This window comes from Salvia hispanica, chromosome 6, assembly GCF_029641045.1.
Source record: "Salvia hispanica isolate PSC_SH4W2 chromosome 6, Shi_PSC_v1, whole genome shotgun sequence".
NCBI classification, from domain to species: Eukaryota; Viridiplantae; Streptophyta; class Magnoliopsida; order Lamiales; family Lamiaceae; genus Salvia; species Salvia hispanica.
The window spans coordinates 15,874,346-15,946,434 of record NC_142697.1 but is presented as its reverse complement, the minus strand read 5'-3'; the positions used below and the strand labels follow the sequence as shown (position 1 = coordinate 15,946,434).

The 72,089-nt window shown below is 36.3% G+C and overlaps 4 protein-coding genes, 1 non-coding gene and 4 pseudogenes across 6 annotated transcripts; 4 read left to right on the top strand and 5 right to left on the bottom strand.

Moving 5' to 3' along the window:
- The first annotated feature begins 7,193 nt into the window (after nucleotides 1-7,193).
- Nucleotides 7,194-8,415, top strand: LOC148923284 (uncharacterized; annotated as a pseudogene).
- A 3,685-nt stretch (nucleotides 8,416-12,100) lies between these two features.
- On the bottom strand, nucleotides 12,101-13,201 carry LOC125198468 (metalloendoproteinase 2-MMP-like). The gene has a single exon (XM_048096807.2). It carries the CDS (start codon nucleotides 13,179-13,181, stop codon nucleotides 12,231-12,233), a length of 951 nt encoding a protein of 316 aa, XP_047952764.2. The 5' UTR covers nucleotides 13,182-13,201; the 3' UTR covers nucleotides 12,101-12,230.
- Nucleotides 13,202-24,990: 11,789 nt separating this feature from the next.
- Nucleotides 24,991-25,645, bottom strand: LOC125206283 (metalloendoproteinase 5-MMP pseudogene; annotated as a pseudogene).
- A 6,730-nt stretch (nucleotides 25,646-32,375) lies between these two features.
- On the top strand, nucleotides 32,376-34,730 carry LOC148923282 (uncharacterized; annotated as a pseudogene).
- LOC148923283 (small nucleolar RNA R71) lies at nucleotides 32,769-32,875 on the bottom strand. The gene has a single exon (XR_016133083.1). It is a non-coding gene; the product is annotated as a small nucleolar RNA R71 (small nucleolar RNA).
- A 9,355-nt stretch (nucleotides 34,731-44,085) lies between the features above and the next one.
- On the bottom strand, nucleotides 44,086-46,255 carry LOC148923281 (uncharacterized; annotated as a pseudogene). Its single transcript, XR_016132568.1, has 2 exons — nucleotides 44,596-46,255; nucleotides 44,086-44,380 (listed from the first exon to the last, which is right to left on the bottom strand). The product of XR_016132568.1 is annotated as an uncharacterized LOC148923281 (transcript).
- Nucleotides 46,256-54,081: 7,826 nt separating this feature from the next.
- LOC125207768 (zeatin O-glucosyltransferase-like) lies at nucleotides 54,082-55,664 on the bottom strand. The gene has a single exon (XM_048107246.2). It carries the CDS (start codon nucleotides 55,630-55,632, stop codon nucleotides 54,223-54,225), a length of 1,410 nt encoding a protein of 469 aa, XP_047963203.1. The 5' UTR covers nucleotides 55,633-55,664; the 3' UTR covers nucleotides 54,082-54,222.
- A 3,052-nt stretch (nucleotides 55,665-58,716) lies between these two features.
- Nucleotides 58,717-60,243, top strand: LOC125207559 (zeatin O-glucosyltransferase-like). The gene has a single exon (XM_048106951.2). The coding sequence runs from the start codon at nucleotides 58,782-58,784 to the stop codon at nucleotides 60,153-60,155; it is 1,374 nt and encodes a 457-aa protein (XP_047962908.1). The 5' UTR covers nucleotides 58,717-58,781; the 3' UTR covers nucleotides 60,156-60,243.
- Nucleotides 60,244-69,448: 9,205 nt separating this feature from the next.
- On the top strand, nucleotides 69,449-71,096 carry LOC125197883 (zeatin O-glucosyltransferase-like). The gene is made up of 2 exons (XM_048096399.2): nucleotides 69,449-70,385; nucleotides 70,483-71,096. The coding sequence occupies exons 1-2, from the start codon at nucleotides 69,558-69,560 to the stop codon at nucleotides 71,011-71,013; spliced, it is 1,359 nt and encodes a 452-aa protein (XP_047952356.1). The 5' UTR covers nucleotides 69,449-69,557; the 3' UTR covers nucleotides 71,014-71,096.
- The last annotated feature ends 993 nt before the right edge of the window (nucleotides 71,097-72,089 follow it).

Sequence of the window (72,089 nt, the reverse complement as noted above, 5' to 3'; positions counted from 1 at the left end):
ATAATCAATATACCCTAATGTTATTTTTTAAGTTAATAAAAAATTTATTCGATTATTGAGTTTTTTGTTGTTGCTGAAAGTTGAAAGCACTAAAACAAAATAGAATACTGAAAAACTCTAATTTCATTAAAACATTAATGTCTAACAATACTGAAAGTCAAAATAAAATAAAGGGAACAAGGAAACAAAAAAATAATGAAAAAATCAAGAATCTACTAATTGAATTCACATTGTTACGTCGCCATCATCAACGATTAGGTTTGATAATCCAATTGACCGGTAGGTTTGATGCCAAATTTTTCTTGATACAATTTGATGGCTAATTTAAAAATTTGGTCTTTAGAGCTAATTCTGGAATTAATTAGGTCTTCATGAGCAAGAATGAGTTGCGCGCATTGGTAATAACCATATTCTCGAAGATGAACTTCCAAATCAAATTTGGTTTGGTTCCCTTGGTTCCGGAACCCGTCTCGTTTCCCTTGGTTCCGGAACCCGTCTTATTTCCATTGGTTCCGGAACATTGACACTGACAAAGTAGGAACACAACAACAAGAAAGATGATGAACAAAATATTCAAAAGCTTAGGAACCATGGCTGCTGATTTGTTTAGTGTGTTTGGAATAATCCTTCTGCGTCTATTCAAAAGCTTTGGAGCCATGGCTGCTGATTTGTTTAGTGTATTTGGAATAATACTTCGGCGTCTATTTATAGGGCTGATTATTAGTATCATATTGTAGTGATTATTAGTATCATATTGTAGTTTTCCATTTAGTTAGGATACGGATACGGATATACATTCAAATTATTAGATTATTGTGACAAAAAAGATTTAATATACTCCGTGGAACAAATCTATCATCTATCATCATTATATTAAAGGCAAGCAACTAATTTAGGCTTTTTATTTGAATAAATTGGAATTAATATTTAAATAAATATTTATTGTGATGGTCACAATCTAATCACCAATTACTAGGGGAAAATAATTTTTTAATCCAATTGATTACAATTTTTAATCCAAGAAAGAAACTGTCCAAAAGGCAGGGGACTTTGACATTACGCATTCTTCCATTACCTATCTCAGTTTCAAGAGCTGATTGTTTTTGTGTATTCTAGAAGCATATACTACACGTGGGTTGAGGAGCTCAAATTTTCTTGTCGGAGTGTAATGTAAGATATGTTGGGGATTCCGGGGTTACAAGAGATGAATGCTTGCCGGGCGTAATACGATCCAAAGAAGAAATACAAATGGGAAAAACTGAAATAAGATTACAACTGAAAATCGAAACAAATAAACCGTAGGAAAGATTAGCCAAGTCGAGGAGTCCTCTTTCCGCCTGACGAGATACGCCCCGGTAGTGCTCTCGGATTGGCTTTTCATCCCCAAAGATAAAACAACTACCTCTCGTTTGATGCAGCACAGCAATCGAAACGAGCTCCGGCGAACTGGAATAAGGTGAGGGCAGAGCTTCGACAGAAGACTATGCAAGAGGGAGAGAATGCTTATGCTGATGCTTGTGTTTGTTGCTTGTCTGGTTTCTAATATGTAAAATGCTAGAATGACTAGCCTATATATAGGCTCCATCCACTTGCAGGGGTCAACAACCTTGATGGCTGCCATCATAGATCATCAAGACAGATTCTGTAACCATCGGGGGTTACAAAACGTTACGGATTTTGAATCCCGAATGTATCTAGACATGTACATCCTGAAGTGAGAATCAACTTAGATCAAGTCTGCACTCAGCTTGATCAGTTCGCTGGTCTATGCCAGCTCCAGCTCCAGCCTGATTGGATCGCTAGACTCCGCCAGCCTGAACAGGGCTGTTCTCCAACTTGATCAGGTCGTTGGTCCAAAAAATAATACCTTGACGCCCAAGAGCCCAAAGACCAATCGCCAAGGACACGGGTGCGACGCGGCAGGGCGCGCGCTTGTGGGCTCTTCGACCCAACTTGATCCACTAGAATTTATTAAGTGTAGTAGAACACTTAATTCATACACCTCCAAAGAGGCTCTCACTTCCAATGTGGGACAACTAACACTAGTTGATTGCTCCCTACATTCAAGACTCCAAGCTTAAACAAAGCTCTATCGTTCCCAACTTTAATCCACTATTTCTCACTCACTAAGAATCGGATTTGAGAAAGTGAATATACTACGATCATCTACGCGTAACTTAGACCGACGTTGTAGCATTTAATTTCAGAAAATTAAATGTCTCGTCACATTTATTATTCGGTCAAAGTTCATTGACCGGACATATTTAATCCATGATTCCAACAAGATACTCCCTCCGTCCTAGAAATAGGGGTCCCCTTTTGACTTGGCACGAGTATTAAGAAATGTAAAGAAAAGTGGGTGGAATGTCAATGAGTCCCACTTTATATATTAGTATCATAAAAAAATACGAGTGAAAATAATTAGTGGAATGTGGGGCATACTTATCATTTATAGTAAAAGTGAAAAGGGACTCTTATTGTGGGACGGAAAATGACAAAAAAAGACTCTTGTTGTGGGACGGAAGGAGCATAAATCCGAGAGAAATGAATGAAAAGGTTGTTTAGTAGTACTTCTTTAGAAGATGAAATCACTGGACGCTTTGAATCCTTTGATCTGAAATATTTGTCGAGTTGAGCTCATCATGCGTTGGTGATGTACATTTGAAGCTTTAATTGATTTGTGAACATGGTTTTGCTTCCATTGCAGGAGGAGCTCCATATCAATTGCAGCAGCAATAATTTTTATGGTAACACAGCTGTCGGAATCAAAGAAACCCCTGCGAGGTTCTTATTCTAACCATCTTATTTGTGTTTACTATACAAATTTCTTGATTTGAGCCTCCGTAAACGTTGTTGATTTTTGATATATGGGCATTGAAATGAAAAAGGAGATTGTATGGTTGCAGACATCTCGATTGCAACCACGGTGGCAGAAGGGACGGGACTTGAAGAATCTCAGCAGTCCCAAAGCGTAAGTAAACATCTTTTACATCCGCAAAAGGGTTTGGTGCTGCAATCCCACATCGGTTTTACTTGATATAGCTAGTTGATCAACTCTGCTGCATCCCAAATGAGATACTTATTTGATTGTCATGTTATATTATGAGATAGTAATGATTTATTCACCCGGACTCTTTCTCTGCTTACACTACTCTCGCAAAAAGTACATTTTTGTAAATTTAAATTAAGGAAATATTATTATGTGCAAGATAATTATAGGTTTTCCATTAAAGTTGATTTAGATTTCAATGCTGTTTAGACCGCATTTGGGGTGCGCGACTGGGTTTGTGTTGCAGACCAGCAGTGTGACGCAGCTGCGTTCCACACCACAAACCTATTTTATTGGGTGACGCGATTGTGTTGTGGCTAGAATTTGAGATTTTGGTTGAACATTTATGTGACACCTAGAAGACTGAGTTCTAGTTGGATTTGGTGTTTGAAATGAGACTATGTTGTGAATGATCTAATGCCAAGGTTGGAGAAAAGTGACGGGTGTCAATGTCGTCTAATAAGTTGATAAATAATGCGAGTTGAGTCATTATCAAGATGACTTGATAATGACTCAACAAGTTAAGGTTGATAACAGGATAATCACTCAATATGTTTAGGTCAAATTTGAACATGATTTGTTGAGGCAACCCTCGCCCCGAACATTAACCCGATTTGTTCTATATTCAAACTCGAACATAATTTGCAATTGGCACGAACCTATATATGATATCAACACAATCATATTCTTGTTGGCCTAAAATAATACAACATCATGATAATGCTTCAAACTTAGACATAACAGCAACACGACAATGACATAAAACAATCAAACTCCAATATAGTTTTAATCCAACACCTATAACTTTTTGTTTTATTTATGTAAACTTCAAATGCTTTGTATTATATGAAACAAATGTGAAACATTTTTTATGAGTTGTGTATTTATCACCTCATTATGGTTTTACCAACACAAAGTCCGCGCTGCCTCCTTCGAAAACAAGAAAGATGAGACAAAATATTCAGAAGCAATGCCTGATTTGAATAGTGTGTTTGGAATTTCAATCTGTCATATGTTTGTTAACATTATTTGTTTATGTAGCTTTCTATTTCCATGCGGGTGATTAACATATTTAAGTATTTGTTAAATTAGTGCTAAACTTTAGTGGAATTTATTTAGTTTGTTATTATCTTGTTCAAGATTTTAGGAATCACGCATTTTTCGAGTGGTTTAATAGTTGATTTACTAGTGCTAGAGATGAAAAGAGTGTTGGAGAAATTTTAGGAATTTTAGGTACCCCATCCAAAGTGCATGTGAGTACCTTCTTCTTCTTCTTCTTCTTCTTCTTCTTCTTCTTCTTCTTCTTCTTCTTCTTCTTCATCATAAAATAAAAGGAACAAGAAAACGAAAAATAATGAAAAAGTCCAAGAATCTACTAATTGAATTTACATTGATCCGTTGCAAGGATTCACGGAGTTGACGAGGATTAATCATAAAACTAAAAGAACAAGAAAACAAAAAATAATAGTAATAAAGAAAAGAATCTATAAATTGAATTCATATCGAGCGGCTGTGATATGTAGTCAAAGTTGAGCAGTGAGGTTTCTGTTATGAGGATTCATGGAGTTGACGCCGATGTCAATATCGGGATTGCCGCATCTCGGCGCCATCATTGACAATAAGGTTTGATCATCCAATATTCCCGTGGGTTTGATGCCAAAATTTCCTTGATAAGTTTTGATAGCTAATTCCAGAATTTGGTCTTCGGAAGCACCGGTACCGAGGTTGAGTTGTGCGTATTCGTAATAACCATATCTTTGAAGATGAAATTCCGAATCAAATAATTGGATTGTATTGGCTGTAGGGACTTTTACCAACTCAAAACCCATGCTGTTTCCCTTGGTACCAGAAGAGACAGAAAGTAGGAACACAACAAGAAGAAGGACGATGGACAAAATATTCAAAAGCTTAAGAGCCATGGCTGCTGATATGTTTAGTGTGTTTGGAAATTTGGAATTGCAACTTGTTAATGCTTCTGCATTCGTTTAATTTATAGATGCCTCAGTTTTCCTAATTCTAGAAGGACTACTCCATATTAGCAGATTTCCTTATACCCGTAGGATATGGACATATTTAATTGCCACATTAAATTCGATAATTGTGGATCTATATCATCTAATGTGACTGATTTGATTAGTTTGTTTGGTTGTATATTACTATTAAAAAGAATAAAATATGTTAAAAGGGAGGGAGGAGGGTGATATGGCAATAGTGTCCGAGAGCAGCAAATATCTTGGGCTAAGAGCAGCAGCCCAATATTAGGGCAAGATCTAAGATTCGGATAGATCGCTTTTCCTAATTTAGTTTAATAGGATGATAGCCTTTTCCTAATTATTAGTCCAACATAATTTAGTTTAATATATTAATTGATCATTGTGGTACGGTTGTGAATTTTTGTATCTTAGTGGTACTGAACAAACCGAAATTTACCAAGCTTGATGATTTTACAAATAATTAATTATATAATTAATCAGTAATGCATTACAAATAATTAATCAACTATAAATTACTTATGGCCCTAACTCATCTGCATTAATTAAATATATTTACTATAAAACTAAATTATATTATTGATAACAATGAAATGTATTAGTACTATAAATCTACCAAATCATGAACTACAAAAACACATCATGACACAACAAAAACAAGAATTCCATAAACCTAGCTGTCAAAGGCCTCTTACGTCATCTAGAATAGGAGTGGAAAAAATATCAAAATAACGGCCTTATTATAATGGATTAATATAAAAAATACTTATAACGGTATATGATATCTTAGTAAGATAACAATGTTTACCAAAACTTGGTATATAATGAAAATATGGTACTACCAAAATATGGTATTACATCAAATACCTGGCATATACTGCAATCTAAATATAATTGTATATTAAATATATAGTATAATATAACTTTAAATTATATTTATTGTTAAATAAAATATTTTTTAAATTATATAATATAAATAATATTTTAACTTCTTATTATGTTTTATAATTAAAATAATTTTTAACTTAATTAATTTGAATACGAGATTTATTAAAAATTAGAAATTACGTATTAACATCCTAATAAATCCAAAAATTATATAGTTATTCAAATTCATAAAAATACAAAAAGTACATTATTAAAAGCAAAAATTACCGACCTAAATCTTTTTGTAGGATTTATCGCAACTCAGTCTCATCGCGTGTATGGAATTTCACCTCATGTACTGAAGCAGTTTCAGGTTCAATTTTTACTACTAGTACTCCCTCCTTCCCACTTTAAAAGTCCTAGTCACTTTTTTGCACCTGTTTTATAAAAATGATAGTAATAAATAGTTAAAATTGAGAAATGGTAAAGTAAGAGAAATAATAATATTGAGAAGAGTCTTTTGTACCTTATTCTCTCTCTTACTTTACCATTTCTCCACTTTAAATATTTATTATCATTTCTATAAAACGGGTACAGAAAAGCGACTGAGACTCCTAAAGTGGGACGGAGGGATTATTAATATTATTATTGTTTTGGTGGGTAATATTATGGTTGTTTTTATTGGGTACGAATGAAATTTTTTATAGTGTACGTAGTACAGTATATATAGCTTCAAGTATTGTTTGCATGAGATCCTCATTATAATAATTCAGTATTTGTTTAAATATTTTGAGGTTTTGTGTGGCTTTCATATACTCAGACTCAGTTTGGTAGACTATCTATCTTTCAACAAGGTAAGATAAAGACCATAATAGTTTGTGCTAGCATGTATCAAGTCTATTTGTATTTGGTAATTTAGTTATAAATTTATCTTAACTTTGCAGAAGATAATATATCATAGTAATAAAATGAGTGTTATTGAAGAATAAAGAGAGAAGCAGCATCTACCATCAACATGAAGAATAAAAGAAGCCACGTGGACGTGAGCTGGCATCGTCAATTGGCTGTTAGAATTAGTTATAAGGTTTTGGTTAAATGTGGTCGAGTCTACACGTTAGCATGCACTCATGCACATGCGCATAGTATGCTAGATAGAAGTATAAATAGTTGGCTTTCCTTTCTCTGTAATTCAGCTTTTGTGAAATAAAAATATCTTTTTCTCTCATGCATCTCTATCTTGAGTTTTACTCCATATGTTTGATTTCATATTTCTTATATGGTATCATTGAAAATCATAGCTTCCGCTCCTTCTTTTTGATCCTTTTTTGAATCTGAAATGGCTCCTCGCAACACAAATAAAAGCAACAATAGCACCGGTGGATATGCAACCAACAGTCAACCACATTTTGAAGACAATTCGAGTCCTTAATACCTTCATCCAATCGACAATCCCAATCTACAACTAGTTTCTCAAGTTCTCACCGGATCAAATTACATCGTCTGGAGCAGATCGGTCACCACCGCATTATTGGCCAAAAATAAGCTGCCGTTTAATTTGTCAATGGTGATCTCCTCCGACCAGATGCCGATCATCTTCTACTCTCAGCATGGATCAGATGCAACAATATGGTTGTATCATGGCTCAGGAACTCAATTTCGCCACAGATTTGTTCAAGCGTGATGTATCTGGATAGCGCTTATGAAATTTGGTCAGATCTTCGTGATCGGTTCTCAGTATCATACTCGGCACGCTCTTATCAACTTCGTCAACAAATCATGAATCTCACTCAAGGTCAGAATGATGTTAGCACCTATTTCACTGATCTGCGAATTGTATGGGATGAATTTAAGCATTTTCAACCGATCGCATGGTGCACTTGTTCTACATGTCGTTGCCATAGTGCACGAATGTGGCAAGCTTCTCAAGAGGAAGATTGCACTATCGGACTCAATCCTTCTTTCTCTCAAGTCAGATCCAGCATTCTATCCATGGTGCCTCTACCATCTCTATCCAAAACTTTCTCTATTGTCGTTCAGGAAGAGAGACATGAATATTGATCATAGCTATACTCCTTCTTCTCATTCCTCCAGTGAGCAACTCTTTGCTGCAAATGCTGCTTCTTCTTCCTTTGGCAGAGGAAGATTATGTACTCACTGTGGTAAAAATAACCACACTATTGATCGATGCTATGCTCTACATGGTTTTCCACCTAGTTTTGGTCGTGGAAGGGGAAAACCTGTGTATAAGGATTCGGTGCAACTTAGATCTGTGAATCTAGTGGATGATAATCTAGCTGATTACAATGAAAAAGCTATCTCTAATGCTACTGGAAAAATTCTGGTGTTTCAACAGGTTCTCTGAATTCAACAATGGAGCAATGTCAATACCTCATGGCTCTCATCTTGGCATATCGGATCCTCCTCAACTTCCTTCACCTTCACCAGAAAACATTTCAGTCGCACTTATAAATTCCTCAACCTCTTCATCTCAAACAACAGTTCCATAGCAGCCTCAAACTCAATTTACTGGTACAGTTTCTTTTACCCATTTTGTAGCAAATATATCTTCTAATCCTTCATGGTTAATAGACACTCGTGCTACACGCCATGTTTATCTTTTTCATTCTTCTTCACCAATAAATGATGCCTTTGTAAACTAACCTAATGGTGGAACAGCCAAAGTGACACACATACGTATTATTCACCTCACACCTTCAATCACTCTATCCTCTGTCCTGTGTGTTCCATCTTTCACTTTCAATCTCATATCTGTCAGTTCCTTAACTATTTCCCTGCCTTGTATTGTAAATTTTACTCATGATTCCCTCACCATTCAGGAAACTTCACCGGGGACTTTGATTGGGAAGGGTAAACGTGTTGGCCACCTATACACCCTCATTGTTGATTCTGGTACTACTTCCAACACCTCAAATCCTATTCCTATTGTAACCTATGTTGTATCTACTGATACTTGGCATATGAGACTAGGACACCCCTCCATAAATAAACTCAAATGTATCTCAGAAACACTACTAAAACTCTTTATGTTTGTGACATTTGCCCTTTAGCTAAACAGAAACACTTAGCCTTTTCTTCTTCTGAATCTATATCAGTTGATTGTTTTGATTTGATTCATTGTGATGTCTGGGGTCCTTTTAACCCTTGTACTACACAAGGCTATCAATACTTCCTTACTATTGTAGATGATGCATCTAGATTTGTTTGGACATTTTTGATGAAACATAAATCTGATGTTAAAGACATTCTTGTACAATTCTTGACCACTGTTAACACCGAATTCTCAAAGAAAATAAAAATGATTCGAACTGATAATGCTCCAGAGTTTTCACTCCCCTCTCTATTCACTCAGTTTGGAACCAATCTACAACATTCTTGTGTAGAGACTCCTCAGCAAAATGCTAGAGTTGAGAGAACGCATCAACACCTCTTGAATGTTGCTAGAAGCCTTCTCTTTCAATCTCACCTACCTATCCATTTCTGGGAAGACTGTATCCTAACTGCTGCTTACCTAATAAACAGAACTTCATCATCTTTTTTACCTGAAAACACCACTCCTTTCCACATTCTATACAATAAACAACCTTCTTACTCTCACCTAAAAGTCTTTGGATGTTTGTGCTATGGCTCCACCCTTCACAGAGGCAGAGACAAATTATCACCAAGAGCCTCAAAATTCATTTTTTAGGATATCCCCCGGGTTATAAAAGGGTACAAAGTCCTTGATATAGACTATGCAAGAATCAATTACCCGCAATGTTGTGTTTCATGAAACCATCTTTCCTTACTCTCATCTTACTCCATCCACCTTCCCTCATACTCAATCCACAACTCCACAAAACCTTACCTCACAAACCTTAACTGAACTAGAACCAAATTCTGACTCATCTCCACCTCCAAAAACAACTCAACCTGCTCCTATCATCACTACCAGAACTGGGAGACAAGTAGTCCCTCCATCTCATTTGACTGACTACTTGTGCAACTCAGTTTCCTCAGCCACTCCTTATCCCATTTCTTAATATTTCACCCTTTCAAACCTTTCCCCAACCTACCTTTGATATGTCATTCTGATGACTGCAGTGTTTGAGCCAGCCTCTTACTCTCAGGCTGCTCCTATTCCAGAATGGCATATGGCCATTCAAGATGAATTAGCTGCTCTAAATAAGATTGAAACTTGGTTCATCACAACTCTACCACCAGGAAATACCCCAATTTACTGTAAATGGGTGTTCAAAGTAAAGTTTCTTGCTGATGGTTCAGTGGAAAGATACAAAGCAAGGCTTGTTGCCAAAGGGTATATACAGTTAGAGGGTGTGGACTTTCTTGATACTTTCTCTCCTGTGGCTAAACTCACCACAGTGAAATTCATTCTAGCACTTGCAACTATTTATTGTTGGGATCTCTGCCATTTGGATATTAACAATGCCTTCTTATATGGAGACTTGGAAGAAGAAATATATATGAACCTTCCACCTAGGCTTTCTGTTGAGGGGTCGAATGTAAGCCAGGAACCAAGCTTGTTTGCAGACTCCTTATATGGCTTGAAGAAGACATCTAGACAATGGTACTTGAAATTATCACAAGTTCTGAGTGGTTTTGGTCTTCAACAGTCAGCCTTAGACCATTCTTTCTTCTACAAGAAAAATGCCTCCAACTTCTTTGGCATTGTGGTTATGTTGATGATATATTGGTAGCTACAAGTGATAAAGGAGAGATTGAGAATTTTAAAAATTTCTTAACTCAACATTTTAAGTTCAAAGACTTAGGCATTCCAAAATATTTTCTTGGCTTTGAAATAGCCAGAAACAAAGATGGGATTCTTATATCTCAAAGGAAGTATGCAATGGATCTCTTGAGAGATACAGGATTAATGGGATGCAAGCCCTCCTCAGTACCCATGGATTCTGCCAAACAATTGGGACAAGAAGCTGGAGAATTGATGGCAGAGCCCTTAAAGTATAGGAGGTTAATTGGTAGACTCCTGTATTTATGCATTACTAGACCGGACATAACTTTTGCAGTGCATAAACTCAGTCAATATGTCTCCAAACCGTGCGAAGAACATTGGATAGCTGTTGAGAAAATTCTCAGATATATCAAGGGAACTCCTGGACATGGTCTCTTTTACTCTAAGGATTAAACACCTACTTTAAGTATCTTTTCTGATGCAGATTGGGAAGCTTGCCCTGACACTCGCAGATCGATGACTGAGTATTGCTTATTTTTGGGCACCTCTTTAATATCTTGGAGAGCCAAGAAACAACACACTATCTCAACGTCATCGGCAGAGGCAGAATATAGAGCCATGGCTCAAGCTAGTTGCGAAGTAGTGTGGGCAATAACACTTCTTGAAGACTTTGGAATACAAAGAAGTAAAGCTGTTTCCTTATATTGTGATAATCAAGCAGCTGTACACATTTGTTCTAACCCGGTGTTTCATGAGCGCACCAAACATATTGAGATTGACTGCCACACAGTGAGAGAGAAATTTCTAGAAGGGATCATCAAACCCATGCATATTCGAAATACTTTGCAACTTGCTGACATCTTTACTAAACCTCTTGGTGCAGTAGCTTTTCAAGGCGTTTTAACCAAGATGAACTTCAAAAGTTTATATAGTCCATCTTGAGGGGGGATATTGAAGAATAAAGAGAGAAGCAACATCTACTATCAACATGAAGAATAAAAGAAGCCACGTGGATGTGAGCTGGCATCGTCAGTTGGCCGTTAGAATTAGTTATAAGGTTTTGGTTAAATGTGATCGAGTCTACACGTTAGCATGCACTCATGCACATGCGCAGAGTGTGCTAGATAGAAGTATAAATAGTTGGCTTTCCTTTCTCTGTAATTCAGCTTTTGTGAAATAAAAATATCTTTTTCTCTCATTCATCTCTATCTTGAGTTTGATTTCATATTTCTTATAAGTGTAGCTGAAAAATATATTAGTTTTTGGTCAGTTCAGATTTAATCACAAACTTTAAATATGGAGAAAAATACACCAACTTTTAACTTGTACATTTCCCACAAAATTCAATTTTGCACAAATTTAATCTTGTGTGGCATACTGGGGGGTGTCTACGCCATTTAGCCGGCGATTCCCTTAAAAGATGTGTTTATAGGGCGAACTTATAATGTTGTATAAAAAACACATGAACTTTGAAACATACAAATTAATTTTAATTCATCGAAAAATTGAAAATCGTGAAATATGTATGTTTAACTTAGAAAGCTAGCTAGTTCATACTTCATTGTTTATGTAGTTTTCCAAGGAAAAGAGAGATTATTCGTTATTGTGAAAGAGGTTAAAAGGGAGGAGGGTAGAGAACAGAGATAGCGTCAATATCATCCACCCCTAACTCCTTAAACTGCCCCATCGTAAGACTAGGAAACATGATAGCATCCCTGTCAGTGCTGTGGCCAAGCCCAAGTATATGACCGATCTCGTGCGTCGCCACCGTCTCAAAGTGATACATGTCCATCGTCCGCGGCTGAAACGACCAGTTCTCATCCGCGTCGAAGTGGACCCGCCCATCATCCGGCGGGAACGCGTGCGCCAGCACCCCCCTCGGCCCGTCGAACGGCTCCCCGTCCCCGTGCGCGCCCCTGTAGTACCCAACCTCGATGTCGCTCTCGAAGAACCCCAGGTTCTCGTAGAAGCTGAAGCCCGACACGTTGGCCCACCGCTCGAAGGCCGCCTCCATGTCCGCCTTCGCGTGCTCCGGGAACCCCTCCGTGTACGTGTAGGAGAGGCGGGTGTATGGCCACCTCGGCCTCCCCCTGAAGAAATCATAATAAGATGGAAACTCTGTTTCCGTCTTATTATGATGATTCGATGTGAGGGCGCGGCGGCGGTTGGGGAGTATCATGGTGTTGACACCGTCGGTGATGTCGGAGACGCCGCACCGGGGGATGAGCATCTTGGACATGGTCTCGTGGTTGAGCTCGCCGGTCCGGCTCAGCCCGAAATTCATCTGGAAGGTTAAGATGGCCACCTTCAGGATCTCATCTTGGGATGCTCCGAAATGCACTTGGGCACGTGCGTATTCCATGTACCCGTAGTTTTCCAAGTATTTTAAGTAGTCAAAATTATTGATTGTTGAAGCTAGGTTGGAGTGGAAGGGCGATGGCGATGGCGATGGCGATGGTGATGGTGATGGTGAAGGTGGGAAATTGGGTATGTTTCGGTTGGCATTGCAGAGTGAGGAAACGATTGTTAAGAAAAAGACATAATTGAAGGAAGGATTGAGAGCCATGGATGAATCCAATCCTATAAATTTTAATGACTTACTAATTGATTGGGTGTCTAATTATATATGATGTTGTGTCTAATTATATGTGATGTTTAGAGTCAACAACTTATTAACGCTACCTTTTTGTCATGCATCAATGACTAGTCCAAAATTGCATCTACTCAACAAGGACTTAATTAATTTGCCTGTTGGAAGATAACAAATTGTTCCATGATTTTTCAATAATTGCATCTACTCAACAACGGCTTAATTAATTATGCACCATCTAATATTAGATGAACAATGCTAAATCGGCATTACGAACCCCGCGAATAATGGGGATAACAATTTTTTGATTAAACTCCTCCTCAAAAAATAAGGTGACGTGGTATTATCATATTATAGTAAGAAGATGATAAAGTACGGCGGTTTAAAGTGAGAGTGAGAAGTTGGTTTCTTGAGAGAGAAACAATAAAGAAGAATTTAAGAGTTATTATATTTTTATTTTTATCGAAGTTGATACACTAATCTAAAGTAGATTAACACAAAACTTTGGTTTTGTAAAAAATTCGATAACTGCGCGCAATTAATTAAAAATCAAAACAACAAGCAACAAAAGATAATGAAAAACCCAAAAATCTACGAATTCAATTCGTAATTTAATTCACAAATGGCTGTGATTTAATGTTCAAACAAGAAACGAAAATTATTGAAAAAGCAAAAAAAATCTACTAATTCAATTCATAATTTTACAACGATCACAAATTCATATCGATCTGCTGTGATTTTGACGTCAAAGCAGCAGCAGGGTTCTGTTGCAAGGATTCAGGGAGTTGACGCCGATGCCAATATCGGGATTGCCGCATCTCGCGACATCATAGACGGTAAGGTTTGATCATCCAATATACCGGTGGGTTTGATGCCAAAATTTTCTTGATACATCATGATGGCTAATTCCAGAATTTGGTCTTCTGAAGCACCGGTTCCGAGATTGAGTTGTGCTTATTCGTAATAACCTTATCTCCGAAGATGAAATTCCGAATCAAATTGGGTTGTATGTTTTTTTGTTTTTTTGTTTTTTTGAGAAACAAGAGTAATGAGCGTATAAATTGGGATGTTTTGATTGGAGGGGGTTTTACCAACTCAAAACTTGTGTTGCTTCCCTTGGTTCCGGAAGAGACAGAAAGTAGGAACACGACAAGAAGAAAGACGATGCACCAAATATTCAAAAGCTTAGGAGCCATGGCTAATCAGATTAGTCTGTGTGGAATCGCAACATGCTTCTGCATCTATTTAATTTATAGAGCAACAGAGAATATCATAATACTAGAAGGGTTATTATAGTATTTGTAGTTTTCCATTTACACGTAGGATAGCGACATGTTTAATAAGTATAATTACCCCATGAAATTAGATTATTGTGGAACTATATTACCATAAATGGATTTAATTCCTAGTATTTATATGCGACAGACGATTTACTTACTCCATAAATTAAACTATATCCGATCTCCTCCTATAAAATAGGAGTATATTTAAAGCTTAAATGTCTGCAAAGAAATCACGAACAATAGATTATTTTAGTTTATCTTCGGTATCTTTAAAATTTTAATGACGAATCAAGTAACTAAAAAATCAATTATTTCATCTTACCAAATTTATTTTATTTTATTTTTTAATTTTAAGTCACTTAAACTTAAAACGATACTGTTTAGCCGGTTTGTGTCGGAATAAGGAAATCAATTAATTGAAAAACAAGGCTAGAGATGACTGTTGGAATAAGAAAATCAATTAATTGAAGAACAAGAAGGCAAGAGATGAAGTTATGACAAGAATAAAGAAGGAAATCTATTAAAGATTATGGAAAATCAAATAAAAAAGGTAGTATAATCAGAATATATTTTCCATGTATAGCTAGAATTAGATCCCTATAAAAGGTGGTGTAACCATTGAGAGAATTAATTCAAGTCTAATACAATGTAGTCCATACAACTTTGAGTGTATTTTATTTTTCGCATTTTACATGGTATCAGAACACTAACTTTCAAATCGGAGTTCTTGTACCCAAAAATCAGAAACAGACAAAGTTCTCCACACCATATTTGTGACATCCCTAACCCGAAACATGCATCAATTTGCATATTGATATATATTCATTTATTATTGCATATTTATAATATTATTTACGTAATTATGTGCATGGGGGTATCTAGTGCATGGAAAATCTATACTGCATATATTTTGATAGTGATCCTAAAAGTGTATAAATAATAGTAGTAGCATATATTTTGATAGTGATCTAAAAGTGTATAAATAATAGTAGTAGCATAGTTTAAAGAAATATATGTGTATGTGTTAGCAATATACGCGTCCACTGTTAAAAGTGCCACTAATCTTATTGAACAAATGTCAAAGAATGGACTATATATATGAACATGTGTAGTTGGTAGAATAAATTGTTTAAATGCAATGGGAATAAGATATATATACGTATAGTGATTCAAGTAGATATAAAATATAAATAGATTTAATAAGTATTAAATATAAAAATAGTCATGATATAATTTAGTGGTATTAGAAAGAAATTAAATAAAAGAATGAGAATAGTCGATATTTTCATAAGCTATTATTTATACAAATATGTATATTAAGTTACTTTCTTCTCACAAAGACACATGTAGGCCACGTGTATAATTTTTGAAGTGCTACTTGCGTAAGTCTGGTTGATCTAATGCTAGTACGTATAAGTGTTACAATTGTTAATGAAAAAAATAAAGAGAGGAAGGGGGAGGAATATAGAATGAAAAGAAACGAGAGGAAAGAAAATGGAATTTCTGTATAAAATAGTCTTAGTCTCCTCCTTATACATGCGCACATAAGCAGAATGGAAAAGAGAAACAAGTACTTGGATAAGTTACAGGATCAATCTTAAACAAGATCAAGAGTTATAGATCGAGAAACAGGAACAAGTGCTCTATCAGATTATCTATCTTAATCAGGTGTGTATAAATCACACTTTTAATTTTACATATTTTATGTGATTGATTGCTATGTGTTAAATTGGAGTGAATATTTGAATTATATGATATGAGACTAAATGGTTATGTGTCATTTGATATTGATGGTGAAATATGATGTGGATATGTGACTTGTGCAATGGATATGTTTGATGTATCATATTGGAATCATTTGAATCATGGGATTAAAAAGGATATGTGACAGTCTTGCTCTGGATCTGATATACAATGGCAAAAGACCTAAGGGTCATATACAATGATAATAGACCTACGGGTCAATACAAAGAGCAAAGAGGGACCTTCGTGGAAAGGTCAAATCAAAGAGGGGCCTTCGTGGAAAGGTCAAAATATGCAAAGAGGGGCCTTCGTGGAAAGGTCAAATCAAAGAGGGACCTTCGTGGAAAGGTCAAATAAATATAAGGGACCTACGGGTCGTATACAATGGAAATCCCTGGCAGATACCAGGCTTGATTTGTCACAGAATAATAAAAAGAATGGAGAGGCATATTGATAAGGCTCGTTTCATGCATCGGTTTAGGGTTAAAATTTTGTGCATTTGGGGCGCTAATGTGCGTTATTGAGTTCAGGTGCGTAGTAAATCTGTCGGACCCAGGAGTTGTTGTTACCTGACCTGGCAGATGCAAAAGAGATAAAATTGAAGCAAAAATCAGAAGTCGTCGTTCAGACCTGGGAGAATCAAAAGTTGGCGACGGGAGCAGAATGGAGCGAGAGCAAATTATCTTAAAGAGTCTTACTCAAGCGCAGGAGCGTAAAATCACCAGAGGGGATACCCTAGGGATCAGAGTCTCACATATATAAAGAGCTCAACCTTGAAGAAAAAGAGAGTCCGTGAACAGCCACTTCTACGCTCTCCTAGCTCTAGTTCTAGTTCTCTACTTCAAATTTTTATCTTCGACTGCTGCGCACTTGGACATGGAGGATTCTGGCCACCGTGGTTCTCATCGTCGTCATTGTCATTTTGCTGTGTAACACCGCCTTGTGGAGGCGAAGAAACAATTTTATTTGCTTTCGTTTAGTACCTTGTTGGTTTTTAAGTTTCGCAACTCTAGTTTCTTGCTTTGATCTGCTGGATTCAGACTTATTTATAGTTATTATGGAAGTTTATGTTTGCTTTAGGTTGGATATCTCTGAGTTTATGTTAATCTCTTGTTTTTAGCTTTCGTTCTTTGTTTGTTGTTGGATGTTTGGAGTTGAGATCTATTGTTCTGTTGTTAGAGGTTGGGGATTTGCATATGGAGATGTTTGGATTTGTTGAATCGTGGTGTTTCGGAGTTGGAGTTTTGCATATTTGGTGCTTGATGTCTACGTATTGCATGATTATGGCTATTTACTTTCTGTTTCTGCATCCTTTAGGTCCAGTAGCGTAGATCTGTTAGTTTAGGCTTTAATTTCTCGTTTTAAGTCTAGATCTAAAGTTTGCTCTGTTTTCATGGTGTTTAAAACTCTGTTTTATCTGCTATTCTCATTTGATTCCCGAAGAAGATGAAGTTGTTGGTAGTTAGAACCAGATCTGCTTTATGTCAGTATTTTTCTGCATGTACTTTACTTTTTCTGCATATCTGCTAGACCTGTCAGTACGATCTACTTTGTCTCTTTTACTTTTCTGCATGCTTTTCCAGACCCTGGTAGTTTGAGGAAATTTGTCTTGCTTTTTGCTTTATGCTTGTCTGTCCAAATTAGGAAAGTCTGTCTAGTTAAGTTTACTCCAGTTGTCTTAGAACTTTAAAATATCTCATTTTCTCTGAGTCATGTATGTTCCGTACGCTTTCGTTTCTTAGGCCCAATAGGTAGAGTAAAGTTCTCCTGATCTATTAGACCCAATAGGCAGATTAAAGTTTCGCTTATCTCTCAGACCCAGTAGTTTTAAGTTCTCGACCCACAAAAATTGCGTGGCAGCAGCCAACCCCTTTCTTTTCCAAAACATCCTCAAATGCAGTTTCGTAACACCTACTTCCTCGTGGGATCGATCCTTTACTTCCCGGTGCTAAGTTATAGTATAGTGGGTTGAGGTTTTTGAAAGGACAGAGTGCATCCAACGACCCCCTTTCTGATAAGTTTCATGATCTTCTAGCCTCTGAAGTCTAGTCGAATCCTCTGGACCTGTTAGATCGAGTGACACATATCACAGTACAAACCTGCACTGCACTCTTGGGACCTGTTCACATATGCATATGAATGTTAAATTGTTTATGATATTTATTACTTCCGGTGATATATTTTGATGAAAGAAAGAGTTTGATATTTGTGTGTGAAATTAAAGGTGAGGTTTATATACACTGAGTTGTGGCTCATATAAACCACTAATATTTTTCAGGAATAAGATATCAATGATCGTGGGTTGATGTGAGTTACAGTTATTATAAGGGTCGGCGGCTGACGCGTTTTGGCAACCTTCTCTTCCTCATCATTTTTGCATGTAGATAAATGTTGGTTTTTGAAATTATATAAAATGCGTGTTTTTGTACTTGAAGCGTGGGTTGCTTATTTTAAATTTTGAATTTATTTACTATAAGTAGTTTCGTCAGTTAGAGGTGGGTGTGACAATATTTTTGTTCAAGAAATCGAGAGAGAGAGGAAAACAATTCCTAAGTTCCTATAAGTTTTGGGAGAAACGGGACTTCCAAGACGAAGAACGCCGGGCAATGGCTGCCCGAACTGATCCGGACGGCAACTCCGGTCGACAGTGACTCCAGCAGCGGCTGCTCCGGCCGACGGGGAACAGTAGCAGGGAACGGCGCAGACCGCAAGCAACGGCGACCCCAACAGCAGGAACGTGATGATTGGACGTCGGAGTGCCAATAAGGAGATGGTAGCGAGCCCTAGACCTGGAGAAAAATTTGTATTCAAGGAACGTCCGACCGAGGGGAAGCGGAAGTATCCGACCGAACGATTCCTCTCAAATCTATGTTGGCCAAGATGGCCAAAGATCTTATGCGAGGGCGAGAAACCTACAAATGACGAAGCCACACGCCAATGCGAAGGGAGCCGATAAAACAGTGATGTATTCTGAGCAGGATCGGAGAAGGAGAAGCCGAGACTACCAAGGGAGCCGAGAAAGCAGTCTTTCATGTCGGAAGTGCAAGTGTACAACACAAAAGCAGACCTTATATGATATGAATATATCTACACAAGATCTCATATCTCTATTATTTCATATATTATTGATTTAGCATATCTTTCTCATATATCTCTAAGGATCTTTATTATCTTGTTCACTAAGTTATGTTATTGGTAGGAGTATTATAAATAGAACCTATTGTTATTCTCATTATTCAATCAATGAAATCATAACTATTTGTCTTTTATCTTTATTTAGTTTTCTGTCTAGAATCCTATCGATTGTCCACAAAACAAAGTTTCTCTGCGACTTTCTTAGCTTCTTCACTTGATAAGGGTTCTTCCCTTACCAACTGGTGCTTTCATCACGATCTCACCATGACTTCCACCGATGAAATCTATCTATCTTACCTATGTGACCAGATATTGGTTGCCTGCAACAAAATAAACAAGAAGTTGGAAGAGTATGACGAGTTTCCCTCCCGTATACAACTCCAGCGATTTCCTACCACGAACAACCTTCTTGGCCTGTTATAACAGCTGTCACGCAGCTGCGCCCTCCACCAGACCCGCCCAAACGACAATCATAGAATTACGTCCAGCCTGATTACCAGCAATCGTACCATGGCCTGCCCCAATAGCCAACGAGCTAGGACATCCTGGCTACCGCCAAGAATCGGGGTTCATGCCGTACAACCAATATCGGCTGTCATACCACCACCGGGAGGAAAATTAGTCGCCGTCGAGCCCGCCTTGTTGTTGGGATCCACCTGCACAACAAGCCCTTCACGGCTTCCCGCCCCACAATCAGTCCCACAACTTGCCATTGCACTCCGTACCATATGGGATCTCACATCCGACTAATCACCCCCATCAGACGGTATCCTTCCTTAAACCGCAACCCGCCGCTATCTCCGACTGGAATCCATCAAGCCTCTACTCGGCGACAACAATCTCCCAGCCGTGTAGCCCCGAATTCAAGTACGGTTCAATAAAATTAATTGTAGTTGATAATTGTGTATCTTTAAAGTCTTGTCCAACTACTGCAATTCATTGCCCACCTGACCGAGTTCCAGCTAGAGTGGAAGGGGGCCATTGTGATATTCCAGAGAGTGTGGTGTCCACGGACTCTATATTAGCAACAGAAGTGACTAAAATCATAGATGGTGAGGCTGCTTGTTCTCATACAAGAAACGTATCAAACCAAGCCATTGTCATGACTAGCGATATCAGTGGGGAGGAGGGGAAATTGTTAGATGACTGAACGCCCCCACTGTCCCCAATTTTGCAGCTGTACATTCCCAATGTTAGTGAAGAAGAAGAAGAAGAAGAAGAAGAGGTGTTGTTCGATGATAAAGAGGAGAAAGATTCTATTGGTAAAGTGAAGGAGATCATCGCATCAATTCATGTTGCTCGGGTGCCATCTCAAGAAGTTGAGAATTGTTGGAACAAGAGAGGAGGTGCTTATACCGGTTTGAAGATAATTATCAATGAGGATTTGTTTGTTGGTGATGTTACGAGTATTGTTCATTATTCGACATTGTTTGACGCCGATGCCAGATTCGTCCCTCCTCACCACAACACGCCATTACCCCGGTTCCGTGCATCGTCTTCTTGGTTTCAGGTTTCTAGAGTAGTATGGGATTTTCTAATGACTAAATGTATGGAGCTCAGATGATTGAAACATAAGTGGAGTTTGTTTTCCTATGTGAAGAGCAGTGAGAGTTACATGCCTTACCCCAATGTTGATTTCATTCTATAGGTTTTTTATCCAGGAGGAGATAACTCAAAGCTTTTGTTATCATTGACTCTCTTGATTGCTTCGTGGTTCTCACCTTGAGGACAAGGTGGATTTCAACCATGGGGTTGATACGGATATAACTATAGAAGATCCCATATCTCTATTATTTCATTTATTACTGATTTAGTATATCTTTCTCATATATCTCTTAAGATCTTTATTATCTTGTTCACCAAGTTAGGGTATTGGTAGGAGTATTATAAATAGGACATATTGTTATTCTCATTAGTCAATCAATGAAATTGTAATTATTTATCTTTTATCTTTATTTAGTTTTCTGTCTAGAATCCTATCGATTGTCGACAGAGCAAAGTTTCTCTGCGACTTTCTTTAGCTTCTTCACTTATTAGGGAAGATCCTTTATCATTATATCTGAAGCAGATCGGACAGATCCAAAAAATGGAGTCCTTCAGCCAACGTCTGCGTGGCAAGGGGGAGAGAGATAGCGTCGCCACAAAGCCGACAAGAGAAGATGATGTTGATTAACTAGAGATAGATAGGCTATGATGGTATGCTTTTTGGTAATGCAAGTCCGACGACTGGCGAGAATGTAAAGCCTGATTATGGACGAGGAGAAAGGCTGAGAAAGGAGGCATTGATGGAGGAACCAACGAAATGGTTGAAGTGCATTGCCGTCGGAGAACAGGTTGTTCTCCGGGATGAGAACACGAAGGAAACGTTGTGATATGTCTGCTTCATTGATAAGTTTCCAAAATGGAAAAGTAAATTAGGGCCTAGTGGTTATTAGGCTCAAGAAAGAAAAGAAATGAAAACAATGGGCTTATAGTTTGAGTTGGAATAGATCGAGAATGGTCCATAGATGGCTCCTAGATACGAGCAAAAACTTTCTAGAATAGCTCCACGACACAAAACTGTCTGAATTAGCTTCTTGACACGAGTTAAAACTGTCAACAAAGAATTGAAGAACTCCATGAAATGAGTCTAAACTTTCAATAATGAATGAAGAACTCCTTGATAAGAGCCTAACTTTCGAAAATGAAGAAGCTCCTTGAAATGAGTTTAAACTTCCAATGAAGAAAAAATAACTCCTTGATACGAGTATAAATTATCAATGATGAACTTAAGAAGCTTTATGATATGAGCATAAACTGTCAATGGAAATTGAAGAACTCTTATATACGAGTATAAACTATTTATCAAACTATAGATCGTGCAAGTTTAGTGTCGAAAACTTGATACTCAACTTAAGGGGTAGTGTTGGAATAAGGAAATCAATTAATTGAAGAACAAGAAGGCAAGAGATGAGTGTTGGAATAAGGAAATCAATTAATTGAAGAACAAGAAGGCAAGAGATTAAGTTACGACAAGAATAAAGAAGGAAATCAATTAAAGATTATGGAAGATCAAATAAAAAAGGATATTAGTATATATAGAATATAATTTCCATGTATAGCTAGAATTAGATCCCTATAAAAGGTGGTGTAATTATTGAGAGAATTAATTCAAGTTTAATATAATGTAGTCCATAAAGCTTTTAGTGTCTTTTATTTTCCGCATTTTACTTTTCAACAGTTTGTGTCGCTATTCATCCGCATCACTAAAATTTGAAATATGCGTGTGAACTCAATTTCACGTTGTACAAAGAAAATCATTACAAGATTAGTTTCTAATTTTTGTAAGTTTGTATGTTGTTCAACTTTCGAATAATGGGAAACAAATTAGTTTGATCAAACTTTATAATTATTGACAGTTTGGGACTCTTCTTCGTCGCTTATCCTCAATGGTTTCGCATTGAATTTGGAGTGTATCCAACTGATCAGGAAGAGATTCCCGACCCAGCTGAGTCGTTGATGCGACGACCGAGACCTGACTTCAAACAAATTTCCTCAACCCACTTCTACTGATTAGTATAGCGGAGGTAAGGGTCGAATCCCACGAGGATGGACACGTTTAGATAACTGTGGTGACTTTCTTGGGTGTTTGGTTAGCTACCACGCTTGGGTTGAGATTTTACCTAGACAGGAAACAAAGGTAGTACTCTACTGACTAGTAGGCGGAAAAATAACAGACATGTGGGAGTGTTCGTGAAAATAGGGGACAAGGTGCATCAGAGACATATGGAAAGCAGACAGTTACTAAAACAGAAAAGTTAGACAACAAAGTGTATCTGATGGCTGGGGGCTTTCTGACAAGTCTGGATAGTACCTCTGAAAAGTAGGGAACAAAAGTAAAAAGTGACTTAAAAGTAAAAGTGGTTCAAACTAAAGTTGATTTTGACGTTTTCTTCTTCACCAAGTATTGACAGAATTCAGATAAACACAAACACCATGACTGAACTTCAGATTCACAAATTCAAACTTAAAATCCATCGATTAAAATGCTTAAACTTAAGTTAAACTGTAAGCTGCAATTTTTACTTCTACTGACTGACATGCAAGGTGGTAATCACGGCGCAGAAAAGAAACTCATACATGAAAACTTCACAAAACATATCTACACTTCGAATCAACAACTCTCGATGAGAAAACACTTAGAAATTGAAAGCAATAACTAAATCTAACTTCCCTAGGCAGAATGAAGCAAACTCAAACCAAAGTGACATGCGAAATAGAAACTTCATAATGTAAAAGCTGGAATTTAACAAAGTATTTCAAAAGAGCAACAACAATGAGTGTTTGCAAATAACTAGCAATGAACAAAAGTAAAGTTTAAACTAAGAAAGCGATTAAGATTGTTTGTGCCACTCTGGGCGATGATACTACTACACTGCTACGACAACTGGCTGGAAGGGCGAACTGATGACTTCTCCGGCAGACTTTTGAACGTCAAGTGACCATGGCTGTGGCGAGGAATGAGAGGTAGGATAATGCTGAATGATTGATTTTCTAGAGAGAATTCTACTAAGTATGACTGTCGAGCTTGGCTTACTCCGCGCACCCCTCTCTCTCTCCAAAAATGGCTTCTTTTATAGGGAGGCTTGCCCTTGCTTTTAGGGTAGACTTCCCCCGCATTTTGACCTTTTTGCCCTCGTAAAATAATCATCCCAGCTATCATCCTTCTCCATCTCGAGCCTTTTCTCTGGCATGCATTCTGGTCAGTATCGCACCCTTCTAGTGCCCTCTTCACTTGCGTCACTTGAATCGTCTCCTACTGACTCGGATCCTTCAATCCTGCACACTTAAGCAACTGTTTTGCAGATAATACATGTATTTCACGACATGCTGACCAGTAACCAAGGCTTAGAATACGACTTATCAATTATATAAATAATTAATCATATACTATTAATTAGTACTCCCTCCGTCCCGTCTAAGATGACACATTTTCCTTTTTAGTTTGTCCCAACTAAAATGACACATTTCCTTTTTTGGTAACTTTCTCTCTCCAATTAATACATCCAACCACTTTTTCTCACTCCTATTAAAATATCCATCTTTCTTTATCTCTCTACTTTAATACTTACACCTACCTTCTCTCTCTCCAATTAAATACTTTAACCAATAACTCCTAAAACCCCGTGCCGGCTAAGCAACGTGTCATCTTAGCCGGGACGGAGGGAATAATAATTAATTATTACAAATAATTTTAATAAAAAGACATACATGACTTGGCTCATATGCATTATTATGGATTATTTGAATATATTTAAGTATAAAAATAAATTAACATTATTGATAACTATGGGGTACTAAAAATTAAATTGAAATTGATAAAAATATTCTTCCTATGTATTTACAAATAATCAAAATTAAATTTGTGCATATTTAATAAATATTAATTCAGTTTTATTCTTGTTATATGTAAAACGCCCGAGTTGGACATTCAATTGCTTCGATTTTGAATTATGCGGAGAATACCTTAGGCCATATCCAACCATTTATACCAAACTCAAACCCATTTTTTTTATAAGGGTCACACCAAAAAGTAATGAATCATCTGGGTTGGGATATAGACATAAAATAGAAATGAAAAATGGTTAAAAGAGAGGAGGGTAGAGTACAGAAATTCCATAGATATCATCCACATGTAACTTCTTAATCTCGCCCATTGAAATACCGGGATACATGAGAGCTTTAATTTCTGTGGTGTGACCAAGCCCAAGTATATGACCAAGCTGGTGCATAGCCACCGATTCAAAGTGAATCCCGTCAACATATGTATTCTTTAACGACCATTTCTCGTCCGCGTCGAAGTGGAGACGCCCATCCTCCGGCGCGAAAGCGTGTGCCAGCTTCCCCATCTGCCCATCGAACGCCGCCCCATCTCCATGGTCTCCCTTGAAAAACCCGATCACAATGTCACTCTTTAAGAAGCCCAGGTTCTCGTAGAAGGTGAAAACCGACACGTTGGCCCGCTGCCTAAAGGCCGCCTCCATGAAGGGCTTGGCCCTCTCCGGGAAGCCCTTCGTGTAGGAGTAGGAGAGGCGGGTGTAGGGCCACCTCGGCCTCCCCTTGAAGAAATCATAATAAGACGGAAACTTTGCTTCCGTCTTATTATGATGATTCGATGTTAGGGTTGTAAGCCATTTCTCAATACTTTAATGATTTCTATAATGAAATCTAATTCTAGATTTGAATTAATTCAACTATAGCATTTATACTATAAGTGGAGATAAAATCACCAACCTCCATCCATGCTTTCTTCATTTGATGTAGAGGTTGAAATCCACCAATTGATGGTTGTCCTATCCGACATTGGATCCTCTATAATTGATGTTATCCCCTCTTTGACCTTAAGCCTTCAATGATTCTTTTGATGGATAAAGAATTAATCATTTTATTTATATATATACAAGAACCGAAAGTATATATATAAATATATTGTGACTATATTTCTGTGTATATAGTATTGTACATCTGTATTTATCGTGGATGTGAGCACACATATATATAGGTAATGCAAGTCTCTTCATGAAAGGTGGTGTTCCTTCGCATGCACTAACCGCAACTGATGCATCGATTCTTCCATAAATAACCACCATACAGTTAAACTTTCTGCATGGCTTTAGCATAGACAAAATAACCGATTCCCACCAATATACGCGTCGCTTGGATATTGTGAATTAGTTTACCAATAAACTAATCAGTTTTCTCACAAATCCACCGCAAGCATACATGCATATTAATATATATATGTGTGTAACTAGTCCACACGTAACATATATGCTTATTGATATATTATACATATATCATCATTACTTTATGTACATATATACACATTGATATACCTTTTATATATATACACATAAACACATTATATTATTTTAATAAGAGGCAAGAGATGAGGGTTATCAACACACCCGATTCTAATTCTTTAATCGAAACCGGTCCATCACGGTATCGTCTTTTATATTAGAATCTCTTTTAACTTTTAATATTATGTACTTGAACTTTAATATTAAACCAATAGATACATAGGTCATATAAGAATATAAATATTCTTACATTCTCCCACTTGACCTTTGTATCGTCTTAATGGTTCAATAACCATTATGCGCAATTTTATATCAAGTTCATAAATCCTTTAAATACCATATAAAATTAGAACTAATCGAATCATGGCGGTCACACATCATTAAGCGACATGATCCCTTCCATGTATCACAAACCAATTCTAACTTTATATTGTCCTTTCATTGAGATAGAACTTTTATTCTCAATTTATTATATGTTATCCATGAACCATAATTGTATACAAACTATAATGATAACATATTCAATAAACAGAAACACACTTTAATTGAATTCCAAGTGTCGTACACCTTATGAGCATAATATAATTCGCAAGCAAGGCTTTCTCTATAATACCCATATGTTTTCCATGGCCAATAAACATTTGGGTGATTATCCTTCATTTAACGGATCCGCTCTAATTATATTTGTCCTTATATGCTCAATGGACACTTTATGTTTCTATACTTCTTCCTTTACAGACAAGTACTTCAACATCATGTGTATCACCTTTCAAGTACTTATCTTTCCTTTAGAAGAAGATTTTCTGCGAAATTATCACAATAAAAATCTCAGCGGCTAAGCTATAATGTTAACAATTTCAAGTCTCGAGATTAAATTTTGCAATCACTTTTCATCAAATTTGGCCTCAAAGCATGCCAAAATTCAACTTTCATAGTGGAAATAGCAATGACAAACTATTTTCCACTTTTCCATAATATTGCTCCCACGACTTAAAGGAACAAATAGCCAAACGTCAATTTTCTACTATTGACGCATCCGGCATAGTCTGAATCTGAATTTCCAATGACTTCTAAGTCATCGGATCCCCTTTACATAAGCATGTGCTCTTTGGTGCCTTGCAAATACCTGAGGACTTTTATTTGCAACTTTCTTGTGATCCTTTCTGGGATTACTTTGATATCAACCCAACAATAAATGTAATATTTGGTCGCCTACATATTTGAACATAGTTCAAACTCCCAACCACTGATGCATATGGAATTCTTTTCATTTTCTTACGCTCCAATTCAGTTTTAGAACATTGTCTCCCTTCTGAATTGGAGCTATCCTTATAGAGCAATTTTCCATTCTATATCTCTCTAAAATTTTTATAGATATATCCTTTATGAGACAACTTTAACAATCTTTGTGATCTAGCTCAAAATATTTCTATTTTGATCACATAAAATGTCTCACTCATATCTTTCGTTTCAAAAATCCTTATTCTCCAATTCACTTTTAGGACATTTCATTTACCGAAGTTGTCTCCCTTCTGAATTGGAGCAATCCTTATAGAGAGATACTATTTATTAACATCATGTAACGTACACATGTCATTTGCAACAAGCAAAATATCATCAACATATAAGACTCAATTCATAAACTTGCTCCCACTGATTTTTACATAGATAATCGATCAATAATGATCTCTACAAAATCATATGACATAATGGTATCATTAAACTTTAAAATATCATTTCCAGGAAGCTTGTTTTAGTCCATATATTGACTTACTTAGCTTATATACTAATTTTTCTTGTTATGTGGTCAAGAATCCTTCAAGTAGATCCATATACACTTTCTCTACAATTTCTCCATTCAGAAAGATGTTTTTACATCCATTTGGTGAAGCTCGTGATCAAAATGAGCCACCAAAGCCAAAATTATTCTTAAAGAATAGTCACTTTTCATGGCTCATTGGAATGAGTAAATATTTATCACGGCTTATGTCACATTCACTTTTAATAGTGTAAACCATAGTTATTTGAAACAACATATTTTCTTTTCCTTACTGATCGTTTCAATATTTATTGTGGTTCACTATTCTCTTCTAGAATTGTGATAGGTTCATCCACTTCATTTTCGAATAGTGGGTTTTACACATTATCGTGTTGTTCTATTGTGTCTTTTGATTGTGACACAATAGAACAATAGCCTTAGGTGCAACAATATGTGGATGGACCTTATTAGACTTCATGAACATCCATCTTTCACCACTCCCACTAATTTTCACCATTTCAATGAACCTAACATTTCCCGTTTAAAATATTCTTGTACTATGGTTAGAACAATAAAGTGTATACTCCTTTGATTTTTCCGGATAGCCAATAAAAAAATTCACTGACAATCCTTAAATCAAAATCATTTCATGCGGTATAACATTTCTTATGCTTGACAACCCCAAATACGAATATGCCTTAAGCTAGGTTTCCTTACCGTCCACAGTTCTAAAGAAGTTTTAGGAACTGTCTTACTAGGAACCTGATTAAACATATACATTGTAGTCTTTAAAACATAAATCCCCAACAAATAGGGTAACGTATAACAACATGACATAAATCTAACCATTTCCCTTAAGGTACGATTCCACCTTTCTACTACACCATCCCGTAGCGGAATATTAAGCATTGTATACCGTGCACAAATGTCTCTACTTCGAGAAACTTTACAAATGGACATGGATAATATCTATTATAAAAACTCAACAACTCTATCCGATCTCACAACTTTAACTTTTCTATCTAACTGCCATCCACCTTGTCAATGAATACCTTTAGGACATTCACTGGCTTGGATCTTTTATGCAATAGATATTTATTCAATAATGTGAGTAATCGTCAATAAAGATGATAAAGTAATTCTTATCAATCCAAAAGGAGTATCAAAATGACCACATATATCGGTATGTATTAACTTAATAAGCTAACTGCTTCTCGTGGCTGATTTCTTTATAACGTGTTTAGTTTGCTTCCCTTTAATGCAATCTACACACATATTTAGGACACTAATTTTCAATTTTAAGGAAGACTTTTAGACTTTACCAACCTCATAATCATTTCTTTAGAAATATGACCTACTCTTTAATGCCACAAGAACGCAAAACTTTTACTTGACGAACAACGCTTAACGCCTCAACTTTCAATATTAAATAAGGATTCAGAAAACTTGCATCAAGATTGTATCTATTTAGTGAATCAAATATTGTACCATTACCATAATAGTAATCATTTCGGTACGATGTGGATACACCATATCCAATCTTGATATTAAAACTTAAGTCATCCAATCCACTTACAGAAACAATATTTATAGCACACTCAGACACATAGAGATAACCGTTAAGATCTACATGACATCCGATGTCTAAGATCAATCTCTAAGTCCCAATGCCTTCTTTCCATGCATTTATCATGTTTCTTATGAACAATTATTGTTCAAATCCTTTTGTAGATTGGATCGAACTGAATCCATGTTTAACATGAGAAATATAAGTTGTAGCACCAAAACTGACCACTAAGTATTATTAGGCTCGTCGATAAGATTTAAATTTAAAGTAAACAAAACTATTATGTTCAACTTTCTTATCGAACCAAGCCTTTCTTTTATGACAATCTTTTCTGAAGTGTTCTATTTGCTTGCAAATGAAACACTTCTTTCCTTATGGATATGCTTTTTCGGACCTTTCAGAAAATATTTATCCTTCCTTTTGTCCTACTTACTTAGTTTTCCTTTATTGGTGCCTACACTTCCAAGACCTATGACATTCGCAACTTGATAATTTATCTTCTTTAATCTCCCTTCCTTTTATACCAATATAGCCTTTAATTCTTTAATTGTCCCATTTCTCTTTAATGGTGTTTAATTCACATGGAACTGGCTAAATTCAACATGTAGGGAGTTTATGATAAATGTTGGCCGACAATTGCTCATAAACCTCCATTCTTAAGGTCGTTAACTTTATTGTCCGTCAAGTTAGACATGTTTGTCACATGATCGTGAATCGGCTGAAACCAGTCAAACTACTTTGTAGTAAGCTCGTTCATTATGCTTCTACATTTGACTTATTAGCCAAACCCGATCGTTAACACTCTATAATTTTCTTAATAAATTCCCTTTCTTTTTCTGTCATGGGCAAAGATGACCTCAAATTTTCTGCCATCGTCATTTTCATAAGGCTCAACCTATATGATCACTCCCAAGTCTCATATTGAGATTTTTAGTTACAGAGTGACATCTATAATGGTTGAGGATTCCTCTTCCGTTAGTATGACATGGTCTAATATCTTTACACCCACCTTAAGCTGGATCTATTAGGACCATTCTCTATAATTTTGCCCATTAATTTAATGACAGAGTAAGCATATGCAAACAAATTTTATAAGTTGCAACATTTATACATGCTTATCTATACATGCTTGAGTTCTTTAACACAGATTCATAAACAGTAATAAAAATTTTAAATAACATGCATTCAAGTAACCTTTGGGTAATTGACAAACTCATAGTTTAGGCTTGTTTTATGGATGATTAGAGAGTGCTTTTGATGGTTTAAGATGTTTATAATAGGTTTTCACTCATATAGTCATCAATTAGATGAAGTAATGAGTTTGTCGGAGTTTTGAAGTAAAAACAGGTCAAAACGGAGCAAAATGGAGCAAATGGCTGATTCCAGAGAAGAAACCCGACCGGGTGTTTTCCATTCTCGGAAAACCCGGTCGGGTGTTTCGTGCAACTAGCGAGTTCCAGAGAGAAAACCCGGTCGGGTGTTTTGCCACCTGCAAATCACCCGGTCGGGTGTTTTTGACAGCTTCAAATATAAAAGGGGTTCTCACTCATTTTCGAACCCCAACTTCCCCCACTGCAAATTGGGAGAAAAATCGAGAGATTCAAGAAGATTGAAGGCAAGGAGGCTTCCATCTTCAAGTGATTGAAGAAGAAAGATCCTCCCCAACATCAAGTCTACCTTAGGGAGTTCTATTATCTTTTCTTACTATGTTTTCCTTTGATGTTTTTGTATATTCCTTTGTCCTAGTTTCTATTATGAGTAGCTAAGTTCTTATTAGGGATATTGGTGAAGTATGTATGGAATCCATGGGTTAAACCTCGAATTATGCTTATCTATATCTTTTGTGGTGGTTTTGTTGGTTATTGTGTTTGTTTCATTGTCTAATTGATTAGCTACCAATTGGATATGTTTTGTTCTAATTATTGCCATTGAGAGATGCTTGATTAGATTGATAAATAACCAACAACTCCGTGCGTTGTATGTGCTCGAGAGAGGCATAGCTAGAGAGAGGGCTTGGGTCCGTAGGTTTTAGGAGTCGGTTTCGAAGTGTAGGGAGGAGACTCCGACATTAGAGGCCGATCAACGCGTTAGGTGCACCCGAGAGGGGGTCTAGCCAATTAACCCGACCTTCCTAGCCACACATAAGACCATTTAGATGAGCATGATCCCTAGGTGAACACCCGTGATCCATACCAACGGATCCATATCCCTACCTTCCCAATTTGAGTGAAAACTACCCTTTTTTGCTTTATTTTCCTAATTTGCTATTTGTTTACTTGTTCTTTGATCTTAGTTAAGAAAAAACCCAAAAACCCCTTCTATTAGTCTAGATAGTGTTCAAAGTTGCATCGTAGTACTCAAGCCGGCATTTAGTCTTCGAGGATCGATAATTTCAACTTGCCACGTGCTACATACCCCATACACTTGTGGGTGACATATTTATTGCAAATTTAGCATGAGTCAAGTTTGTGGCGCCGTTGCCGGGGACTAATTTGCTTTTGTGTTTGATATTGTGATAAAATAGAGAATACTAGTTTAGACATTTACTTGCTTTATTTAGTTTAGTTTTCTAGTTTAGCTCTAATTTTCCTTTGTTTCCTCTCTTGTGTTGTGTAGGTTTTTATGCTCACGCGCTCAAGGCATTTACCCCTTGAGCCGATTAATTTAGAGATAGAAGCCGCCAATAGAAGAAGAGGAGGACGAAGGAGGAGAGCACGAGCTCAACATCTAGTTGAGCCAATGGAAAATCCAAATGGGAACAACGAGGAAGTACCACCTCCACCGCCACCTCCCCTTAATCAAGACCAAATCATCCTCCAACTACAACAACAAATGGAGGAGATGAGAAGGGAAAGAGAGGAGGAAAGGAGAAGAGATGCACCGGTTAGAAATGCATTTGGGAACGTTAATATCCCAATGCCACCCATTGATCCAAGAGTGAATGCCAACAATTTTGAGTTGAAGACGGCATTGATCCAATTTGTGGAGCAACGTGTTTTCTCGGGAAGGCCCACGGAGGATCCTAATATGCACTTAGCCAAATTCTTGGAGATTGCCAACACTACCAAGCTTAATGGGGTTCCCGAAGATACAATCAAGCTTAGGCTATTCCCTTTCTCATTGACGGAATATGCTAGAGATTGGTTTGATAACCTTGAGCCGGGCTCGGTTATAAGTTGGGACGACTTAGCCAAAAAGTTCTTGGAGAGGTTCTTCCCTCTTAGCTCTACTCTCAACCTACAAGCGGAGATCTCCCACTTTAAAATGAAGAGCCAAGAGTCTATGTTCGAAGCATGGGAGAGATTCAATGCTTTGTTGAAGAAGTGTCCTAACCATGGGTTGTCTCCGGGCCATCAAGTGAGCCTTTTCTATAATGGATGCTCGGAATTTATCAAAAGTCAACTAGACTTTGGTTCAGGGGGATCATTCTTGGACAAAGGGGTTGATGAGTGCAAGAAGATGCTTCAAAGGCTTGCATACACTAGCAAGAGTTGGAGCTTGGGTCGAGATGGCTCTATGCCGGTAGCTTCAGTTGTTGATTCGGATGCATTCAATCTCCTCAACCAACAAATGATGATTCTCAATCAAAAGGTGGATAGCATAAGTTTGGGGATGGCACCCAATGTAGAGCCTCAACCTACCGTAGAGGATGTTAATTATGTGCATCAAGGAGGAAATCAAAGGAACTTCTACAATTATCGCCCCAACAATGGGGGTGGTAATTATCGTCCATCCTTCAATACACATCCAAATCTTTCGTATGGGAATCCGAATAATGCTATTCAACCAAGTGGGGTTAACAATGCACCTAGCACTTCAAAGTCTTCAACTGATGTTACCAATGAGCTTCTAAAAGCTTTGATAGAGAAGACCGATGGGATTATGGAACACTCTACCAAGAGAATTGATAAAGTTGAGACGGCGGTGGTAGAAGTTGCTACAAGAATGGGGGCCTTGGAGCACCAAATGAGTCAAATTGCTCAAACCGTGGGTCAACTTCATCAACCAGGGCAATTCCCAAGCACTACAATTCCAAATCCGAAAGATTGCAAGGCAATCTACTTGAGGAGTGGGACAAGTTATGAGAGTCCTCCTATGCCCGAAGTGGAAGCTAAGGAAGTACCCGAAGAAGAGAAAGAAGAAGAGGAAATAGAGGTGGAGTCACCTAATATGCCATCCGAGGGTCAACCCGAGACAATTATTCCTCCCAAGCCCATGGAAGTCAAAATTCCTTTTCCTCAAGTGGTGCACAAGAAGAAATTAGATGAGAAGTTTGCAAAGTTCCTTGAGATCTTCAAGAGGGTGCACCTCAATATACCTCTCATTGAGGCACTCCAACAAATGCCCGGCTATCTCAAATTCTTGAAGGAGATTATGTCAAAGAAGAAGAAGTTGGTTGATTATGAAACCGTGAGCTTGACCGAGAATTGTAGTGCAATCATCCAACAAAAGATGCCGGCAAAGATGAAAGATCCAGGAAGCTTCAACATCTCTTGTGTGATCGGGAATGATAGGCAAACCAAGGCCTTGTGTGATTTGGGGGCAAGCATAAATCTTATGCCCTTAAGCTTCTTCCGGAAGTTAAAATTTGGTGTTTTGAAGCCGACTACCATCACCCTTCAAATGGCGGATAAGTCCGTCAAGTTCCCCAATGGAATTCTTGAAAATGTCTTAGTAAGGGTGAATGATTTTATCTTCCCCGTGGACTTTGTAGTCTTGGACATGAAGGAGGATCCTAATGTTCCTCTCATTCTTGGAAGACCATTCCTTGCAACCGGGAAAGCTTTAATTGATGTCACCAAGGGAGAACTCACCCTTAGGCATGGAAACAAGACGGCTATCCTCTCTATGTTAGACAAGATGAAACGCCATGAAATGGAAGAATCCAAGAGAGTAGAAGAGGTGCCTTTGGAAATTGAATAGTGCAAGGTGATACAAGTGTCTAAGGATGTTGAAGTTGAGAAGCCATTGGAGGAGATCTTGGTCCCTAATTGGTTTTTTGAGCTTGAGAATGAAACAAGTTTGGGGGAGCAAAAGAAGGAGGTGCCAAAATGGGCAAATGGTGAATCTCATGGAGTTGACCTTGGAGAAAATGACAAGCCTATTTGGTGGAAAAAGCGGCTAAACAAGCTCTATTTGGCCGCAAAAGCTAGGACGGGCCCCGATGAGGTGATCCAAGTGAGCTTGGACCATTAAGTGAGAGCTTGAAGACCGTCGGGCAAACGACGTTAAACAATTGCGCTATGGGGGAGGCAACCCCTAGTAGGTACAATTTTATTTTGTGTCAATGTGTTTTTCTCTCACTTGTAGGATTTTTCTTTGTTTTAGTGTGTGGAACAGGAAAATGGGAACAAAAGAGTGAAAAATGGAAGAAATTGAAAAATAGGTTGAAATCCAGTGGAAAAACCCGACCGGGTGTTTTTCTTTTTCAAGAAAACCCGGTCGGGTGTTTTGCCGAAGCAAGTGGGAGTCCAGAGAGGAAACCCGACCGGGTGTTTTCCATCTCTCAGAAAACCCGGTCGGGTGTTATTAAAACACCGTCGCATTCCAGGAAGGAAACCCGACCGGGTGTTTTCGAATTTCCGAATCACCCGGTCGGGTGTTTTGTCGCGTATATATTTCTGGCGTCGCAGAATCACCCCACAGAAACACTCGACGCCGATTCCGAACCCTAGCTCCCCAATTTCCGAATTTCGGTGATTTCCAATAAATTTCTCCCTTCCAATCTCACTTCTACACTCTAATAACTCTTCTACTTCATCCTCTACTTCATCTTTTACATATTTTAAACCATTTAATTGGTGGAATTTTGTGAGAACAAGGCAAGAAGCTAATTTTTGAGTTCTACTTAAATTAAGCCCTAAAGGTATGAATTTCTCCCTTTATTCTTCTCTACCCAAGTATTATTGTTGTTTATTGAGTGATTTATGGAAGATTATGATGAATTTGGTGCATAATTGTGGGTTTTTGAGGATTAAGAGTGGATTTGTTGTAGAATTGCTAGAATGGGTGAGAATTTAGAACTTGTTTGCATAATGTGAAGTTGAATATGTTGATATGTTGCCTTGTTGGACATTGTTGCTCATTTGTTTTAATGTTGATGAAGAGTTGGGTTGTTGAATGATAATACTATCAAAGGATGGTGTAGTTGTGAGTAATTTTGGTTTGAATTGATTGGTCTTGGGGGAGAATTTGGCTACAAGCATGAGGATATAAAGTGAAATCTTTGAGCTTTACATGTTAGAACAAGGATAGGATGAATTTGTGCATCTCTTGAGCTTCAATTGTGATTTTGTGATTGATTTCTTTTGTTATATGCTTTGATTGTTGATATATAAGAAATTATTAGGAGGTGATGCCTACTCTTGTGTTTTAAATGATTAGTTTGATGATAGAGATTAGTGAAAAGTACTCCATGATGATAACTTGTTGAATGTTAGCCTTGAGCTAAGTTTGGGGGAGTACTTTTACTTTGTGTGGTTAATAGTTTCTCTAGGTTTTGGTTACATTGTCATCTAATGCTCTCTAATTGTAGGTACAAAAATGCGGGGTCAACCTTCGAAATGATGAAGAGATTTACAAATGGAATGCCTTGGCCAAGTTAGATTACAAGGTTGCACAACAACCATGTCGGGACTTGCTTCAACGGCTAGGTCCCCTTCAATGCTTCGATAGTGAAGGTCCATGGAAGATCCACTCTCTTTCAAACTTATCCTAGCATTGCTTATAATAAGTTTGGGGGGTGTCTAGTGGATTTCCTTTTACTTTGCTCTCTCTCGTTGATTTGATTTGATGATACCCGGCATGTACCCCTATTCTTTTAACTATATTTGATGATGATATTTGGGCATGTAACCTAACTTATGATTTTCTTTGTTTGTGGATTTTGTGGAATATTTTCCTTGTTCCATTTGTGTTGTTTTTGTGTTTATGTTTCTTTTTAGGAATGTTTTTCTTGTTTTCTTAGTGTGTTTAATAATCTTCCTTGGGTAGAATGACAATAGGGTGAGAGAAAGTGATGTTTGAACGAGTGTGAGGATTTGTTGGAGGAGTTGCCAATGATTATTTTGTGCAAAATTTTTTGAAAATCTTGTTGATATGGCTAAGTAACATGTAATTTTCATTTCAAATTGCCTAAAGTGAATCGCATGGTGCCTTGTCTTTTGCCAAAATGACCTTGTGAGAATTAAGCCTATGCTATCACTAAATGTGTGTTTTATCTCAAGCATGTCATATGTTTCTAGAACTTGCTCGCGATCTCCTTGAGTCTACATAGTGGCTATAGAGATAAGGGAGGATGTTAGGCCATTTTTATTAGCCAAATCCTATTTCACCCGCTATGTTAATAATCCTTGTTAGCCCACTTTGAGCCTATAAACCTTTTCTTTGACAAACCGAGGGGTTGGAATTGTCATGTGGTACTTTTGAAAAATCAAAAAGAAATGTGAAAGTGGTGTTGGCAAATGAAAAACAAGTTTGTTGAGATAGAAAAGAAAAAGAAAAAGAAAAAAAAATAGTGATGATACCATGCAAAGCATGGAGAAAAAGAAAAAAAAAAGGGGAAAAAGAAAAGAAAAGAAAAAAAATGAAAGCGAAAAATGGTGAGCAATTGACATTTGGTGAAAAGGGGTGCCTTGAATGTTGAAAAAGAGGTATTGAACATAAGTGGAATGTTGGTAGATGGGAAGAGTCTAGGCAAAGCCTAGTACTAGCTAAGATTGGGGAAGAAAGTTGGTGAAGTTGAATATGTCATATCTTGGGGATTAAAGTCACTTTAGCCAAAAATTACCTCACCTATCCAAAGAGCCACATTACAACCTATAGAAAAGACCTTTCGGACCTTAGATCTTTAATCACACCGTAGTAGAGGAGAGTGTAGATTTCGAGCAAGCATATGGTAAACTATGCATGATTTGATGATTTGAGAGTTATGTCATGAGCCTATACACCTTGAGAGTGAGTGAAATTTCTAAAATGCACATTGCATTTTCTCCTTGTGAGGGCGAATTGGCAAGGTTGAGTACATGATAGTAGCTTGAAGCAATACTTTATAATGTTATACTTGTCTACGAGGCCATTGATACTTGTTGATTACTTTATTTCTACTGAGGCAATGATGACACTCCAACATCCTTACATGAGTTTGTCTTCTTATTTTCTTCTTCTTGTTTAGGGACAAACAAGTGTTTAAGTTTGGGGGAGTATACTTAAGCACATGTACTTTCAACGATGCTAAATATAGCTTTAACAATTAATCAAACTAAACATATATCAAATAAGCATGTTGCCTTTGGGTGTACATACTAAATGACACATGAATAAATGATTAATCCACTTCGTATTTATTAACTACATACAATGATCCACCTTTGGGTGATCTCCCAGTATATAGATAATAAAAAATAATTGATCAATCAAACTCTTATGTCATTTACAATATCTCTATAATCATGATCAATTAATTGACATTTTTCATTTTCAATAAATAAATGCAATATAACAAGATCACTTTGGTGATAAACAAGCTATATATTATTTATATATTGAAATGTTTAATGAGTTATTAACCTTATATTGTTTTAACATTTCATAAAACAATTACCCAACACATAAGCGGAAGCATATTAACCAAAATCGAAAAATCCAAGACCATTCAAATTTCGATTTTGAAATCACATAAATGGTGAATTAACCAAATCTAGATTGGCTCTGATACCAATTGTAAGCCATTTCTCAATACTTTAATGATTTCTATAATGAAATCTAATTCTAGATTTGAATTAATTCAACCATAGCATTTATACTATAACTGGAGATAAAATCACCAACCTCCATCCATGCTTTCTTCATTTGATGTAGAGGTTGAAATCCACCAATTGATGGTTGTCCTATCCGACACTGGATCCTCCATAATTGATGTTATCCCCTCTTTGACCTTAAGCCTTCAATGATTCTTTTGATGGATAAAGAATTAATCATTTTATTTATATATATACAAGAACCGAAAGTATATATATAAATATATTGTGACTATATTTCTGTGTATATAGTATTGTACATCTGTATTTATCGTGGATGTGAGCACACATATATATAGGTAATGCAAGTCTCTTCATGAAAGGTGGTGTTCCTTCGCATGCACTAACCGCAACTGATGCATCGATTCTTCCATAAATAACCACCATACAGTTAAACTTTCTGCATGGCTTTAGCATAGACAAAATAACCGATTCCCACCAATATACGCGTCGCTTGGATATTGTGAATTAGTTTACCAATAAACTAATCAGTTTTCTCACAAATCCACCGCAAGCATACATGCATATTAATATATATATGTGTGTAACTAGTCCACACGTAACATATATGCTTATTGATATATTATACATATATCATCATTACTTTATGTACATATATACACATTGATATACCTTTTATATATATACACATAAACACATTATATTATTTTAATAAGAGGCAAGAGAGGAGGGTTATCAACACACCCGATTCTAATTCTTTAATCGAAACCGGTCCATCACGGTATCGTCTTTTATATTAAAATTCCTTTTAACTTTTAATATTATGTACTTGAACTTTAATATTAAACCAATAGATACATAGGTCATATAAGAATATAAATATTCTTACAAGGGTGCGGCGGCGGTTGGGGAGTATCATGGTGTTGACGCTGTCAGTGATGTCGGAGACGCCGCAGCGGGGGATCTGCATCTTCAACATGGTCTCGTCGTTGAGCTCGCCGGTCTGGCTCAGCCCGAAATTCATCTGGAAGGTTAAGATGGCCACCTTCAGGATCTCATCTTGGGATGCTCCGAAATGCACGTGGGCACGTGCGTATTCCATGTACCCGTAATTTTCCAAGTATTTTAGGTAGTCGAAATTGTTGATTGTTGAAGCTAGGTTGGAGTGGAAAGGCGATCGCGATGGTGATGGTGATGGCGAAGGTGGGAAATTATGTATGTTTCGGTTGGCATTGCAGAGTGCGGAAACGATTGTTAAGAAACAGACAAAATGGAAGGAAGGATTGAGAGCCATGGATGAATCCAATCCTATAAATTTTAATGACTTACTAATTGATTGGGTGTCTAATTATTTATATGTGATGTTTAGAGTCAACAACTTATTAACGCTACCTTTTTGTCATGCATCAAAGGCTAGTCCAAAATTGCATCTACTCAACAACGGCTTAATTAATTTGCCTGTTGGAAGATAAATAAGTGTTCCATGATTTTACAGATATAACTATGGCAATATATTCAACACTTTGATTTCGTAAAAAATTCATTAGTGTCTAGCTATACTGCAATTAATTAAAAATCAAAACAACAAGAAACTAAAAATAATGAAAAAACCCAAAAATCTACGAATTCAATTCATAATTTCACAGTTGTTCACAAATTCATCAGTTGTGATTTTATGGTCAAACAAGAATCGAAAATTAATGAAAAAGTAAAAAAATCTACAAATTCAATTCATAATTTCAAATTAGCAGTGGGATTTCTATTGCGAAGATTCATGGAGTTGACACCGCCACTAATATCGCGATTGCCGCATTGATGCATCATCCTCGACGATAAGGTTTGATCATCCAATATACCGGTGGGTTTAATGCCAATATTTCCTTGATAAGTTTTGATGGCTAATTCCAGAATTTGATCTTTAGAATCACTGATTTGGAGATTGAGTTTTGAGTATTCGTAATAACTATATGTTCAAAGATGAAATTCCGAATCAAATTAAGTTGTATTGGCTATAGGGGATTTTATCAACTCAAAACCCGTTTTGTTTCCCTTGGTATCGAAAGAGAGACAAAGTAGGAACACAACAACAAGAAAGACGATGGACAAAATTAATGCTAAACGTTAGGAACCACGAGGCACTAACACACTTTCGAGACAAAGTAGGAACACAACAACAAGAAAGACGATGGACAAAATTAATGCTAAACGTTAGGAACCACGAGGCACTAACACATGTTAATGCTTAGTGGTTAATTTTTTTAGTTTGTTATTATTTTGTTCAAGATTTTTAGTTATCACTCATTTTGCGCTTAGTAGTTAATTTATTCAGTTTGTTAACATTTTGTTCAAGATTTTAGGAATCACGCATTTTGCGAGTGGTTTAATAGTTGATTTACTAGTGGTAGACATACAAAGTTTTTTTTTTTAATAATTTTTGCAGAAGTATCAGTAGAATGAATCTCTAGAAAAAAAGTAGAAAAAGAAACTTTCATTAAAAAAATACTAGTATTCGTTAATGTCTTAAAATACTGAAATTAAATACATAAAATAAAAGGAACAAGAAAACAAAAAAAAATAATGAAAAAATCAAGAATCTAGCTACTAATTGAATTCACGTCTGGAAGAGATAGGTCATCATCAGAGAGAATGAGTTGTATGAAAAGAACAAAGGCATTCATGATGAAGAAGAAAGTAAATTGGAAGCAATACTCAAAATAGCATGTGACTGTTTTCTTGATAGAATCATTTCATGAACATTACATATTTATACTACGATTCAGAACAATCTAGAATCTATCTCTAATCATAATTAACTTCTTAAACCACATGCTAAGCAAACAGAATCTTGTTTAGTTCTTCTTCATCACTCCTTGTGCAGCCACGTCTCTCCATGTCCTTTGGTGGTCCTTCACTTCATTCATAACAGAATTCTCTTTAGGCTTGGCTTTAGTGTGTGTGGTGCAGCTGATTCCTCGTGCACCAGGAGGTCCAGCTTCATCAGCTGCCAGCTCAATCTCACGCTGCTTATCATGATCCAACTCAACTCCATGTTGCAACGTACGCCGCTTCTCACGCAACACGACTTCAGCTTGAACTCGAGCTTCTCTATGAGTATGCTCTTCACTATGTTCTCTAACACGCCCCCTCAATCCGAGCGTAGACAGAGATACTACACCAAGTTTTTCTCTCAGCTTCACGAAGGATTGTCTGTGCAACGGCTTAGTAAAAATATCATCTATTTGGTCTCTCGTTGGAACATGTCTCAACTCAATCTCTTTCCCCAAAACTTTATCTCTAACAAAGTGAATGTCCAATTCTATATGCTTTGTTCTAGCATGTAGAACTGGATTAGAAGCAAGAGCAATTGCACTCGTATTGTCAACCCAAACCACTGGACTTCCTTTCTTTCGAATCTTCAGTTCACCAAGAAGTGCACTCAGCCAACTAACTTCTGATGCAGCATGTGCCAAGCTTCTGTATTCTGCTTCTGTGCTTGATCTTGCCACAACAGTTTGTTTCTTGACACACCAAGAAATAAGATTTCTTCCAAAGTAAGTGCAATATCCACTCGTGGACCTCCTATCATCCAAGTCAGAAGCCCAATCAGAGTCAGAAAAGGCAGAAATCAAACCATTAGACTTGCATATCTGTATTCCATAATCAAGAGTTCCAGATAAATATCTAAGAATCCTTTTTACTGCCCTCCAATGTGTATCAAGTGGCGATGCCATGTATTGACTAACTTTGTTTACAGCAAAGTTAATATCCGGTCTAGTGATGGCTACATATTGCAGTGCCCCTACAATGCTTCTGTAAAGTTTCTGATCAGTGATAGGCTCTCCAATGTTTTTACTCAGTTCACAACCAGAAACTATAGGAGTTGGGCATCCCTTAGCCCCAATCATATTGGCTTTCTTTAAAAGATCTTTGATGTAAGCGGATTGACAAAGATGTAAACCATTTTCAGTCTTGACAACTTCAACTCCAAGAAATAGACTCACCTCCCCAAGATCTTTCAAAGAAAAGTGAGAGTTTAACTGAGAGATAAGTTTCTGGATTGAAGAAGGTGAATTCCCTGTCACTAGCATATCATCAACATAAATAAGAAGATAGATTACTTCATCCCCTCTTTGCCTGAAGAACATGGAAGCATCAGCTTTAGACTGTGAGAAACCCAAAGATAGAAGCACAGAATGAACAGTAAAGAACCATGCCCTTGATGCCTGTTTGAGCCCATATATAGCCTTTTTCAGTTTGCAAACCAAATGTGGTCCCCCTTGCTCAAATCCAAAAGGTTGTTTCATATAGATATCTTCCTCTAGATCACCATTTAAGAATGCATTATTAACATCCAAGTGAGTGACAGACCATCCAAGAGAAATAGCCAGACTAAGAATGACTCTAATTGTTGTAGGCTTAACAACTGGACTAAAAGTCTCATTAAAATCAAAACCGGGCTGTTGTGAAAACCCTTGAGCAACTAGTCTGGCTTTATGTCTAGCAATTTCTCCAGAAAGATGAAATTTCAGCTTAAAAATCCAGGTACATCCAATGAGGTTCTTACCTGGTGGGAGTGTGGTCAGAATCCAAGTGCGATTCTTAAGAAGAGCAATGAACTCAGAGAGCATAGTAGCCTTCCAAATAGGGATCAAAATGGCCTCGAGAGCAGACCTGGGAATGAGATTAGGAGAAAGGGAAATAGAGTAGATTTTTGGTTTAAAAATTCCAGCCTTGGCTCTAGTAGTCATAGGATGGGTGGCCTGATTATTTTGAGGTGATGGAATAGTAGAGTCAGCTGAGTTTTGGGAAGAAGTGGATGAAGGATCAGAATTTTGAGAGTCAGAATGAGCAGAAGGTATAGTCTGAGTAGATGATGGTGTGGAATGATCAGATGAAGATGAATCAGAGAAAATGTCATGGTCATTGAGACGAGGGGCTGGTGCAGGTGGAGGCAGGTCATTTGTGATCAGAACTGAAGATGGAGAAAAGAAAGTGTGATATTGAGTAACTGAAGAATGATCTTTACCTTTCTAGATAAAAGCTGATATGGAAAAACAGATTCATCAAAAATGATGTCTCTGGTAATTATCATTCTGCCATCAGGGAGCAATGCTTTGTATCCCTTATGAGAGGAACTATATCCCAAAAAAGTAGCTTTCACTGATCTGAAGTTCAACTTATGTTTGTTGTAAGGTCGATCAAGGGATAACAAAGACAGCCAAAAACTTTCAAATTGGTGTAGTCAGGCTTATGTGAGTGGAGTTTTTCAAAAGGTGAAATGTTTTTGAGAACTTTGGAGGGCATGAGGTTAATGAGGTGAGCTGCCGTGAGAAATGCATCATCCCAAAAACTCTGAGGAAGAGATGCTTGAGCCAAGAGAGTAAGTCCAGTTTCCACAATATGCCTATGCTTCCTTTCAGCAAGGCCATTCTGTTGAGGTGTATAAGGACAGGATATCCTATGTACAATACCACACTCTTTTAAGAAAGGAACCAACCCTTGAAACTCACCACCCCAGTCGGATTGAAGAATTTTGATGTTGGAGTTGAACTGATTCTCAGTCATAGCCTTAAAATGCTTAAAAACTGAATACACTTCATTCTTGTGTTTCAACAGATAGATCCAAGTGAATCTAGTGAAATGATCTATAAAAGACACATAATAAGAATAGCCATTTCTGGATATGATAGGTGAGGGACCCCAGAGGTCACTATGAATTAATTCAAGGGGTGCATCAAAAACTGAACTGGAAGGAGAGTAGGGCAATCTGTGTGCTTTAGCAACAGAGCATGGATCACAAAGAGGTGAATTTTTCATTGAAAGATGAGGAATATTACAGCTATTCAAAGCAACTTTCACAATGTTTAGAGTAGGATGCCCAAGTCTATTATGCCACAAGGCAATATCTAGGGCTGAACTATTGTTACAGCTAGGAGTTTGTAAATCAACAGAATGAACAGTTGGATCCTCTTGATTGGCTAGGAAACTGGAGCTACTGCTTCTCTTGATTGGAGAATGATCAACTAAGAAATGATAGAGACCCTTCTCAAGCGTTCCCTTGAGCACGATTTCCTTGGTGAGTTGGTCCTTAACAAGACAAAAGGTAGGGTGAAATTCAAAGAAAACACAGTTATCCTTAGCAAACTGAGACACACTAAGGAGATTCTTGGTGATATTGGGAACATGAAGAAGGTTTTTCAGATGTAGCATTCTGGAAAAAATTGGGCAATGAGACTTTATAACAGATTCACCAATATTTGCAATAGCAACTGCTTCACCATTACCTAGAATGAGATTTTTACCTCCAGTGTACTCTGAGCTGATGTTAAGATTGTTCAAGTCATTTGAGACATGATTCGTTGCTCCAGAGTCTGGATACCAGCTGGTTGAACTTCCAACATCATAATTATATTCTGAAGTGTTCCCAAGAGAAAGAGCAGATGGGGATCTAGCTCCAGATTGCACCAGATGTGCCGAGGGATTGTAGAAACTCTGCTGTTGTGAAGGTTGATTCCCTCTGATCTGGACTTGAGGTGGAGCATAGTTTTGTTCAAATCTGTGCCAACACTTTGCAGCTGAGTGTCCCGGCTTCTCACACAACTGACAAATGATCTTGTTTCCTCCTCTGCCAAAACCTCTTCCTCCACCTCTACCTCCTCTTTGATTCCTAGAACCTCCTCTGCCTCCATTTGAATCAAACTTGTTGCTGTAAGAAGCTACTTCTTTCTTCTGTCCTGAATGTTGCAGAAGATTGAGTGAAGGTTGTGATCCTTCAACATGTGTAGCATGAGCTCTGGTGGTTTCCAACCTTGACTCAAAGCTGAGCAAAAAAGCACAAACATCAGGTACTGTCCACGGTTCAGATCTGGAGGTGACTGAGCAAACCGCTGGATCATATTCTTGCCCAAGTCCACCTAAGATATGCAATATTTGTTCTCCATCTGATACCCTGCATCCAACAGATCCAAGAAGATCAAAATATGATCTCATTTTACTCAAATATTCAGGCATAGGAAGTGCATCCTTCTTCTGATTTTGCATTTGCTGCCTATATTGCATCACTTTCGCTGTCGATCTGCTGGCGAAGTTGGTCTCTAGCGCCCTCCATATGTCTCTTGCGGATCTGAGTTCGACAACAAGAACAAGAGCACCTTCAGACAGAGAGGACAAACAGCCATCCAGCCACTCTTCGATCTTGTCTCTGCCAGGAAATGTAGGCCGGATTTGGCACCATTGTCCCCTGATCTGGATCTGACTCCATTTGTGGTGGTGGAACAGCTTCTCCGGTGAGAAATCCTTCAAGGCCATATCCCCACACCGTTACTTCAACTTGCTGCTGCCACATTAGAAAGTTTCCATCTGTCAACTTGACTAAGATTGGAGGTAGTTGTGAAAAAACAAGTAAAGCAGAAAGAGGAATGGATGTGGCATTGGAACCGTTTGATTCTGCCATATTTGGTAATGAGATAAAGTTTGATAAAGGGTAGGAGAGACAGGATCAAAATGATCCTGCTCTGATATCATGAAAAGAAACAAAGGCATTCATGATGAAGAAGAAAGTAAATTGGAAGCAATACTCAAAATAGCATGTGACTGTTTTCTTGATAGAATCATTTCATGAACATTACATATTTATACTACGATTCAGAACAATCTAGAATCTATCTCTAATCATAATTAACTTCTTAAACCACATGCTAAGCAAACAGAATCTTGTTTAGTTCTTCTTCATCACTCCTTGTGCAGCCACGTCTCTCCATGTCCTTTGGTGGTCCTTCACTTCATTCATAACAGAATTCTCTTTAGGCTTGGCTTTAGTGTGTGTGGTGCAGCTGATTCCTCGTGCACCAGGAGGTCCAGCTTCATCAGCTGCCAGCTCAATCTCACGCTGCTTATCATGATCCAACTCAACTCCATGTTGCAACGTACGCCGCTTCTCACGCAACACGACTTCAGCTTGAACTCAAGCTTCTCTATGAGTATGCTCTTCACTATGTTCTCTAACATTGCGCGCATTGGTAATAACCATATTCCCGAAGATGAACTTCCAAATCAAATTGGGTTCTTGGTTGCAAACCCGTCTTGTTTCCCTTGCTTCCATATTCTTGAAGATGAACTTCCAAATCAAATTGGGTTGTCATGGGTTGCAGGGAGTTTTACCAACTCAAGATCCGTCTTGTTTCCCTTGCTTCCGGTACAGTGACAAAGTAGGAACACAACAACAAGAAAGACGATGGACAAAATATTCAAAAGCTTAGGAGCCATGGCTGCTGATTTGTTTACTGTGTTTGGAAATTTGGATTGCAACTTGTTAATGCTTCTGCATCTGTTTAATTTATAGAGCCGCAGAGATTATCCTAATACTAGAAGGATTTTAATTTATATTTGTTCTTTCCATTTACATGTAGGATACGGACATACTCCCTCCGTCCCCGATTAAGAGTCACACTTTGATCGGGTACGGGTTTTAAGAAATGTAAAGAAAAGTTGGTTGAAAAAGTTAGTGGAATGTGAGACCCACTTTTTTATATTGGTTTTATAATAAAATGTGAGTGAAGTGAGTTACTGGAATGTGAGACTTACTTACCATTTATGGTAAAAATGAAGTGTGACTCTTAATTGGAGACGGACTGAAATGGAAAAGTGTGACTCTTAATCGGGTACGGAGGGAGTATTTAATAAGAACAATTAGCCCATGCAAAGATCTTTAATTTATTACTCCCTCCGTTCCACAAATATTATCCCATTTTTCTATTTTCATCCGTCCCACAAAATTTGTCTCATTTCACTTTTTACCATTTTTTATAGTGGACCACATATTCCACTAACTCATTCCTACTCACATTTTACTATAACACTAATATATAAAAGTATGACCCACATTCCACTAATTTTTTCAACTCACTTTCCATTACATTTTTTAAAACATGTGCCCGGTCAAAGTGAGACAATCTTTGTGGGACGAAGGGAGTATTATATTCATACAAATTTAAAAAATTAAGCACACATTTTTAGTTATAAAAATCAATTCTAACAACTAAGATTTCTTTCATCAAATTTATGAACAAATAAATATAAAAAAGATTATATTGTGTCGTTCAATAGCAAAACTTGCTGTGCATGATAACTTGTTTGTGTAAATGATATAATATTAAATTATTATGCATCAAAATAGAAAATTTAAAATTTATTTAATAGAATATTTATTTGTATACTATAATAATATTTCTCTATATATTACAAAATAAACTATATATCATAAAAGTTCCAAAAATATCATAAAATCTGTAGAAATTTGTAGTAATGAAACAAAATATAGGAATAGTCAAACACTTATTTACACGTACTGAAATGTTTGTTGATATATTATCATAATGTTGCTCTATGCATTACATAATAAATTAAACATCTCATAAAAGTTCCAAAAAATCATAAAATCAGTAGAAATTGTAGTAGTATTACATAAAATACTAGAATCAAACATTCAAGAATTGGGAGATAAATATTAGTATATGTACAAATTTTATGCAATCACAAATAATAAATACTATAAATATTTGTAGATAAATATTAATCCATTTAAATTCAAAATACTCTATTAAATGTAGTTTATAGTAAATCTATTATAATTAAATATTTATAAGCATAGTGTGTTTATAAATAGAACAAATTTTCTAAAATTATTATCCTTTATCACCATAATTATCATGCCACTATATATTTATTCAAATACAATTTTTATAATAAGATTTCTTATTTTATTTTTTGTTACACTTAATAACATAAATATTGTCAACAAATATTCTTTACGGGGAGTGTTATATTGTTAACTCAATGCTTAATTGTTAACTACAACTCAATAATAGCCATTAGATATTCAAATTAAAGGCCTAGATCATCAACCACAAAATGTCAATATGATCAACAAAAAACGTCAATAGGCTATAGGATTAATTCCAATAAAAATCAATAGGGGTATTAATGTCAAGTTAGTTATAACTAACTTTTAAAAGAAATCCCAAAACTTTAAATTCATATAACATATATCAAATTAAAGATAATTTTATAAGGATTCCAACGATATACTACATGCATATGTTCCGACGTCAAAATTTGAAAAAAAAAATCTAGAATTTTCGTATTTTTCGTACACAGGTTAATGTCAATGCAGCTAAGATAATATGTCAATATAAAGCATATACATATACAATGTCAATCCTAAATTTGTGTTGACATTCTCAAAGCATTGTGTTGATATTTTCGAAACACTATATTGACATTTTCATCCAAAACCCTAATTTGGCGGTTTTTTTTTCTTTTTCGATTTAATTAATAAAAATGAAAATTACACGTGGCAAATTGTAGACCACATGTTTTTTAAAATCATGCGGCCTTAAATTAGTTGTAGTTAACAATTAAATGATGAGTTAGCAATTGATCACTCCCCTATTCTTTACTTCTTAAATTATGCTATATAGGTTATATACTTCTTAAATTATGCAATATAGGTTATAAAGGTAAAAATTTATAAGTCATCAAACCAAGAAAAACAACATAATATTTTTTATAATTACTGATTAATAAATGTTGTTATACTATAAATAAAAATTTTGTGTGAAAAAATATACTACTAAAGTTCATATACTATTGAAAAAATATTTCATATCTAATTGTGACTTAGATCATGAGTACAAAACAAACTCAACTTACTAGAATAAAAAATATACTCCTTTCGTCTCAAGATAAGTGAGCACAAACTTTTCGGACGGGATTTAAGGAAATGGGGTTTCGTTAGTAAAACGGAAAGTGAATAAAATAAAAGGAGTTAATAAAATAGAGAGAAAATGTAAGATAGAGAATAGCAAAAAAGGAAATGGCCCACTTATCTTGGGACGTCCTAAAAAGGAATGTGAGTCGCTTATCTTTGGACGGAGGGAGTACATAATTAGTATAGAATAAAATGAACAATTAGACCTATCATCAATACATTTATACAAAAAGTCCACTATAAAATAACAAACTTATAGAAAATGGGTAGATATTGTACACATATATAATTTATACCATAAATTATAAACCTACTAAAACATACAATGCTTAAATCAATACAATTATACTATATAAAACACAAATAAACCAAATAATCAACCCTCCATTCTCGACCGACATGAACTTAAAGAAGAATTGGATTCATCATAACTGCCAGAAAAATTGGATGTTAATACGTAATTTCTAATTTTTAATAAATCTCGTATTCAAATTAATTAAGTTAAAAATTAATTTAATTAGAAAACATAATAAGAAGTTAAATATTATTTATATTATATAATTTAAAAAATATTTTATTTAACAATAAATATAATTTAAAGTTATATTATACTATATATTTAATATACAATTATATTTAGATTGGGTATATACCAGGTATTTGATATAAGGGACATAATCAATTGCTAACTAATTACCAATCCCAAATTGAGACCAATTTTCAACCATTAGATTAGAAGATCTTGTGGTTAATATAATGTCAAGTGTAATATATTTTAAATTTAAATAATTATTAATTAAATTAAAAAGGTATTAATGTCAAATCCTATATGTAGTAATTATAACTAACTACTTTCTCTCTCCTCAAAATCATCTCAAATCTTTAAATTTACGTAACTCTCTCAATTTAAATTATTTTTTCGCAAAAAATATATCAAATTAAAGATAATTTAATAAGGATTCCAACGAGATCTCAATTGCATATGTTCCGACGATGTTCGGGTGATGAAATTTGATAAATTATATTTCAATTTTCGTACATGTTGATAAGCAGCTATTTTCAACAAATGCAACAAAAAATCTCAATATATTGTAGCAAAATCTCAATATTATGCATGTCCAATCTCAATAAAAATGTGTTGATATTTTCTTGTCCTTGTGTTGATATTCTAATGTCATATTGTTGATATTTGTAATACACAATGTTGATATAAAAAAACACTAACAAAAATTATCATATGATAACATAATGACGATATTACCCTTTTGTTGATATTTTGTCTACTATTTATTGAGATTTTGTGAGCTTTAATCTTATCCACTCATTTTAAAATCCAAGGGTGGAGATTTAGTCTTGATTTTGGATTAGGGTGCTATAAGCATTATAATAGGACCCTTTGATATAATACCATATTTTGGTAGTACCATATTTTCATTATATACCGAGTTTTGATAAACCGCGGTATATAAAAATTCATATTCTTATCTTAATAAGATATCATACCGTTATAAGTATTTTTTATATTAATCCATTATAGTAAGGCTGTTATTTTGATATTTTTTTCCACTCCTATTCTAGATGACGTAAGAGGCCTTTGACAGCTAGGTTTATGGAATTCTTGTTTTTGTTGTGTCATGATGTGTTTTTGTAGTTCATGATTTGGTAGATTTATAGTACTAATACATTTCATTGTTATCAATAATATAATTTAGTTTTATAGTAAATATATTTAATTAATGCAGATGAGTTAGGGCCATAAGTAATTTATAGTTGATTAATTATTTGTAATGCATTACTGATTAATTATATAATTAATTATTTGTAAAATCATCAAGCTTGGTAAATTTCGGTTTGTTCAGTACCACTAAGATACAAAAATTCACAACCGTACCACAATGATCAATTAATATATTAAACTAAATTATGTTGGACTAATAATTAGGAAAAGGCTATCATCCTATTAAACTAAATTAGGAAAAGCGATCTATCCGAATCTTAGATCTTGCCCTAATATTGGGCTGCTGCTCTTAGCCCAAGATATTTGCTGCTCTCGGACACTATTGCCATATCACCCTCCTCCCTCCCTTTTAACATATTTTATTCTTTTTAATAGTAATATACAACCAAACAAACTAATCAAATCAGTCACATTAGATGATATAGATCCACAATTATCGAATTTAATGTGGCAATTAAATATGTCCATATCCTACGGGTATAAGGAAATCTGCTAATATGGAGTAGTCCTTCTAGAATTAGGAAAACTGAGGCATCTATAAATTAAACGAATGCAGAAGCATTAACAAGTTGCAATTCCAAATTTCCAAACACACTAAACATATCAGCAGCCATGGCTCTTAAGCTTTTGAATATTTTGTCCATCGTCCTTCTTCTTGTTGTGTTCCTACTTTCTGTCTCTTCTGGTACCAAGGGAAACAGCATGGGTTTTGAGTTGGTAAAAGTCCCTACAGCCAATACAATCCAATTATTTGATTCGGAATTTCATCTTCAAAGATATGGTTATTACGAATACGCACAACTCAACCTCGGTACCGGTGCTTCCGAAGACCAAATTCTGGAATTAGCTATCAAAACTTATCAAGGAAATTTTGGCATCAAACCCACGGGAATATTGGATGATCAAACCTTATTGTCAATGATGGCGCCGAGATGCGGCAATCCCGATATTGACATCGGCGTCAACTCCATGAATCCTCATAACAGAAACCTCACTCACAGCCGCTCGATATGAATTCAATTTATAGATTCTTTGCTTTTTTATTATTTTTAGTTTTCTTGTTCTTTTAGTTTCATGATTAATCCTCGTCAACACCATGAATCCTCGCAGCCGATCAATGTAATTCAATTAGTAGATTCTTGGACTTTTTCATTATTTTTCGTTTTCTTGTTCCTTTTACTTTATGTAATTAATTTCAGTATTATTAAACATTAATGAAGAGTATTTTTTTTAATGAAATTATAGATTTTTTTGAGATTCATTCTACAAATATATTATACTTCCACAAGATTTTTTTTAAAAAAGTACTCCCTCAGTCCAAAAACATGCACTTTGTATTCGACACTAGTTTTAATATAAAATTAATAAAATAAAAGAAAGACTGAAAAAAAAAATAATTAAAAGTTTTTAAATTTTGAAAATGCATATTTTTTTAGCATGGACAAAAAGAAAATAGTGCATATTTATATTTTTATGTTAAGAGGGAGTACTACCCAATAAATTCCTAAAATTTCTCCAACACTCTTTTCATCTCTACCACTCGTAAATCAACTATTAAACCAAAATGCGTGATTCCTAAACAAGATAATAACAAACTAAATAAATTCAACCAAAATAGTGGTTCCTAAAGTTTAGCGCTAATTTAACCATACTTAAATATGTTAATCACCTGCATGGAAATAGAAAGCTGCATAAACAAATAATGTTTACAAACATATCACAGATTCAAATCAGGCATTGCTTCTGAATATTTTGTCTCTCATCTTTCTTGTTTTCGAAGGAGGCAACATGGACTTTGTGTTGGTAAAACCATTATGAGATGATAAATACAACTCAATACAAAATGTTTCACATCTGTTCCATATTACTAGTATGAAAGCGTTTGAAGTTCACATAAATCATACAAAATGTTTCATTTGTCTTTCAATTTAGTACATTCCGTTATTTTTGTTGTGAAGTACAAAATATTTCATAATTGTTAATGTTGGTACAAAAAATTTTATTATTGTTTCATATTGGTTAAAAAAAATTCATCATTGTTTTATGGCTTGTGCATCACATAAGTAAGAAGTTAAGCAGTTTAAACACACCAATGTGAATTGAAATCATAGATTTATATTTTTTTCCTTATTTTTCATTTTGTTGATCAATTAATATATTGATTGTTCATGAAACTATACATTTTAGATATTGAATTCTTTTTAATAATACTCTCATAGGGGCATGTTAGGGTGCCACCACCCCTTAAAATAACATCATACCACCATTTCTAGCCAATCATTTGTACACGTGGACGAATAATAAGCTGCCACGTGGCAAAAAAAAATTCTGGAAAAAGACGGGCAGCAATATGCTGGTCTTTGTACAACAATTTTTCTTGAACAACAATATCCGACCACTATACAGCAATCTATAGATTGTTGTGTAGTGTTTGTCATATTGCTGTGTAGCGTTTAAATATTGCTGTATAAGCGTTGTCACGTTGTCATTTTAAGAGGGATTGTCATTTTAACACAAACCTACTCTCATATGAAAAAAAGTTAAAAGGTTTAAAAAGTAATAGATGGGGCGTTCTTGAATGTTGTGATCAAGATTCAATTCTTAGCATTCAAGTCCCCTAACAATTCAAGTCTACATGTGTCCATCTTCATGTAATCCTTCCATCGCTCTAGAGATTCACAAAAAATATATAATTCATAATTGTTCTAGTATGACTTTTTTTGAAGAAATGTGACGTTGAGTTGAAACACATATTTAAAATTATGGTGGTGTGGATGATGATAATACCGGATTGTATTATATATCAAACTAGTTTTAAATGCTTAAAAACAATATGAAATTTATAGTTCATTAGAGAGAATTCTGAGTTTTAAAAAAACTTTGTCTTCTAAAGTAATTTAAAAATTCAGAGTTCATAATGTTGTTTGGTGTTTTGCGTTTAAGACTAGTTTGTTATTCATCATCGTCTTACATCTATAGTCATTTGTAGCTTAGCTTTAATTTATCATCAATGTTTCAGTTGTAATTTAGTTTTAATTTATCATCAATGTTTCCCTTGTCCAACATATGAGACAAAACCAATCCGCTTGTAAATTTATTTGAAAAGTAGGACACTACCATGTGACAGATACATATGAAATGTCATGGAGACTAACGTCCAATCTACTGACATTTGCAAATCACAACAAGATCTGCTGATTTAGAGTGGTAGTACTTGTTAACGGATTGGTCAGAATATTTACATAATTATTTTTGTTAAAAATTCACATTTTAAGAAAATAATTATAGTCGAACTTTCACAGCCTTAAAATAATTTCCCACCACACGGCAGACTAATCATGTCAAAATTCAACTCTTTTACATAAGTCTTATCGAATGATTCCGATAACATTACTCCATTTTGCAGTTGCAAACATGGTTCAACTAAAACCAAGTAGTATTAGTAATATGAGAAATAAAGGCTTGAATCTGGCGACTTTGAAGAATCGAATTCCTGACCCTTGCTCCCAATTCCGCCGCGCGTTTCCTCATCCCATCCCCTTCCGTGCTCACCATCAGCCTCTTCACGACCTCCTCGACCCGGCCGGCCTTCACCGCCCCGGTACCTTGTCGAGTCCAGGTCTCCACCACCTCAACGCCGATCCCGAGCACCCTGGCCACCAGCACGGCATTGGCTGGCTGGTCAGAGTGCATCGGCCAGGCCGCCATGGGCACGCCGCTAGTGATGCTCTCCAAGCATGAATTCCAGCCGCAGTGGCTCATGAAACCCCCCGTCGACGGGTGCCCCAATATCTCCATCTGCGGCGCCCATTCTCTCACTACAATCCCTCTCCTTCCAACCCTCTCCTCAAACCCCTCAGGCACCTGCTGATTCTGCTGCGAATTTCCGGTGAAGATGTCGCCCCTGTCTGCACCCCTCACCACCCAAATGAACCTCTGCTTGCTCCTCTCCAACCCCGCCGCGATCTCTCCCATTTGTTCCTCGGAAAACGTCGTCGTCGTCCCGAACGAAATGAAGATTACTGAATTCCGCGGCTGTTTGTTCAGCCATTTCAAGCATTCGTGATCGGATTTTCGTGAGATTTTCGCAGGATTGAATGGCCCCATCGCCCATAAAGTTAAACCCCCCTTTTTGTTAATTCCCTGCGCCCACAAATCTAGATATAAACCCTCGATTTCACTGCATGAATTGATGATTTCTCCGCAGGAAACCTTCTTGGCGCCGAATTGCAAATCGAGAAAATCTTGAAATTCCTTGGAGTAGTAGCCTTTGACGGAGGGTATTTGGTTGAGAATTCCAGCGGCGGCGGGTGGGAGATCCGGCAATTCTCGGGATTCCCAGGCGCAGGTGCAGAAGCAGGAGAAGCTACGGAAAAGGTAGCAACGGGCATTGGGGATAGAAGCCATGTCTTGCACGACATAAGACATGAGGACATCATAGATAACTATGACCCTCCTGAAGGCCGCGGACAGGCCGCCCACGAAGGCGTGGACGGGGCGGCGGAGGTGGGTGGTGGCGGTGAGGGCGGGGACGAGCTGCGAAGGGAATTTGAGGGAGTGGTCGGGGGGTGGGGTGGTGAAGGGGGGAATTGGGAATTCTATGAAATGGATGTTGGAAGAAAGGTCGCAGCCGTGGAGGCGGAGCTTGGCCTGCCGGATGTGGGTGGTAGCGCCGACGTAGTGGACGGGTATGTTGTGGGCGGCGATGAGGCGGGAGAGGTGGAGGAGTTGGTTCAGATGACCCTGCGCCGCAAGCGGCACCATCACCACCGTCACATGGGATGAATTGTGGTTTTCCATTGGACTACGATTCTCTTTTTTCTTGCTAAACATGTTGGTAAATAGACGACCTTTTATCGATGGAAGATTTTGATTTGTGTCTCACTTATATTTTTATATTGCAAGTATTATTTTGGTCTTATTTATTAGTGTGTGATAAGATTATCAATATTAATCTGTATTTACAATACATATACGTTTATTTTCTAAGGGTTATGTTATGTTATACATTTATTTTAATTTTAATAATCTCTTAAAATATACTAGTATAAAATTAAAAGTTCTATTTTGTTCATTTTATCTACGGTTTCAAATAAAAAATTAATTAATTATAATTTTTTTGTAATTTTAGTAATTAATAATGTCATTAAGAATTTTAAAATATTAATCACATAAAATAAAACATTTCTAAGTATAAAAATATAAAGAATGAGTTTTCAATAAGACGGTTAACCTATTGAGATGTAGATTATGACCGGATAGTAGTATATAGTTATGATTATATTTAAAATTTGTGAAATTTATTTTTATTCATTAGATCATTTTCATATATTCATACAATACTCATATAAGTATAAATGGCGAAACTTAATGTAAATTTCCCTCCACTTCAGAGTAAATGTCACACTTAGTGATAGCATAAGATTTTAGCAAATGTTATTTCGTGTATTAAATGTAGAGAATAAATATATTTTTATATATTAATGTCAAATAGAATTTTTTCTTTTTGCAAATGTGACATCTTTTATACGGCGAACAGACTAAAAAATACTCCTTCTGTCCCATTAGAAATGCAACGTTTCCTAAAATAGAAACATCACTCTCTCTACTTTTCCCTCTCTCTTACTTTACTCTCTCTTCATTAACTCACAAAACAACACTTGCATAAAATCTTGTGCCGGAAACCAAATGTTTCATATTTATTGGGACGGAGGGAGTATGTGACATCTACATTGGGACGGAAGAATTATTCTTTATCCATTTACTCTTTATACTCACAAAATCTGATGTGATTTTGGATTTGTTTTAGTGTACACCCAAAATTGAGTACTCATTACGTCACAACTAAATTGGGTTATATTCCTTTTTCAGGCTATCTCAACTAAGTTAAGTCATTTTTTTGGCAAAAAATAAAATATCTAATTACTCTTATTTTTTCTTACTTCTACTCTACTTTTTCTTATAAATTTCTCTAACTCTATTTTCTCCTATTGTATTTTTCTTCATTTGACACTATTTTTTAATCTTCGTGTCTAAAACATGTCTTAACTTAGTTGGGATAGAAAATAATATATTTGTTCAAAAAATCAAAATGTGATAGATTTTGCATTGTGCCATTTATTTCAATTTATGCTAAAAAGTGAAGATTATAATTTCTGCCTTTAAAAATAAAAACTTTTTAATAGCATGAGTTTTATTGCATAATTGATAAAATAAAAGAAAAAATAATAAATAAAATAAAAATATAATGAAGAAATTTAGTAAAAATAATGTTAATGCATAATGGAGTCCCATTATTAATAATATTTAATTAAATATAGGATTTGACAAATAGAACTTATTTTCTGGCGTAAAATTAATCGACATATTAATTAATCTCATATATAACTCAATATCTAATTGACAAACTTTAATTAACTATTTGTCATTCATAAGAAATCAATTAAAAGTAAGAAAATTATTGTATCAGAATCACAATCACAATCATTACTCAGAGGATAGACTGATTTTATATGACTTTATATCATAAAATTAATTTTTTTGTCAACTGTAAATCTCGGTCAAACTATATTAGCCGGACTAAATTGATGTGTGAATTAAAAGTTAGGCATATCAAGAAACACCATCCTTGAAAAAAAAACACCAAATCTTTGTGTAATCAAATAATCTAAGGATCTTCTGTTCATTCTATTTCAAGATTTCTTGTCGTTTGAAACTTTGAATATTTTATAATTACGGCAACAGATCTACTGTTCAATCCATTCAAGATTTCATGTCGGTTGAAACTTTGAATGTTTGATCATTACGCGAAAATATAATTTCGCATAAATTAAAATGAATACTGGGACTTTCTAGTTATTATATATACTCCACTTAAAATGACAGCGTATTAATTACCATTTGCAATAATTTAGAAGAGATTATATTTGCAAATTATAATTCCTTGAGGTCATCTTGTACGCATGCTTACATATGAGACCAGCTTAAATATTAAGTACAAAAATCAAATAGTATTAAGTTATATTTATGTTTTTTAACCTTGTTTTTTTTTTAATTTTATACAAATATCTATATAATCAATTTATTGACTCTCATTTCCGTTTTAGCTAGAAGACAAATTTATGGTTTTTATCAGAGTTATTTGAATATAAATTTCTTTTTAACTTTGGCAAATTCTAGTATTATAGTAATGAACTTTTGATTTGTTCTGTTGTTGCAACTGACTAAGAATTGACATGGTCTGCAAAACTACGAAAGTTCACGAATTCACATACAAATAACCTTTGAAAAAAAAATATATTTAAAAAGAAGTGATGTAAAATATCATTAACTTGTTAATTAATATTAATCTCCAACAATTCATCTTATCAAAGATTGAAGAATACCCGTTTTGCATTTTATAGAAGTGGACAGTAATAGTTTGATGCAATAAAAGATTTATGGGCCAGGGAAGTGGTGGCCTTACATTTAAGACATGGGCCCGCGCCAATTATATATGGATTGAACACATGGAGATAAATATTCGATTTGATTGAAGAATATTAGGCACATAACTATATCCATGTAACTCATGAAATGTCCTAAGCAATAATATAACCAACATCTTTTACAGCCAATATCTTGTTTCAAATAAAAACAAAACAAAATCGGCTAATGTATACTTTTTTTATTCGTATGAATTGGAGGAAAATGTCAGTATATCAGAACCAATAAATTGAGATCCACGTCACACATGCTAATATAGAACCACTGATTTTTGTTTTGTAACGCAAAATTTCTTCTGCTTGTGACGGCATATCCTAACAGAAATTATACATATCCCTTCAACCGACGGCAAGAACAAAGCACATGCGCCACGACACATTTGATAAAATGTCACAATCAATTGTTTTATCAATAAAAATGATCATATTGTAATTGCTACTATGATTTAAACCCATTTATTAACGGTCGCCTAATTTAGCACACAAATTTGCATAAAAATGGAAGAAGCCAAAACTCAAGCCGCCGTGCTCATGGTGCCTCTACCATGCCAAAGCCATCTCAATCAGCTCCTCCAACTCTCCGGCGTAATCTCCTCCCGCGGCATCCCCGTGCACTTCGTCGGCACCACCACCCACAACCGCCAGGTGCGGCTGCGGTCCCACGGCCTACAACTCGACGCAATCCATTTCCACGACCTTCCAACTCCCCCGATCGACGCCCCCGCCCCCGACCCGCACGCGGCAGACAAGGTGCCGATGCACCTCGCGCCTGCCACACTGGCCTACGCGGGCCTGCGCGAGCAGATAGGTCTGCTCGCGCAGAAACTGTCGCAAACGACGACCAGGCTGGTGGTCGTCTACGACAGGATGGGGGCAGAGGCTGTGCGGGACGCAGTGGCGGTCCCCAGCGCCGAGTCCTACTCCTTCAACTGCCTCTCGGCGTTCAATCTGTTCCTCATCCTGTGGGAGGTGATGGGGAAGCCCTTCCAACTGCGAGACGCCATGCTCGAGAAGCTTCCTTCCGTGAGGGAGTTCATACCGGAGGGGGCGCTCTACTTCTCTGCATCTGAGAACATTCTAGAGAGAGCAGGAGACATTCACAACACCGTCAGATTGATCGACGAGGCTTACATCGGATTGATGGGAAGAGAAGAGATCAGCGGCGGGAAGAAGCAGTGGGCGATCAGATCGAGGGGTTTCTTCTCAGAGACAGAAAGCAGCGATGAGTACTGTTTAAAATGGCTCGATCGACAGCCTCCGAAATCGGTGATCTACGTTTCGTTTGGGACAACGACGTCGTTCCGGGATGAAGAATATGCGGAGATAGCTATGGGGTTGGAGGAGAGCGGGCAGAGATTTGTATGGGTGGTGAGAGAAGCGGATAGGGCCGACATATTCGCCGGCGGTGCAGACGGTCGGAGGATAAAGCTGCTGGAAGGGTTTGAGGAGAGGGTTAAAGGGAGGGGGATTGTAGTGAGGGGATGGGCGCCGCAGATGGGGATTTTGGGGCACCCATCGACGGGGGGGTTTATGAGCCACTGCGGGTGGAATTCGTGCTTGGAGAGCTTGACGGTGGGGGTGCCGATGGCGGCGTGGCCGATGCATTCTGATCAGCCGATCAACGCGATATTTGTGACGGAGGTGCTTGGGGTTGGGGTGGAGGTGAGGGAGTGGGGGCGGCGGTTGGAGGTTGTGGAGGCCGAGGCGGTGAAGGATGCCGTAGTGAGGTTGATGGCGTCGGAGGAGGGGGAGGGGATTCGGAGGAGGGCGGCGGAGGTGGGAGCCGCCGTGAGGAAGTCGATGGAGGAAGGTGGTGAGAGTTGCATGGAGATAGAGAGATTTATTGCCCATATTACTAGACTAGATCACTAGTACTTTATGTATTAGAAATTGGTTCCGGCTAATTCGCACTTTGGATCTATACATTATTAATAGTGTTTTATTCTCAATTGGTGTTTTATTCAACTAAGAATCTTGAAATGCTTGGATTTTGATTTAATTAGTGTACTTTATTTGGACCGCGTATAGCAATTATAGCAATCTCAATTTCGCCGTTTTAAAGGTCATTATGACCAGAGCGGATCACTTACACCACACCCTAAAACATTTCCTACTCTACATTTATAATAAAATAAAATAATATTCCCTCCGTCTACAAAAAATAGAGTATATCTATCATTTTTAGTCGTTCACAAAAAATAGAGCATATTCATTTATGAAAAGTTTTCAACAAATAACAACCCTACACATCATTCCACTAACACTACTTCTCACTTACTTTTTCTCATTCTCTCTTACTTTTTTCCTTTCTCTCTTACTTTACTAATTCTACATTAAAACTCGTGTCATACACCAATTACTCTATTTTTTTTGGACAAAGGGAGTATTAAGATACATTATAGGGGAACTAGATCAAAATTCATTTGAATGCTAGACCAACTTTAAGATTCTTCAAGTAAAATTTGTTCACAACAATGTTGCAATTGGGAAATCCTAGGTGTGTGGTACTTGGAACTCTTATTTACACAATTATACGTTTGAGATTCATTTTGATTAAACATAAATTGTTTGACTTTTTGAATAAAAGAAAAAAGGAAGAAATTAGGTGAAATGTGAGATTCGTTTTTAATACTCTTTTCACCCATAAAAATATGTGTATTTAAAATAACACGAGAGTTAATGTACAATTGATAAATTAAGAGAAATGAGGAAAAAGATAATTAAAATACTACTACCTCCGTCCCCAAATTTTGACATACTTTGACCCGGCACATATTTTAAGAAATGTAATGGAAAGTGAGTTGAAAAAGTTGGTGGGATGTGGGTCCTACTTTTAAAGTATTAGTATTATAATAAAATGTGAGTAGGAATAAGTTAGTGGAATATGGGGTGCACTACCAAAAATGGTAAAAGTGAAGTGTGTCAAATTTTCAGGGACGGACCGAAATGGTAAACTGTGTCAAAATTTGGGGGACGGAGGTAGTATTAGTGAATAGTGAGACCCACATTATTATTAATGATTAATGGTGGACCGTGTGGTATAAGTTGTAAATAAATAAATGTATATGAATAATGAGCTGGGACAAAACATTCTATAAACGAAAAGTGCATATATAGTTATGGGATAGAGGGAGTATTGGTTTTATACTCTAACTCTGTTCGTTCCCTCATAGTAGAGTCATTTCTATATATGGTAACACTTTTTTCTCACTTTTAGTTTACTCTCTCGTACTTTAATTGCTCTACTTTATTCACTTTCTACCCTATTCTCTCTACTTTTTTCTCTCTTTTACTTTTTTTTATCTATTTACTTAACACAATAAACATCCCTTTCTTAAACTCTATTGCGAAAGTTTTGCCTCAACTATGAGGAAAGAGAGTAGTTAAAGTGGAGAAAGAGTAAAATAAAAGAAAAGAATTATGTAGAGAAAAGTCTTATGATTTTCTTAAAACGAGTGCAGAAAAGAAGCGACTCAGCTATGAGTAGAACGAATGGAGTAGTTGAATGTGAAAAAATAGAAAAATTACATATTTTTTGGACATGGATAACTCAAAATAACATAATGATTCTCTAAATGGTGACATAGAGAATATATCACAAAAATTTATAGTACAATTAATCCTATATAATGGAGTACATAAAAATAAAGATTTGCTCGCCACTTTGGTTAGCAATAATAAGTTATCTTAGTCACAAAAAGGGGAGATCGAATGATCGGAGAAGAAGATCGATAAGAGGGAGAGAGAGAAGAAGAAAAAGAGAGGGAGAGAGTGGAAGAGTGTGAAAGACTGGTACTGAATGAAGGGGCTCAGTGTAGCCCAAGAGACTAAGAGCATCTCCATTCGTGTTCTTAGATAAAAGCATAGAGGTGGGCCCGGACCCACTTTTACTCCTTGTCTTTAAGGCAAGAGCACAACACTCACATCCGTGCTCTTCCACAAGGACAAGTTCAAGGGTCTCACTATTCTATTATTCAATGTAAATACTTCAATTACTAAAAATATTTCTACCATATGAAAATAAAAATACATAATTAAAATGTGAATTTTGGGGAAAAAAATTGAAAAATAAATTAAAAGTGTGTAGAAAACGGATATAATTTATTGAAAAGTGGGAAAATATTTTTTTTATTTAAAAATGATTTTTTTAAATTAAAATTCAAGTTTTTAAAAAAAATTTGAAAAAAACGAAATTGTCGTTGGCCGATCGCGTGCCGCCACGTCAGCTACTCAGCGGCACGGACGTGCTCTTATTTAAGAGCACCGCCCTGCTTTTGGCAAGGACAGACGGCTCGCAGCAGCGGACAAGCGGCGTCCCCGCCGCTGGCAAGGACGGACAAGAGCCCGCTACGGATACTCTAAATGTCTCTTGATATAAACACACCTCAAATCCAACGGTCAAGAATAGCGGTTTGGGTGGAGCATAGATGTGGCAGCCATCAGGATACTTTTGAAAACGGGCCTCTTAGATATATGGGGCCTCACAGGCATTTGGGCCAGTGACACATAAAATAGCCGAACCCAATTGTAGATAAAGGCCTATACTCAACGAATACAATTTCAATTTAAATGCAACCTTCTTATGCGAAATATGAGAACGACATTTCTGTAAAATGAATTATAAGAAAAAATCGCATCATGCATAAAATAATACAGTAGCACTTTTTATCGTAAACATAATGTCTCAGTAGGCGTACGAGATTGGAATTGGATAAAGATTCTAAGCGATTTGTTTGACCCCGTTCCAGATGAATGATTGTTATAGAAACGTAGTTCTGACAATAAGAAGAGCTTCCTTCTGACAAAAAGATAATAAAAATATTTGTATTATTATAATAAGATTCGAATCCATTTTTTGAATTAACATTTATCTTTTCTCTAACAAACATAACCGATAACGATATGATTTTAATTCAAAGATTTTGTTTGGTTGTTTTTAGTTCTTAATATTTGAATTGATTTATTTTTGCTCAAAAAGTGATGGCACCATTATATTTTAATGGTGAACTCAATTGTTACTCAATTATATTGATCTTCAACATTATATTTTTTGTTAAGTTGATCTTTCATATTAAATTTAAATTTCATTTTTTTTTGGTTTTTGCAAATATTTGATTAATTTAATAAACAAATATATTTACTCCTTCCGTCCTACTGAAGATGACTCACTTTTCTTTTCGGTGTGTCCCAACCAAAATGACTCATGACTAAAATTGGAAATACATTTATCTCTACTTTATTCTCTCTCTTATTTCACTCTCTCCACTTAACACATAAAATAAAACGACATAAATCTATAAAACAACTATTCCATTTGTTCCGCGGTTGTTGAGTCATTTCATTTTCTGCACTCATTTTATAAAAATGATATTAAATAATTAAAATGGAAAAATATCATTATTCTCTCATCTACTCTACTTTACTATCACTCAGCTTTAACTATTAATCATCATTTTTTTCCAAAATAAATGTATAAAATGAAATGGCTCGACTAGAACGCAATGTCAATGTATATTTAGAAAAAGTTAGAATCTAGTCAAGTACGTAGTTTCTAATTTTCTACTATGTCCCAGTCTAATACATGTGCAACTGATTTCTTTTCTAATATAACTAATCAATCACCGAAAGATATAGTCGTATCAAACTCTTCTTCTTTCAAACTATTGGTCCCCCAAAACTAGTGGCTAGCACAGTAACATTAAACTATTAAAATTATTGAAGAACAAATAAATTTTATAATCAGTTTATTAATTTATTATTGAGGAAGTAAAGATCATTTTGTTCTTTGACGCACAATAAATCTACTATAAATAGTTAATTAATTCAGTAAAAAAAAAACTTACTACTCAAGCATCAAGTTAGCTAGTCAAAGCTAGGAGTATTAGTTAATTGTAAACATATACTATTAAAATCTAATAGATATGCTTCAGTTTAGAAACTATTGGCCCCCTAAAACTAGTGACTAGCACAGTAACATTAAACTATTAAAATTATTGAAGAACAGATAAATTTTATAATCAGTATATTAATTATTTATTACTGAGGAAGTAAAGATCATTTTGTTCTTTGGTGCACAATAAATCTACTATAAATAGTTAATTAATTCAAAAAAACTTACTACTCAAGCATCAGGATAGTCAAAACTAGAGAAGTGTTTATTACTAACAAACAACGTCAATAACGGTATTAAGGTCAATTTACAACAAATTAATTGTAACTAACTTTTGAAAAATATCACATAATTTTATAACACATATAACTTTCTCGATTCAAATTATTTTTCGCACAATATATATCAAATTAAAGATAATTTCATAAGGATTCTAACGAGATCTCACTTGCATATGTTCCAATGTCAAAATTTGAATTTTTTTTTGAAAATTTTCAATTTTTTCGTACAGCAACAAATGTCAACATAGTATATAAAATATGTCAATATAATACATGTAGAATGTCATTCTTAAAACAATGTGTTGACATTCCCAAAGCATTGTGTTGATATTTTCAAAACACTATATTGACATTTTCATCCAAAACCCTAATTTGGTACTCCCTACGTTCCATAGTAATGGAGGAGTTTCTTTTCGGCACGGAGATTAAAGAAAATTGTGTTAGGTGAGTTAAGTAAAGGGAGAATAAAGTGGAAAATGAAAAAGGTAGAGAGATGAAAAGAGAGAAAAGTAAGAGAAAGTAAAGTAGGTGTAGAAAAATGTGTTGACTTATTATTAAAAAGGGAAATGACTCTATTACTATGGAACATACCAAAATGGCAAAATGACTCTATTACCATGAAACGGAGAGAGTAGTTTTTTTTATCTTTTTCGATTTAGTTAATAAAAATGAAAATTACACGTGGCAAATTTTAGACCATTAGATTTCTAAAATCATACGGTCTTAAATGAGTTGTAGGTAGCAACTAGAGAGTGAGTTAGCAATTGATCACTCCCCCAAAACTAGGAGTATTAGTGTGTAAACATATAGTATTAAAATCTAATATATGGAGCAGTTTTTTTTTTTTAAATAGATGAAAATACCATTTCATGTATTTCTTATTTTTAACTCAGTTAATCCATACAAACTTATCAAACCTTCAATTCATATTACGTTTGTCATACTTGAGCACCAAGTAGTATTTTGATATAAACTTAGTTAATTACATACGACGGTAAACCTGCGCATCAAGCGATTTTGGTATGAACTCGGTAAATTCATATCGACTTACCAGATATGTGCACTACAAGTTTGATCCACACATATTTTACATTTTTTAGGGGTTAAACACTTCAACTTGGTGTTATTTCAGTTAATATTGCATAATTTAGTAGTATGTTTTGGTCTATATTCTGGTGTTTGATCACTCCATTGAGTTTTAATAGTAAGGGTCCGTTTGGTACACGAAATTGGAATTGAATTGGAATTGGAATTCTATGGAATTGAATCGGAAGGAATTGAATTATAATTCAATTCCAAATCCTTTGTTTGGTATAATCAAAGAATTGGTATGGAATTGCATTATAATTCCAAATCATTTGTTTGGCATTCAGAATATTGGATTTGAAATTGAATTGGAATTCAAATCAAAATTTAAAATTTTTAAAATAACTCATTTTTTTAAATAATCATTTTTTAATAAATCTTACATGTTTATTTTTTTCTCCTCTAATATTTAATTTTTTTTTTATTAACTCTAGTTATATCATAAAAACACTTAATATATAATTATAATAACATAATCAAGATAACATGTTTCTTATTTTTGACATATAAAATAGTTTTTATATGGAGTATACATAATCCAATATAATTCAAATACAAGATAATTAAACATGAATATAGTTATGTACAAATTATATCACGTCATATGTAGTCCTGATACAACATCGAATTGATACACAAATCATAAAAGAAAATATTATACAAATGTCAATAAATAAGTAAATAGTAAATAGTATAAGCTAGATTATCCCTAAATCTAGTCCATTCATTTGTAACTTGAACAATTGTAATTCCATTTGAGTGTTGAGTCTCTTATATCTCATTACGATAACCACCCAACACATATGGTTGCGCCTCTTCCTCGTTGTAAACATCACCTTGAGCAACTGTAGTTTGAATCTCAGCATCAACCTCATCCAATAACAGAATGTTAAACATCAACAAAAACCAAAACTTCTTTGGCAGAAAATCAAGACACCAATAAATTTAACCAAAGCCAAAAATTGATGAGAAGAGATCAAACTCAAGCTTTGCAACAAACTTACATAGATGGAATCCAACAGCTTCCACTATCTTAAATGTAATCATTCAAGTCAAGAAAATAACTATGCAACTATAGAGATGTATAGATACAGACAGCATAAAAACAATGGAGCTTTAGTTCAATATCACAGCTATATGAGATCTGATACACCATGCCATTTTTGTTACTTTTAATAAAACTCTTATTTATTCAAGACCTTCATGCATCCAACAACAAAGAAAATAGTAGTATCTTTTTGCAGAATTCAAAGCTTCAAACTTTATATGCAAGTTGGAATTTGAAGTGTAGGACTTGGTAAAAAAAAAGTAGGATTTTTAACTCAAAAACTCAAAAGGAGGGTAGGGGGACTGCTTCTTCAAGTAAGCTCCAATCCAACAAAAGCATCTTAGATGAATAGCCATACAAGGAAGAAGAGATAGAATTGGTGTTGGATTTGGACAAATTCAAGATATATGCCCCAGTTCAAACTATAGTTCAACAATATAAATAAACAAAAGATATAAGTACAAAAAGACTGTATTCACTCTCCATTGTTAGAAGTACTACTATTGATCCCTCTAATTAATTAATTAGCAAGAGACAAAGAGAGTGAGAGAGTGAGAGGGGATTAGCATCGAATCTGAATCTTGCCTCGAGGATCAGAACCAGAAAACAATATTGGGGTGTATTAGCATATTTGTCACATGGTTTGAGTTTTTCATCTCTTTGATTTGGGGGTAAATCGGATCTCACTCCACCCAACCACATTCATCAACCAAGTGATCACATCATTCATTGATTGCCTTATTTTGTGTAATTAATGAATAGGCAACACCCACCATTACATTGAACAAAACTATTGCCATACAACTAAACCAAAAATACCACCACCGTTTTATCCACAACAAGAAATTATAGGGGAAAATAGCCGGAGTTACCTGATTATCCATTGATTGTAGAGATTAATCAGCTAGGGCACACTCGCAGCCATTGATCGTAAAGATTAATCGGCTAGAGCACAGAGAGAGCCGCTGGGGGCGCGAAGAGAGATGGAGAGAGGAGGAGGAGGAGAAACGCGCAGAGGCAATTTTTTCATTTATATTTGACCCGTTTAGTTTTTGACCCGTAATAGGATCCGCGCTTTTTTCTAATTCTGACCCGGTTTCATATGGAATTAGTTTTATAATTCTTTTCTTAATATATGGAATTAGAATTGAGGAATTAGAGTTGGTGGAATTGAAATTCAATTCCAAATCCACTTATTTTTGTACTACCAAACAGTGGAATTGGAATTGGAGCCTCCAATTCCAAGGCTCCAATTCCATGGTACCAAACACAGCCTAAAAGAGTTTTATTGCAAAGTAAAGAAGATGGAATCTGGACAACGAATTTAGTCAGCAGTCCCCCGAATTCACACGCTAGCAACCTAAACTACGGGTGAGCGGTCAGATTTTTGCCCAATCTGAAAATCTAAACTATGAAATATATAAATTGATCTGACCCGAACCAAATTGTCTGAAGATCTGAATCCATAAATCTGATCTATGAAATCTGTTATGACCCGAAAGAATCAAAATTGCAATAAAATAACAATCTAAAAATCTAAAAGTCCAATACCAAAATCCGAAAATTCAATACCAAATTGTATTAGAATTGTTCTAACGCAAATGCCAAATCATCCAATACCAATTAAACAACTCTAAATAAATCCATAATAGTTTAACAATGTCACAATATGGTGTAATGTCCGGTATATAACATTACTCGATCTTTAAATAATACGGACTTCGTCCCATAAAAGATGTCACATTTCCATTTTTAAAAAAAATTATCTCTCACATTAATATAAATATTATATTTTCTCTCTCCACTTAACACACAAAATAAAACCTCCTAAAATTTTGTGTCTTCCCACAAGTGTGACCTCTTTTGTGGCACGGAGGGAGTAACATGTAACGTTGTTAGGTTAATTCGTTATAAAGTTGATTCGGTAACTGTCGTTATCGTGTTGTAATTATGTCGCGCCGACCTATATTGTATCTTGTCGTTAACGAGTCCATTTCGTGTGCGGGTCACGTTCGCATTTGAAGGAATCAGGTCGGATTTGTGTTCGGAATCAGAGTTTTCTTAATAGATTAGGTTTAGTTTAGACCTCATTATCAAATGGACATGATAACTACCTAATCAACATGATTTTTCAATGGAATTGATGGTGTAATTATACTTGAAAATTATATGCAATGTGAAATATGGTTGCGATTTACTCCCTCCGTCCCCCATTAAGAGTCACACTTTTCCATTTCGATCTGTCCCCAATTAAGAGTCACACTTCATTTTTACCATAAATAGTAAGTAGGTCTCACATTCCACTAACTCAATTCACTCACATTTTATTATAAAACCAATATAAAAAAATGGGTCTCACGTTCCACTAACTTTTTCAACCAATTTTTCTTTATATTTCTTAAAACTCGTGCCCGGTCAAAGAGTGACTCCTAATAGGGGACGGAGGGAGTACTTGATAAGTTCTATAGAAATAAATTCAAATTATACTCAAGTATGATTGAGATATTTCGAGAAACTTGCCGGTTCCGAACCAATAATCTTGGGCCAACAGTCGTCATTTCCAGTATGCTAAACATTTGGCTCTCGGGCAATAAACGACCTCACATTGCAATTTTAAGCGAAACAAATTTATAGAATAATGTGCGCATTTTGTACTTTTGTGAAGAAAATTTAAAACAGAAATCTATCCAAAAAGATTTGTGGCCCCGTTGTGCGCATTTTACAATTGCATTACGTTTCAAATTCAGTGCCCATCTCCTCTCTGCGTTCCCATGATATTAGAAAGCTGATCTTTCGGTGAACGCATAAAGTTTGTAAAATTAATATGATAATGTAAACTAAATTGGCTATATAATCATGCAAACAGTAGTATTACTGTCATCTATATAAAGACATTAACACCTAAAGCAAAATTAAAGTAAGAAAACACACCCCAAAAACCAAGACCAAAATTGTTGTACGAAACCAAAATGGGAAATGAAGAAATATCAGTGATAATGGTTCCTTTCCCAGCTCAGGGCCATCTGAATCAAATGCTGCAGCTCTCCTGCCACATCTCCTCCTACAAGATTCCGGTCCACTACGTTGGTTCCGCCGTCTTCAACCGCCAGGCCAGACTCCGCGCCAACGCCCTCAATCCCACCGACGTCGACAAGATCATATTCCAAGACCTCCCCGTGCCGCCCTTCGCCTCTCCGCCTCCGCTCCCTAACCCAACCAAGAAATTTCCCACGCACCTCCAGCCCGCCTGGGACGCTGCCACGAGCATGGTGGGCCCCCTGGGAGACTTGATGCGAAGTCTGGCACTCGAGCATCGCAGGGTCATTGTTATCCACGACCCCTTAATAGCCTCCGTGGTCAAGGATGTTGCTAACATTCCCAATGCGGAATCCTACGCCTTCATCTGCCTCTCCGCCTACTGTCAGGTGAAGTTCATTACGGAGATGATGGGGATAACTTGCCCCATCCCGCGGCTGCGGGAGCTGCCGCCGGTATCAGCCACCATCTCCGAAGAGCTTTATTCCTTCATCGGATTGCAGGATGAAGGGATGGCTTTGAGATCCGGAGATATTATTAATACTTGCAGATCGGTTGAAGGCCCGTTTTTGGAGATACTGGAAAGCAAGGAGATTGCCGGAGGCCTGAAGAGCTGGGCTATCGGGCCGCTGATTCCAGAGAAGCCTTCAAAATCAGAATCCCATAATCAAATCTTCATGTGGCTGGATAAACAGGGGCCGAGGTCGGTTATCTTCGTCTCATTCGGCACCACCACGACCCTCACTGACCATGAAGTACAGGTACAGGCCTTTGACTAGTTTGACTAGTCTTTCAGGATGAATTCCTATGTTTGGTCTGTATCAGAATATAAACAAAGTTTTGATGTTAATGGTATAGGTGATAGCTGAGGGACTTGAGCGGAGCGGGCAGAAGTTCATATGGGTGCTGAGAGAAGCCGACACAGCAAATGTGTTCGACAGGGAGGCGCGGAGGGTTGAGCTCCCGGAGGGGTTCGAGGAGAGGGTTAAAGAGAGAGGAGTTGTGGTGAGAGAGTGGGCGCCGCAGCCGGAGATCTTAGCGCATCCCTCCACGGGTGGCTTCATGAGCCACTGTGGATGGAATTCGTGCAACGAGAGCATCAAGATGGGGGTCCCGATCGCCGCCTGGCCGATGCATTCGGATCAGCCCACCAACGCGGTTTTCATCACGGAGGTGCTGAAGGTGGGGCTGCCGGTGAGGAGATGGGGCGAGGTTGTGACGGTGGAGATGGTGGAGGATGCTGTGAGGAGGCTGATTGAATCAGAGGAAGGTGGCGAGGCTAGGAAGAAGGCGGAGGAGCTGGCCGCAGTCGTTCGAGGGGCGACGGAGGAAGGCGGCGCGTCGCGGCTTGAGTTGGATGCGTTTATTGCTCATATTACGCGACAATGAGTGTTTTTGTTTTCTTCTTTTCCTTTCTTATTTTTTCTATTGGAATTGTGTATGCTTGGTGGGGAATAAAGCGTTTTTAATTACTTTTGGTTTGTTGTGATATACAGTTTCTCCGTTCACATTTAAATAATTCATTATTTCTCATTTTATTAATTTTGACATCCACTTTTCCATCATTAAATTAAATAATTTCTTAAACATATTGTATTATTGGATTCTAACGTCATTATTTTATCCGTTCCATAGTATAGTAGCAAAGAAATTTTTTTCCAGCACCAAGATTAAAAATATTGTGAAACTTAATGGACCATATTTGATTTATTGGTGTCTTGGCTTCTTTGTGCACAGCCCATTGACTAATTAATTCAAGGCCCAAGGTTCTGGCTCGGTTGGAGCGCGGATCCTTTGAGTGATCCGCTGGATGGCTGCCACATTGCTACTCCACGCGGATCACTTCGCTGCACCGTTGGATGTTATGTGTGTTTGTTGAGAGAGAGGTAAATGGGTGTCTCTCGGGTTTCCTTCTCTCATTCTACCCTTTACATTCTCTCTCTTCCGCTCTCTCTCTCTCTGGCGATTCTAGGGTTTCCTCCTTCTTCGATCTTCTATTCCGATCACTTCTCTAGTATACTGAGAGTGTTTTGATCGGTGAAATCACTAGCAGAGGTAACCACTTTGGTTCCCTTGCAAAGTCTAGCGCTAGATCTAACGATTCAGTTGGATCTGCAAAGCTAGAGGCGATTTCATCGTGTTCTTGTGAGGATCTGTAAGTTCTGGTGTTCTTGAGAGTTTCCTACGGTGTGAAAGTGTTGATGCGTGTTGAGACGACAACATTGGTGGTATTCAGTGAGATCTTGAGAGATCTCTGATTCAGACGGTCTCGCGGTGCTCCTTTGGCCTTGGAGCATAGTCACATTGTTACCTGAGCCCATTCCTCTATCTTCTGACCTTATACCGTGTCAGTTCATTCATTCTAGATCCACTAGGATCTGTTCTTAGTGTTTCTGATTTGTTTGCTTAGTGTGCAGGACGTTGAATTGGAATAGCTTTGGGTTCCAGACTCGGTTGAGGAGCTA

Bases quoted from the DNA above. Each gene is read 5' to 3' on its own strand.
- LOC125197883 (XM_048096399.2), top strand. From the start codon at position 69,558: ATGGGAAATGAAGAAATATCAGTGATAATGGTTCCTTTCCCAGCTCAG. The intron at 70,386-70,482 runs GTACAGGCCTTT...TTAATGGTATAG, and splicing joins TCACTGACCATGAAGTACAG to GTGATAGCTGAGGGACTTGA.
- LOC125198468 (XM_048096807.2), bottom strand. From the start codon at position 13,181: ATGGCTCTCAATCCTTCCTTCAATTATGTCTTTTTCTTAACAATCGTT.
- LOC125207559 (XM_048106951.2), top strand. From the start codon at position 58,782: ATGGAAGAAGCCAAAACTCAAGCCGCCGTGCTCATGGTGCCTCTACCA.
- LOC125207768 (XM_048107246.2), bottom strand. From the start codon at position 55,632: ATGTTTAGCAAGAAAAAAGAGAATCGTAGTCCAATGGAAAACCACAAT.